Below are 71,870 nucleotides of genomic sequence, written 5' to 3' on the forward strand. Positions count from 1 at the left end.
CCAAATGACCAATCCATGCCCCTTCCTGCAGCACCTACAGTGGTTGCCATAAACAATATGACATGGCCACGGTGCAATATCTGAGACACCCCAGTGATTCCAGACCAGGCAGCAACTGCAACACTTTGATTCTGTGGTGGGGTAATATTTAGGGCTTGCCTAGACTTGAAAGTTAATTTGGATTAAGGCAGGATGTGAATTTAAAGTGTGAACTTAATTCCAACTGGGGATGAGCCCTTAGAAAATGTTGGTGCTACGGTGGCAACCACTGCTGCTGCCCCAAGTGAATATTGACCCGGCCCCCGCCTCTTTAGCTCTGTGGGATCTGTTGGTATAGTAGGTAAAGGTGTGGGGAAAATTCCTGTGGCTTTGTGTGTGTGTGAGTGAATGATTCCCAGTAATCAATTACACCTATTAAATATCAAGTACTTCCCATGAAGCTGACATTTCTAATCCGCTCATTGCCTTCTCTTTTCACACACTAGTGACTGAGGCTTTTCCCCACTGGGAGAGGCTTTTTCCAATTTCTCCAGCCTTATTGCTCCCTCCCACTTCAAGTTAGAATTAGAGACACAATAAAGGACCCTTTAACAGGAGGGGGAGCGTTGGGTAGGAGAGAAAAGCAGGTCCCTTGTTTGAGCCCAGGATTCATCTGCCTCTCCCCATGGAGATAAAGAGGCCCTTTCACCCCAGCAACCAGAAGGTTCAAGCTGGATATGTGCTTACTAGATAGGCTATAGCTGGGAGCTGCCAGCCTGGGGCCTGCTTGTGGTGACATTTTTACCTCAGATTAGACAGTACGTCTCCAAATGCATTAGAGCCGAGGCCTAACTGGTTGCTGGGGAGACAGGCCCTTCATCAGGTTGCAAGTTTGAAGGAGAGCTGCTGTATCTATGAAACCAGGCCTCAGTTGGCTTCAATGGCTGCTTTTCTTCAGATTAAAGTTAATAACAGCCTCCCCGTACCTTCTATGCTGGCAGTAGACTCACAGCGGAGCCCAGACCTGATGGAGGTGGGAGCCTAATGCTTCTAATATCCCTACCGGAGAGCTCGTTCCTCACCCGCTTTTGTTCTCCACTTTTGCTGAGTGATTTTCATTACAAATATCCTCTTATAGTGTGTGCGTGGGGAGAGGTGAGGAGGGATGAATGGGCCACACAAAGAGAAGGAAAAGGCCACTCGTTATAGAACCAATAATTACAGGGGCTCTGACTTGCCTTGCAAAGAGCTGAAGGGAGTCCTATGAATTGGACATGGCAGTGTTTCACATGCACAGCCCCTCCGAGAGTGAGCGCTTGTTTTTATCTCATTACCGGCGGCTGGGATGCAAGAGAATTTTGGCCCCCAAAACACTGAGCTCCCAAGTGGTTTGGGGGATTTTTTTTTTTAAATTTTAACAAAAGCTTGACTAGCTTTGATCCCTCCCTCTCCCAACAGCCTCTGTGCTCTCTGGTTCCATGATGGAAGGGCTAAAGTACAACAAGACAGGGCATTATTCCTGTAGCCAAGATGGAAGCAGTAAGCGCCTGAAAACTCAACAGAGTTCTTGTTCTCTTGCTGGAGGCATTTCCAGCCCATTCTAGAAAGCCCAAGAGGTTCCAGTAATTGCCAAATGGGTGCTGAATCAGACCTCCGAAGCTTGTAAGATTGCCCACTCCAGTGTATCATCTGCTAAAGCAAACACACTGCTTCATTATAAGAAGTTTCCATCCAGCCTGCTACCATAACAATTATAATGAATACATAGCTGTATCTGAATTTAATGCTTTGGGCCAAACTCTGAGTGGAAATAGAATGTCACCTCTTAGCTACACCTAGTTGTGTATGAATTGCATGAGTTTCTTCAATCCATCAATTTTAGTACTTACATTGCCCCATTACCATTATAACTGAACACCTCACAATCTTTAATATACTTTACACCACAACTCCCATTTTAGAGATGGAGACACCAAGGCACCGAGGCTGACTGATTTGTCCAACAGCACACAGGAAGTGTGGGAGAGCAGCAGAATATGGACAATTATCTTTGAGAACTCATGGAGGATGGGTGAGGTCCCAGAGGACTGAGAAGGGCAAACACAGTGCCTGTGATGTTGGCAGACCAGGTGCCAGTTGATGTCAGCATCCTCATGTCTCAACTGAACACTGACAAATACACAGCTGGAATCAGTCTGGCTCCCCTGTGCATTAGTATAGTTAAATAGGTATTTGAATTATAATGTGTTTAATATTTAGATTGTATTGAATACTTGTGAGTTGCTGCCTGCATTAATCTCACTTATAGCCTCTGTATCATGCATTGTAAGGTAATATTTAAGCATTTATACTGTAAGCTTCTGTGACATTTTAAATCACTAGACAGGAGAGAGCGATTAACTTGTGTAAAGTGCTGATCTCCAACAGAAGGTGTTACATCCTGGCCAATAGGGAAGACCCACTGACACCAGACAGACTAATGTGGAACATTAAAAAGGACAACATACTGGACTTAACGGACTTAATCTGCAGCAAGGGAGATTTAATTTAGATATTACAAAAATCTTTGTAACTCTAAGGATAGTTAGGCACTGGAATAGGTTTCCCAGGGAGGTTGTGGAATCTGCATCACTGGAGGTTTTTAAGAGCAGGTTAAACAAACACCTGTCAGCAATAGTCTTAGGTTTACTTGATCCTGCCTCGCTCCAGGGGGCTGGATTGATGATATCTCAAGGTCTCTTCCAGCTCTACATTTCTGATTTATTGACAGAGCAGGCTAATACTTTAACCACTCGATCAGTCTTCATGACTTCTGTCCCATTCTCCACTTCGTTCTTGGGTGTACTAGGTAGGAAGCAAGTCCCCTACTTTTAGTAATTTCATCCCATTGCCCTTGGCTATACACTCTAGATCAACAAGCATGCTGGGAAAACACAGGGTCATCTGCAGAAAAGTTAACATGTGAGCCAGTATATCTTGTGGTTAGAGCCAGGAGACCTTGGTCTTAATCCTGGTTCTGCCACTGGTGAATTGTGTGACCTTGGACCACTTTGCTTATTTGTATTTCCATATCACCAGCGGTAGAAGTGGGATAAAAATATTTACCCACCTCTGTAGAGTGCGTCGAGATCCAGATTAAAAGTGTCAGGAAAGCGTATGCTAATCGTAACTACAGACCCCAAACAGGATCAGAACCCGTTGTGCTCGATCCAGTCCCTCCCTGTAAGAGCTCAGAATCTAAACAGAACCCTGCATATTTCCAGGGTCTTTGTATTCACTGTTCTGTGACCCACAATATAGCTATAAAGGTTGGATCCAGATCCTGGTCTGAGAGTCTATTGTTCCCCCAACTACCACCTATACATTCAGGGCCAGGCTTTTGGGTTGGTTCTCTATAAAGGGAGAGCCATTTAACAAGTTTGCTCCAGCTCTGGGTTCAGTTTTCGAACACACAGGAGGCCGGCTCCCAGGGTTTTGCTTTGGCTCAATCTAATTCCCATCATCTTTTCTCCTTCCCCTTTTTACTCGTTAATTTCCATCTGGGTCTTAATTTCCCTCACCCTGAGACCTGCACTGACTGGCCTCTGCCTACGTGTGATCGCACATTATAGTCTTTTCCTCTTCAGGGAAAGGTCAGCCATGGCGTTTTAGTGTTCTGAGAAGAAAGACAGAGAGTGCTCACAAGGTTCTGGCTGTGAGCCTCTCTGAGAAAATGTCAGGTTGGGGAGGCTATAATAGCCTTAATCTGCTGTACAAGGGGATTAAAAAGCCCATTCTCACAGGAGCAGAAAGAAAAGAAAAGAAAGGAGCAGAAGCGGAAGAGGAGGGGGAGGTAAGGGGCAGGTTAAAAACCCAGAAATAAAGAGCATCAGGATTTAAGGAGCTCTGTCCCCTGGCATAATAAATGTGAAGTGGCCTGCACAGAAAAGGGGCCTTAGCAAATGGCTTTGCTTTTGGTTTTCACACTAAGCACACACACTTCAGCTGTCTTCAATCAAGACAGCCTGTTTTGTTTGGCTCTGTTGATTTCCAACGGCAAAGGAGTGGGAGGGGGAAATAGATCGTTAATGAGTTTCTGCCAGACTCAGCACTCGAGAGAATTGGTGGGTATTATTTTTAAAGATTGATTTATGGTCTTTGATCCTCACCACTTTTGTCCCTCCTCGGAAATGGCAGTCAAGTGCACCCCACACTTGAGGACATTAGGGGAAGAAAGGGGTCTGGGAACAGGAAGGGAACGTGCTGGATTCTGGGAGGATTTGGTCAAGGGATGCTTGAGCAGCCTTTTGAGTGGCTCAGTGAGGTGAAGCAAGTGGAATGAAAAGGTTAAAGGAAGGAAGAAGACTTTAAATACTTTTGAAAAAAACAGTCCCTTGACGAAGATGTAAAAAGGCCTGAGATGCAGGGCAGCATGGGCCACAAAGACTGTAAGCAAGCAGCGTCTAAAAGGGAGCATGGGTGCTCAGAGCTGGCCACAAAACTCACCTTCTTATTTGCACTCCAGTTTACTGACTTTATTCCTACAAGGAGACCCCTTTGTTCTAGGTGCTGGATACACATAGTAAGGGACAGTCCTTGCCGCCAAAGGCACACAGTCTACTCCTGATCTTGCAGAGGCTTATTGTAGGCACTGTCAGCCGTCCCATTAAAGGCAAGGGAATATTCACACTGCATCACGTGAAGCATGCATTCAAGTCTTCAAAGAGGAAATGGAGGCACAGCAAGGTGAAGTGACAGCACAGGGCAGGTCACAGGTGGAAAGAGACTCCCTGTGTATTGCCCCATCCACTAGACAACACTATCTCTCAGCAAGCAGCTTTCCTATGCCCTTCCGCTGATTGTAGAAGCAGAAGTGGGTTAATACAAGATAGTACAGATCAGAATCTGTTTAAAGAGCTAATCACAGTGCACAGTTATGGCTGACGTGTTTTCTGCCCGGCTTTGAATGAGACAACTTCCTTATCTATAGCCTGCTGCCACACTCATCCCTAAAGCTATGATCTCATCAACTTTCCTTAGTTAAGCAGGGTTGATAATTGTGGGAGACTCCTAAGGAAACTCCAGGGGGCTGCAGAAAGTGATGTAGGCAGAAGTTCCTGTCTGATCCAATATAGCAGAATGGTGTAAGTAGGTGCTGGTAGAGAGGCTAGAGAAGTTGTACTAAAATGTAACAGTTATGGGAAAAGTTCAGACATGAACCAACATATCCAGCTGAGATTGGAAGATGGGGTGGCATTAAGGTAAGAAGAATGTAACAACCTGAGTTGGATTTTGTCCAGGATAACTGTATTATTAAATAAGATAAATAACTAAATAAACTATGAACTCTTCCCTGGCCAGAAGTGGTAAAGGCCTGGGTTTCACATCTCACCCCACAGATGGCAAATCAGTCCCCGCACCCACGAGCACCATCATTCCCGTACTCAGGTGGAGGGAAAGGCCTCCTAAGAAGTCATCATCATCCCCACGTCCTGCAGCCCTAGGTGACGACTGCAGCGCTCTGACGCTATCCCAGCACAAAGTGGTGCAGCTGCGAGTTATTCACCCTAGAAGGCAAGTACATCACTTGTCTATTCCAGCAAGCCATGCCTGCACATCTGGTGCAGTGAGAAACCATGCCCCATTGTGCATAGTCCTTCGGGCACGTTAGATTAACATTCAGCCAGGGATATAGCTCCAAGCGAGTTCTGTGGAGTGTAGCCCCCAGTTGGATCTGGTATTAATTATCCAGTGTTCTGCAAAGAGATAAGTACTTAATCCTCGAGCTGTTGACACTGGAAATAGACCAATCTACCCTAGGGTGGATATTATGGAAGGGAACTTGGCTCCAGCAGCTCTCCCTGCCACATGTGCTGTGCAAATGTTCTCTTACTCATAGGTAATGGGATTTCATAGAGCATATGGGATCTTTCTGTGGCAAAGCTAATCTGCAATAATATATGACCCAAGCGCTTAGTTGTATACAATTTCTCCCCTTTTTTTTCAACCTAATATTTTAATTCTTAGTTGGAATTTTTCTTTGCTAGCTCTCTCCTCCTTTTTGCTTTTAATTATCAGTCACCATCACATAAAGGCATGTGAGCTGGTGAAAACAGCAGCACTATTCTCTCTACTCAAACTGGCCAATATTTGCACAGCAAAAGCTGGTGGCTCTTTACAATTCCAAACTACTGCAGTCTCCTCTATGCAAGGATTTGCAGCCTACATTCTGGGACACACTGTTAACCCACTCCCTCATCTCTCCTCAGCCTTTGCTTGTCATCCTCCCTGCTTTATTCTCTTCTTTCTTCAAAGAGTGTGGTTTATAGGGATATTTCCCAGGAAATACACATTTTAAATCCACAAGCAGGTATGCATTTTTAGGTAAGGTATTATTATATACAGATTACAATAAGAGCACAAGTCACATGGTACAATCTTTGTCTACATTGATATATACAGGTATTTGGGACAATAGTTATACACAAGTATGTGTTTCAATATTATCATACACTAGTAAATCCACATATAGTTGGTGGTTAGTTTTTGTATCCAGGTGAAGACATGGGGATTTGGTGCAGAATTACAATTCTTGGTTAAGTATGCAGCAGTTATTTTTGCTGGTACTTAAATGAGAAGTTGTTACCTTTCTAGGTATAATAGTTATTATTTATATTATGGTATAGTCTAGAAGCCCCAACAAAGATTAGGGTCCTGTTGCGCTAGGTACTGTACATACACATAGTGAGAGACAGTCCCTGCCCCAAAGGCAAATGGTAGGTGTGGAAAGAGGCTTGGAGATCCATGGACAAAGGGATAGCACAGCGCAAGCACAAAGCAATAGCACATTACAACTGCAACGCACTGACACTAGACTCCCATTGAAGTGCCGGGTCTCTGGCTATATCCTTCACAGTCTGCAAGAGGAACTCACTCCATATGCCTCATATGATGAATGGCAACAGATTTTAAGGGGGGGAGATAGCTCAATGGTTTACACATGGGCCTCCTAAAACCAGGGTTGTGAGCTCAATCCCTGAGGGGGGCCATTTAGGGATCTGGGGCAAAAATCTGTCTGGGGATTGGTTCTGCTTTGAGCAGGAGTTGGACTAGATACAGTCCCTTCCCACCCTGATATTCTATGATTCTATATATTCATGAAAAGCTGCCTTCAGGTAACCTCAGAGTTCAAGATAGAATATTCAAACCCTCTCAACAGGTGAGAACCCTAGGCTCACCCTCTTTCCTGTCCAATCCTATATTCCATGGCTTTAAGGACTGCAAATATCACCCCCTTACTCCCCTCTGACACTGCAGGATCTGATTTATAGGTGAGTGATTAACCCATCAACCAGTCTTTTTATTTTGTCCTCTCTGGTTTACATTGGGTACGACCTGAGACATCCAATACATGAGGTTATGTCCATGCAGCAGACCAAAAAACAAACAAACAGGGAAGCCCCTAGCCAGACCTGCAACAGGGCTCAATAATGTTACATCAGATTGTGGCTGATGGCCTCTTCTCTTAGGGCCTCTCCTAGACTCCCTTAGGGAAAAGCAGGTCAGGATATGCTGTAAACCAAAATTATGGGACAGAAGAACAAAATAGCAAGCCAGGGACTGAGGAGGAAGAAGTGAAATGGGATGCTGAAGGGCAACCTATGGCCTAAGAATAACAAAGAGAAATTGGAGACAGAAAAACCTATTGGATCCCACTTTCTACTCCATACTTTCTGCCACTGTGGGATGGACTGTCCCCTATGGTATGTTCTCCAATTCTTTACCCAGATTGAGTCTTAAATGACTCAAACAATGGACTTTCGCCCTTTCCACTTGGGAGGCTATTCCTTCTCCTAAGAGATCATGGCATTGGTTAGGAAGTTTTTGCTCATAGACAGACTAAAACTTCCTTTTGCTAAATTTCATCTGAGTCCTCCTTAGCTTTTGGGCTCCCCCAGACCATCCTAAATGATCCCACTCCCTTAGTGTTTATACCATTCACATACTTGTAGGCAGTACACACACCAAAGGGTGGATACCCACACAGGAGACTGCAGCTGTCTCCCTCTGGAAAGAGCAGGGTCTGTGTCTTCAAGGCTACCTGCACTAGTGTTACTCACTCCTACGGCTAAATGTCCACTACAATGAAAATGATGCACACCCAAATCCAGCACAATGATTGGGGCCTAGTGGGCTCGTGTGACAGGCTAATGCTCTTCCCTTTCAGTTCGTGGGTAATTGAGTGTAACACTTGTAAGAGAGGACAAGCACATTGGGATGTAGTGTAGAATGGAAATGATCGTCATGACCGTGCAGGCCTCTCTCATGCCAGCTCTCCCCCATTACCTATTTAAAACTGTCAAGAATCACAGGAAGCAGGGTCCTCTTGGATGAAAAAGTCCAATGCTGTCGCTTGGGACCTGGTGAAATGTGGCCCATAAGCTGAATGAAATGCAAATACTTTTGTTGATGCTCATATGCCCTGTTCATCTGCTTTAACATTAATTCAACAGCGGGGCACCATAAGCCCATGATGCCTTTGGTATGCTGTAGAGAGTGTTACCCTGGGGCATCGTACAGTGATTGGCGATAGATACATAATACCACTATGTGCTGCTTCTACAACATACCTGGTCTCTAAAGCACTATGCAAACAATAGATCAACCCTAACAATATCCCTCCCAATTTTACAGCTAGGGAAACTGAGGCACAACAAGGTTAAAGTGACTTGCTCATGGTCACACAGCAAGTCAGGGCAGAGCTGGGGATGGAACCCTGGAGTCTGGACACCCACTGCCTGCTTTAGCCATCCTCCCACTTAGCTACCAATGAGAGCTGTATGATAAACTCCTTTGAGCACCAGTGAGGTGATGGATCTCCAAGAATTTGCTGTAAGAGGCAGTCTATGGTTATAGAAACTATTTTATTGCCCGTGTGCCTCATATGAATCAGTTCCTTTCTTCCACAGAGTAGCCCACGAATCAATGATAGAGATCCTCTGGTGAAGCTGAGATCAGGGACGGTCTCAGTTTCCAAACAGTACCTGGCCTTCATGCTAAAGAAGCTGCTGCTTATCTGTGGTGTGGTGCCTGCATTGTAACCCCAGGACCCTTAACAATCCCCACTTACAAGACAACATGGGGTGGGGGAGCCATTGCCCCATAATCTTCAATTTTCCCTGCACAGGCAGATGACTTAGGGATGGATGTGGTGCCCTCCTGTTCTGTTTCACCCCAGATCCCTCTCCTCAGCCTGGGCAATGAGGGATCTTGAAACAAGATGATCTTGGAGTTGCAATGGTGTGAGGCACTTTCCCCTGCCCCTAAGGCAAGGCAGGAGCTTTCTGCTTGTTACCCATCACTCTGGAGTTCCCATAGATTTGGATGGAAAGCACCAAAGGCATGAACTCCCTCTGGGGATGTCTTCTTGTCTCTGTCTCATCTTTCCAGGAAGGAACAGGTATGGCAGGAGGATTTCTCCACGCAGACATCCACCCTGAACAGGAGGTCAGGCAGGAATCTCAGCACCGTGCAGCCTTTGCTCAATGAGGAGCTAAGTGGTGAATTTATTCACTAGGGATAAGAGCTGCAATCCTTCTTCTCTTTGCCTTATATGGCATGCGAGTCAATGGGAGTTCAGATGATGAGACATCCTGGGGTCATGTCTCTGCACATCAGTGCCAGGGCCCAAAGGCCTTGAACCAACCCTGTTGTGCCACCGACCATTCTGGGTCAGGACTACTCAGATTCAAGAGACAAAGGTAAGGGCATGAAATTACATCCAAGTAGGATTTGTGGCTGGCCTGGCCTCACTTAGCAGCCTGCTTGCCCCAAGAGAGATCAGGTGCTTTTCCGCCGTGAGCTCCTTGCTCTCCATCACGTGAGTTATGGAATGGAAACGAATGTTACACACAAACATCTCCATCTGCTCACACTGGGCATAGTCAGTTACCCCACCAACAAGGAGAAGCCTGAAAGAAGCCTCATGTTGGACCAGCTGGGGTAGTTAATTAAGAAACTTCCAGCTCTGTCCAGCAAACACTGAATGCCAGTCGCCTGATGCCTATGAATTATTTTCTCTGCTGCCCATTCTTCTTTGTCACTGGCAACAGCAGCCCTGGTTAATGTGGGGAAATGCTTGCTGTCTCGGGGCTGTTTGAAACAGATGAAGTTACAGCTGTTGTTTTGGGACCATCACTGGAGTTATTAAGTATCAAAAATTCCAGCAGGATGTCCGAGAGGCGGTATACCAAGTGCCTGAAAGAGACAGAGGAGAAAACATAGGCTCATCAATGAAAAGAGACAGAAGTCTGCCATGTCTGCTAACAGAGGGAAGTCCGCATTCACTCAAGCATGCTGTGCACCTGTGTACAAGGCAGCCATTAGAGGCCAAATTCACCGTAGAGCCCCAGGCTGGGGTAAGGGAGGGGGAAAAATCCCACACACAAGAAGAGGAGGAAATGCTTCAATGGGTGGGTGATTTTTTCCCCCCGGAACAGTAGTTACCTGATGCTGCTGAGAAGTTTGGAAGGTTAGAATCAGTCCCAGAAAGAAGGACTAGTACGCAGAATGCACCAGAGGAGCTCAGAGATGCATAATATATTTTTACATAATGCTCAGTGGCGTGCCATCTGTGTATGCAACACATCCACTGCATGCCCATGAAAGCTCTGAATATGACTTCCTGCCCGGCTCTGCCCATGGGGACGATTTTGATTCTGATCAAGCTATAAAGTATAAAGAGCAGTGTAGCTGTGGCAACATAGCCAGCGGCAGCAGAGGTATTCTGAGCTATCCAGAGTGTAAACCTGCCAGAAACTGGTGGGTATGTACCCGGCACAGCTCAGCCATGCCTCCGCTACTATGACCCATGCTACTGCGGCCACACATTTATTTATACTCATGCTAGCTTGATGGGAGCTAGTGTGAGCACGTGTACGCAAGCAGGGGAAATCACACCTGTAGTGTAGTCACAACCAAACTTAAAGCCTTTTCAACAATGGGACAATCCCAGATTGGGTCTGGCTTCGTCTCCTGCTGCACTATTTGTATCAATGAAATCAGCAGATCGGCTGAGCTAATTCATAGCATGTTTAGGTTGACATTTTCTAATCGTCACCTCATGTCAAAGCCTCAGGAGTTGAACTTTTACAGTGATCCCCCTTGGTCTGAAAGAGTCTACTCATTCCAGTGTGATTCTTCATCATCGGAAACTTCCTAACCAGTCGTTTTTTTCAAGGGAGTCCACCGCGCGATGCAGTACTTGGTTTATGCATAGCAATGACCATGGCCTATGGAGGCTAAGGCGGCCCCGTTGTCAAGGCTACCTGTTCATGATGGGTTGATGTAGTGACTCAAGGACCAGGTTCCAGCTCAGTCGACATCTGCTTGTCCCAAGGATTTCCAGAATTAAGTCTGTTAACATCAGAGAGACACTTTGTCTTTAAAAACCCCTACCTCAATTACAATACAGGGCACTTTGCACTTGTTTAGGAACTCAGGGGATTTTAAAGGGCTTTTATATCTGATTAGATGTCCCAAAAAGTGATGCTCCCCCTCCCCCGACTTGGAAAAATACCAGGAAAACACACATCTTAAAGCCCAATCTTAATACCAGACATATTGGACAGCTCTAGAACCAAATGTAGAAGAGAGCTTCCGGACCAAAGAGACAACCTCTGGTTAATTATAATAAACAGCAGATGGAGAAGAATCTTAACATGCTTTACAGATTATCCACAAATGGATTACTTCACCCACTTCTGAAATGCAGCCACCTCTGGTGTGGACCACACAGCAGCTGTTCTAAAACAGAGGGAAATGTAAATGAACACCATCTGGCCAGCATATCAGGGCTAATGATTGTAGTCATGTGGAAAAGCACCCCATTTTTTTTTAATTATAGCAGAAAGAATTCTGTTCTATACCTCCTCTGAAAGATAGTACCTTCAGTGCAACAGCACCTTCTTGCTCTGCTGGGGCGCTGGCTCCCTAGTGAGTGGCTCTGATGGAAAAGCATCTCCTACTAAGTGGCCAGTAGTAAAGGAGGGAGAGGAAGAGGCCTGTATTTAGAAATCACCAAATGGCAGGCCCTCTCTCCCTCAGAGTCCTGGACTTTGTAGAGACAACTGTGTGAATTATCTCAAGTAACTCTGGGGCAGCACAGTGGCTGTTCACTTGGAAGTAGTGGGAGCCTTATTGATGGGTCATTTAACTCCTCAGGTGATGTGAATTTGCCAGGTCTTGGATCTTGCTGCGGCTGACAATGGTGTTAAAACTGCAGGGAGTTTAGAGAGCAAGAATTGCTATTTTCCAAAGTGTTTCACACTAAACACACCAAAGGGGGGCAAAGAAGAGACGTCTTCAAGTCCATGCCTCCGATAGCACATGTGGGTAAATGCAAGCAGGCTCTCTCATGCTCTGAAACCAGATCTCTAGAGGTAACAATGCAATGCATTCCCTTGTAGGGCTCCCCAGCCCTCTGCTCTGCCCTGTTCTCAGGGGTGGCCAATGAGCCTATGACAAACTCCCATTCATTTGCAGTGCTCACAGCCCATGGTGCTCAGCACCTGCGACACATTAAGCATTGGCTCCAGGAGTCACTATCACACCTTCTCTCTGACATAGCGAAGTGGTGGAATGGTTTTCAGAGCCTGATCCCTAAAGAGCCAAGGCCCGTTATCCAGATACCATAGCTAGAGGCCCTTGGGTGTTTATTGCATGGCAAACTCACCAGGAAGGAGTCCCATCAGGCTCTGCAAGGCCTGCTGTGCCGTTGCCTCCTTCTGCTCCTGTGTCCTGAAAGGTTTAGGCATCGCTGGTAAGACTCCCCCGGGCCATATGGATTCCTGCAGCAATTGGAGGTACTGGACCCAGCGCTGAGTGCAGGTCAGGTTAGTCACCTGCACTTCCAGCCATCTGCAGGCAGGCAAGGGGAGAGAGAGAGAGAGAGAGAGAGAGAGAGAGAGAAAGGTGAAAGACGGCTACAGTGGGAATTAGCTCTTGAGCCACCCGCTGATCTGGGTCTCCTGAAGAAGGGATGATGGGCTTTATAAAATGCTACCCCTTTCATATCAACAGCCCACAGGGTATCACAGCCACTTCACAGCCAATAATTAGCTGCTCCTCCTCACCCACCTGTGAGGCAGGCAGAGATGGATACCCCCATTCTACAGATGGGAAAACGCAGGCACAGAGCACAAGGGCCAGATTAGGGACGCCCTTGCTTGCACTGGGGAGGAGTTACTCACATGACATCAATACAACTACTCATGAAGCTGGCCCCCGATGGGACCCAGACCTGTGCTGTACAGGTCAGACTAGCCCTTGAAGCCTGTGGATTGCTCTAGCCCTTAACGAATGGTTTGAGGGCAGATTATGGCACATATGGGAGTAGAGCCCAGGGCTCCTTGCTCTACGTCTGGTGCCTTATCGCCAAGAGCATCTTTAACGCTTTTGATTTCAGAATCAACCCAGCTCAGAGACCAGCCTGATCCCCCTCAGCCGAAGCCAAAAACAGGCATTCTTGATGCTTCACCCAAGCAGCAACATCCCCTAAGATGTGATGGCAGAGGGGAGTATGTTGTATTACCAGTTTTCTTCCCCATCCTGATCCCATTGCCAGCACAGCCTGGTGAGGGAATCTGGTTTGGTGTTGTGTGCCTTCCCCGTCCTGCCCCACTGCTAGTAGAGAAAGTCAACGCAGGACCTCGTGGTGCTTTGCCATTGCTTGTGCCAAAAGCCAGCCCTCATTTGGGTTGGGGAGAGTGAGTAAAGGCTAAGGGGAAATGCTTGGGAATAGAAGGGGCCAGAGGACATTAAGGAGACAACTGAAGGTCTTTAGTAATGCTAGTTCTTAAGACCAAAGCTATAACTTCCTAGGGCCAGGAGGTGAAGCTGTCCTTGTGTTTTGTATTCATCTCCTTTGCTGGCTTTCCCTCCCCTCCTCCTCAGTTCTGCTCCTCTCCACCAATGGAAGGCAGTGAAATCATTGCAACTTGCATCCAAAAATCTATGCCGTATATCTATTAAAAGGAAAGTTATGTACCCTCCAAAAAAACTTCACACTGGACCTCCTGCTGGCACAGGACTGTGCCCTTTATATGGTAACAACCTGCAAATCCTAAGGCTACAGCCACGGGAATGTCATTCCGGCTAGGAGCCGGGAGGCATGTACAGCCAGTGCAGGAAAGGTTCATTGACACCACCCACACATCCCCAGACTCCAAGACATTACAGCACTCTCCCAAGTACCAGAAACATGCTTCTGCAGTCAGCCAGCCATCAGCTTCGGAGCTCTCCCTGCCCGCAAAAATCAGCCATGCAGGGTGGAACCCTTTCAGCCTCCTGGAGTAGCATGATCTTAATCCTGATGCGGCTCATGTCAATGCCAAGACTCCCACTGACTTGAGCAGAACCAGGATTCAGCTCCAAGGCACTGAAAAGACCAGTACCATACCGCCAGTGGTGGGAAACTTGCAGCCCCTCTCTCCTCAGTCTGTGCCAGCAGAGGGCTCCACAGGAATCAGTGGAGTGTTGACTATGGGGAAAGCTTGCAATTTCTCCAGGCCTTTCATTTCCCACCTCCTGTGGTCCTAGAGTCTGGGATTCAGCCCGAGCCTGAAAGTCTACACAGCAATGAAACAGCCGAGCAGCCCAAGCCTTGCAAGCCCAAGCTGACTGGCATCGGAAGCCGTGGCTGTCTAGTTGCTGTGTAGACATACCCACAGAGTCCCAGCAGATAGCAGTCCACGAGCAGTGTCGGGAGACCTGTCCCATTTGGCAGCCTGTGCTGGTGTTTGTAATTCCATCATCACTATGCTCCAGTGGCTTGTAGCACATCCAAGAGCTGGGTCCTGCCAAGACAAACTTTATTTAACCTGCGCTCTGCCAGACTGTCTGCATTCTTCTCAGCTTGGGCATGCTGGCCAAGGGCTTCTTTCCTGGCTTCCAAATACAAGTGGACAGAACAAGAGCGGCACTAAGAATAGAAACACTCAAAGGTAACTGAGGGAGAAAACTCTGGATAGTACCAATGGTTGTCAAGGGGCAGGGCTACAGTGATATCATTCCTTATGTGCCCCTGCCTTATGCCCTAAGGAATACATCTCCCTATCAACAGGCTTTCAGGCACCCACGTGCACACGTATACATATGCGCACGTGCACGCCGGTTAATAACTACGAATTAACATAAAGAAGAGAAGAAAATAAAACCAATCTTGGTTCCAGAGCTGTAAGGTCTTTGTAATCCCGCTCAAAACAGGCCTGTTCCTGGCACTCCTCCGGGGCAGCTGGATGGTTATCCCAGAGACTTGGTACGTTTTCCCCAGCTGCCCCATCAGCAGTGCTTCTCTGTGTATTGCCACAGTGCCCTGTGATTCCAACCAGAATCAGAGCCTTCTTATGCTATCTGAGCACGCCCTTGGGATCAATAGGCTAGTTTGCACCAGACTTAGAGCGCAAGGTAACAAGAGCACCAACTAGGGCAACAGTGACGTTTGAAAGTGTGTTGGCTTGTACCCAACTTTGCCCCCAGCATCAGCACACTTTAAAATCTTTAAAATCTTGCTAGTCATGCTTAGTTGGTAATGGTAGGGTCAACCACAACCAACAGACATGGTTCTCCAGGTGTGGAACTGCACCTACTTTAGGGGCAATGCCATACTTAAAATCAGACTAATTAATAGATTTCCATTGTCTGAGAGGGTCGCAGAACGTCGGGGATGTCGGGTTAAAGCTCAGGATTCAGGCCAAGGATCTTTCCAGGGATGTTAGATCAAATTCTTCATTGGATTAATCTCCATTAAGTTCAATAACTTTTATGTGCTTGCTTCCTATGAAGAGCAAACATGTTTCCTGGCTGGAACATCACCGACAGGGAAATTTTAAAGCAAATGTTGCAGAAAGTTAATTTTGAATGTGAGATCGTCAGTATCAGCAGCGTAAGCCTGACTCTGAAGACTTACTCTCATCCAGTTGGGGGACAGGATGTGCAAATGGTTACAGGCCATAGATATTGTGATTATAAAGCCTAGGATGGGGAGGGGGTTATTTATTACACTCTTTGATTTTCTATTTTCAGTCTAGCTCTGTGCTTCCCAAATTGGGGACAGGGTGCAGGAAGAGAGGAGAGGGCTGATCCAGATTCACACCTCCCTGTGCTCCTGCTGCGGTGGGCAAAGCAGCAGATAGCTCTTCAAAAGGTGCCCAAGTTTCCACCCTGCTCCTAAGGCAGCCCTTAATGCAGCCAGTTTCAGGAGCAGCTCATATGGCTAAGGATGCAGCCTGCTGTCCCAGTTGTGCTGAGCTGCAAGAGCACACGTCCTGGATCCTTTTGATCTCCAATGGGCTCCACTGTTCCAAACAATCTGTCGGCTCCCATGGGCTGGGGACTAGAAAGATGGGCAAGCCTCACAAAGAGAGGACTAAAAAGAATCAACATGAGAAAGCAAGATGAGAAAAAGAAAGAAAGAAAGGGGAGACACAAGTTGAGGAGAAAAAGAAAATGAAGGGACAACTGTGGCACAGCCAATGGGGGCTCCCTTCTACCATCCCATTAAAGGGTGGATCTACCAAAAAAAAAAAAAAGGCTGGGAAGGTAGGAAATGCTAGACAAAAATTGGACATGGGTTCCATCTAACTCAGCACATTCCTTCCCTGAGAGTGGCTGTCATGGGATAAGAGGCAAGGTGCTCTCACGGATCAGTAACTGATTAAAGATAGGAAACAAAGGGTAGGTATAAAAGGTCAGTTTTCAGAATAGAGAGAGGTAAAGAGTGGTGTCCCCCAGGGGTCTGTACTGGGCCCAGTCCTATTCAACATATTCATAAATGATCTGGAAAAAGGGGTAAACAGTGAGGTGGCAAAATTTGCAGATGATACAAAACTACTCAAGATATAGTTAAGTCCCAGGCAGACTGCGAAGAGCTACAAAGGGATCTCACAAAACTAGGCAACTGAGCAACAAAATGGCACATGAAATTCAGTGTTGATAAATGCAAAGTAATGCACATTGGAAAGCATAATCTCAACTATACATATAAAATGATGGAATCTAAATTCACTGTTACCACTCAAGAAAGATCTTGGAGTCATTGTGCAGAGTTTTCTGAAAACAACCACTCAATGTGCAGCAGCAGTCAAAAAAGAGAACAGAATGTTGGGAATCATTAAAAAAGGGATAGATAATAAGTCAGAAAATATCATATTGCCTCTATATCAATCCATGGTATGCCCACACTTGAACACTGCGTGCAGATCTAGTTGCCTCATCTCAAAAATATATATTGGAATAGGAAAAGGTACAGAAAGGGGCAATAAAAATGATTAGGGGCATGGAACAGATTCCGTATGAAGAGATTACTAATACAGACTTTTCACCTTGGAAAAGAGATGACTAAGAGGGTATATGACAGAGGTCTATAAAATCATGACTAGTGTGGAGAAAGTAAATAAGGAAGTGTTATTTACTCCTTCTCATAATACAAGAACTAGGAGTCACAAAATTATATTAAACAAAAGGAAGTATTTCTTCACACAATGCACAGTCAACCTGTGGAACTCCTTGCCAGAGGATGTTGTAAAGGCCAAGAGTATAACAGGGTTTTAAAAAGAACTAGATAAGTTCATGGATGATAGGTCTATTAATGGCTATTAGACAAGATGGGCAGGGATGGTATCCCTAGCCAGGGCTGGCTTTAGCAAGTGCGGGGCCCAATTCGTGCGGCATGTACTCACTGGGCAGTGCTCTGAGTCTTCGGTGGCACTTCGGATTGCCACGCTCCAGCGGGGGGAGTGTGGCCGCGTGCTTAGAGCTGTCTGCCTGCTCTCCAGCTGGGGGAAGGGGGCGACGGGGCTTGCTGAGCTCTGCATGGGGAAGCGGGGCTGTGGGACTTGCAGCGCTTCGCTGGGGAAGTGGTTCATGGGGTTGCTGGGCTCCGGCCAGAGTAGCGGGGTTGCTGGGCTCTGGCCGGGGGAGTGGGGCCGCGGGACTTGCCGTGCTCAGGCCGGCACTCTGGCTGGGGTAGCGGGACTGCAGGACTTGCTGCAGTCCGACGGGGGTTGTGGGGCCGCAGGCTTGCCATGTTCTGGCTGGGCGCGGGGGCCTCTTAGGCGTGGGGCCAGATTCAAGGGGAATCGGCCTAAAGGTGTCTCTATCCCTAGCCTCAGTTTGCCAGAAGCTGGGAATGGGCAACAGGAGATGGATCACTTGATGATTACTTGTTCTGTTCATTCCCTCTGAGGCACCTGGCATGGGCCACTGTCGGAAGACAGGATACTGGGCTAGATAGACCTTTGGTCTGACCCAGTATGGCTGTTCTTATTGGCAAACAGGAGCAATATCTTAGATCATTAAACGTAGATGAGCAAAAATGGCTCTGCTTTAGCAATTTTATTTGCTGCGTAAGGCAGGTTAGATCAATTAATAGAAAACCCCAGATGACTCAATCCCAAACTGCTGTGGCAAGCTGACATTGCCATCAAGCAGATCTATTGCGCTAAAATCCAGCCCTCAGAGAGACACCAAGGCCACACACTAATTAAGGGTTAATATTTCTCATGCATGAACTTAAATGTGTAAAGCTGCGAATCTGGCACCTTTCACCAGTGCTAAATTCACGAGTGATTTTTTTGCACTATTAAAGCACTAATATTTTGAGGTAGATACCCAGACGAGACACACACAGAGAAAATCAGGTAGAAATAAACCTGCTGACAAACACAAATAGAGCTGGCTTTATTTTGGATGGCTGATAAGTTACTATTTCCACTCTGGTATTTTATACAGAAATAGGGCCCCAAAAGAAATTAAAACAAACCGATCACTGAACCATCTCCTTGTGTTGCAGAGGGGACCTGAAATAGACAGCAAGTGACCCCTGAGCATCAGATACCAAAAAGCTCTGAAAATGTCCAGTGTCAAGAGACAGAATGCAGAGGCAATGGGTCATGGCCTCTTGTCTGGAGGCACATAACTTGCCCATGCTGTAAGGATCCTCTGTTTGAAATAGCTTCTGATGGAGGAATGAAGTGGCTGCTAAAAAAGAGCTGGTTTAATACCAGGGCTTAGGATGGAACTCCAAGGTCAACTGAAGGGGCCCCATCATGACAGAATAAAACATGAAAGCCCCATAGGTGGGGAACATGGGCTTGAGGATGAGCATATAGAGTGATCCTATTCCCCAGCAAAAGGCAATGGGTGCTGCTGAGATGGGAAGGCCATGTGGTGAAGGCACTGCCCTGGGAGTCAGCAGAGAGGGGTAAGTAGCTGTGTGTGGACTAAAACCTCGTTTGACTCTTGAATGCAAGATGGGCTGCTGTGCCTCAGAGGGAGCATGGCTGACCACCTGCTGGATTCCTTGCAGATGGAAAAGGCTGAGTACGGTGAATCAGTCAAGCTTCCCTGCAGGCTCAAAGGGGAGTCACACAGGCTTTGTCTACACACAGGAGTTGTACCAGTTTAACTTAAACCTGTTTTTAAAACAATTTAGCTAACACACTGCAAACCCTTGTGTGGACACTTATTTTAATTGACAAGTGACTTATTACAGTTTGGCTTAAATCTGTTCCTAATGGAGGTAAATTAAACTGAAGTAAGCCTGCTTTAAACTGAAATACAAGTGCCCGCACCGTTTTTTTTGCACTAAGTTAGCTAAATCAATTCAATATCCCTTAAGTTAAACCAGTGAAGCCCCACACCTCGACAAGCTCTGAGATCACAATCTCCAGCAGGTTTCAAACCCACGTTTGCAAGAGGTGAAAGGAGAGCGTATTAATCCCAGAGCAGCACCTTGCCACCTCCTCCCGCGATCAGTGACTGAACAGCTGCTCAGGAACAGAAACTTGAATTCCTTGAGACCAATTAATGCACCTCCCAGACAACAGGAAAGTAAAAAGCAAGACCAAGGTAGTACAATATGCCAAAGAGAATGGTGACACATGGAGACACACGAGGAGAGATGCAAATATATCCATACCGCCTGGCAAAAGTTTCTGAGAATTCTGTAGGAACAGAAACAGCTCATCTGCAGGGCCAGGAGGGAATCCCTCTGTCCCATGTACAGCATCACCGCAAGAGCCCTTAGGTGTTCAACATTAACACTCTACAACAGCTCGAGACAAGAAGTGAGGGAATAGTACCTCCATCTGAAACTCCAGAGGGAAACGAGAGTGCATTGTTATTCCAAACTCAGCATGACAAATGTATTCCCAGGGTTATTTTGACTAGGCAAAAAATGAATTCTTTGCATCAGTCTTCACAGTTGAGGATGTGAGGGAGATTCCCAAATCTGAGCCCTTTTTTTAGGTGACAAATCTGAGGAACTGTCCCAGATTGAAGTGTCATTAGAGGAGGTTTTGGAACAAACTGATAAACTAAACAGTAATAGGTCACCAGGACCAGATGGTATTCACCTGAGTTCTGAAGGAACTCAAATGTGAAATTGCAGGACTACTCTGTAACCTATCATTTAAATCAGCTTCTATACCAAATGACTGGAAGATAGGTAATGTGATGCCAATTTTTACAAAGGGCTCCAGAGGTGACCCCGGGAATTACAGACCAGTAAGCCTGACTTCAATACCATGCAAACTGGTTGAAACTATAGTAAAGAATGAAATTGTCAGGACACATAGATGAACATCATTTGTTGGGGAATAGTCAACATGGTTTTTGTAAAGGACAATCATGTCTCACCAATCTAGGAGAATTCTTTGGGGACGTCAACAAGCATGTGGACAAGGGGGATCCAGTGGATATAGTGTATTTAGATTTCAGAAAGCTTTTAGCAAAGTCCCTCACCAAAGGCTCTTAAGCAAAGTAAGCAGTTATGGGATAAGAGAGAAGGTTCTCTCATGGGTTGGTAACTGGTTAAAAGATAGGAAGCCAAGGGTAGGAATAAATGGTCAGTTTTCAGAATGGAGAGAGGTAAATAGTGGTGTCCCCCAGGGGTCTATACTGGGCCCAGTCCTTTTCAACATATTCATAAATGATCTGGAAAAAGGGGTAAACAGTGAAGTGGCAAAATTTGCAATGATATGAAACTACTCAAGATAGTTAAGTCCCAAGCAGACTGCAAAGAGATACAAAAAGATCTCTCAAAACTGGGTGACTGGGCAACAAAATGGCAGATGAAATTCAGTGTTGATAAATGCAAAGTAATGCACACTGGAAAACATAATCTTAACTATACATATAAAATTATGGGATCTAAATTAGCTGTTACCACTCAAGAAAGAGATCTTGGAGTCACTGTGCAGAGTTTTCTGAAAATAATCACTCAATGTGCAGCGGAAGTCAAAAAAGAGAACAGAATGTTGGGAATAATTAAGAAAGGGATAAATAATAAAACAGAAAATATCATATTGCCTCTATATAAATCCATGGTACGCTCACAACTTGGATACTGCGTGCAGATGTGGTCACCCCATCTCAAAAAGATATATTGGAATTGGAAAAGATTCAGAAAAGGGCAACAAAAATGATTAGGGGTATGGAACGGCTGCCATATGAGGAGAGATTAATAAGACAGACTTTTCAGCTTGGAAAAGAGACGATTAAGGGGGGATATGACAGATCTATAAAATCATGACTGGTGTGGAGAAAGTAAATAAGGAAGTTCTATTTACTCCTTCTCATAACACAAGAACTAGGGGCTACCAAATGAAATTAATAGGCAGCAGGTTGTGATGTTGTGAAGGCCAAGACTATAGCAGGGATAAAAAAAGAACTAGATAAGTTAATGGAAGAGAGGTCCATCAATGGCTATTAGCCAGGATGGGCAGGGATGGTGTCCCTAGTGTCCGTTTGCCAAAAGCTGGGAACGGGCGACAGGGTATGGATCACTTGATGATTACCTGTTCTGTTCAATCCCTCTGGAGCATCTGGCATTGGCCACCATCAGAAGACAAGTTACTAGGCTAGATGGACCTTTGGTCTGACCCAGTATGGGCATTCTTATGGTATTAGACCTCTCTGTCTCATGTTTTATCTAGCATTCTCTTTTCCTTTGTAACACTAAGTACATAGATTCCCTTTTTAAAAACATACACACTCCTCCTCAGTAAGAGAGAGGCACCTGAACAATTTTATTTCTTAAACCAGATGCACTACCGCTGGGTCTCAGTACCTACAACAGTATTCTTCATCTATATGCTGCAGATTATTTAAATCCCTGAGCCAGCCATGACAGCGAGGGACACATGAGCATGATTCATCACACCTGTGCCTTACGAATACCTTAACAACCCTCACTAACGCCCCCAAAATCCTGCCTGACCTTGCCCCAGCTCAAAGGAAAGCCTCAGAAAGCCTCTTTGGAGAAGAGACTTCCTTTATTGACACAATTTCCTAGTCAGGAGGGAACACCTGTGTCTATATACTTCACCATGGTATATGTGAGCGTCTCCCAACCATTAAGACTTTTACCCTGACACTTCACCCAAGGCCACAGAATATGGCTCGATTGAACTTGTCCATTTAGATAAGCATCTTATGATAGCATTATTGTTATTTGTATTACCATAGCCCCTAGGATCTGAGCATCTCACAGTCTTTAACACGTTAATCCTAACATCAGCCTTGTGAGGCTGGGCAGGGCTGTTACTCCCATTTCACAGGTGGGGAACTGAGACAGAGAGAGAGATTAAGTGACTTGCCCAAGGTCATGCAGGAAGCCTGTGGAGGACAGGAAACTGATGCCAGGTCTCCCAAGTACTAGTCTAGTGCCATAAGCACAGGACAATCCTTCCTCTCTCAATGCCTATCTCCTAAATGCCAGTCCAGTGCCTTAAACCACAAGCCCATCCTTAACTCAAGGTATCCAAATGGAACAATGGCCCAAAACATAGGCACAAAGCTGCAGAACGCTGTAGCATTCATGACTTTGTAGAATTTTTTTTATGTGATTTTTTGGTTTGGGCGGGGTGGGGAGGGGAGGGGTAATCCTGCTTTGCTGCTCTCTGAGGTGCACCTGATATGCAGCCAAGAGGATTCATTCCTTCAGCGCTCTCAATCCTTCCCCAGGAATAAGTTCACTCACAATAAAAATGATTTTTTTAAAAATGACTGAAGTCACCAAAGTTGCAACTGAATCACTCCCAAAGCCACTGGAGGCGGGAGCTGGGGAAAGAAATGAGGATACATGGCCAAGGAAACAATTGCTTCAGGAACAGTTAGAGGAATGGAAAATCAAGAAGGAAGATATCCCACCTCCCCCTCCCGCCAGCCTCTACTTTCAGCACCTGCTGATGCTGCAATCACCAGAATTTATGTGTTTGCTTCTCCCTCATGCTGTCAAAAGAAACACACGGAGCTCAGAGCTGGAAAACTTGGATCCGATGCCTGCAGAGCAAACCAGCCTTCGTCCAGTTTGCTGAATTGTTTGCAGAGGACAGACAGAAAAAAAGAGCCCTCCATAAATCAAAGAACATGAAGCACCCTAAGCCCTTTTAAAGAGCTGGCCAAGAATAGAGTAAAAGAAGTAAACCATCTCCTGGAATTACTGGAAACGTTTGTCTCTTGCTACCCCGTAAAAAGTTTACAGTGGTTTAAATTGCGAACAATGTGTTCTGTACCCCCAGCCCGAGAACAATATGATGAAGTGTTTGTTCAGCAGTGCAGCAGCCTCCTTCCTTCAGGGCTCAGTGCTTTCCTGTTGAACAGACTGTCTTGCCAATTTCACACCTGCTAAACCCACAGCGCACACGTGCCATGGTGCAAACCTGAAGCAGCTCCGCTGAAGACGGCAGAGTAGAGCTATGCCCAGTGTGAATCGAGCCTTGTGAGTTTATCCGAGTACAACAGTCTCCTTTACACCAAGTGAGTCAGAATGGTGAGGCTTTACACATACTGTTGTAAATGACTCTACACGTTGCAGGGCAATGGGGCATCAGGCCTTTTCCTTCTCCCCTCTGACTCCACCAGGAGCAGCCTTCGATCGCAGGTTTGAGATACTGGGTGCAGTGTGTGTATGAGGGGGCAATACTGCCCCGCTGCTCTCTGGGGTGCACTTGATATGCAGCCAGAAGGATTCATTCCTCTAGGGCTCTCAATCTTTCCCCAGGAATAAAAGCACCAAAGCTGCAACTGAATCACTCCCCTAGCCATGGAAGGCGGGAGAACGGGAAAGAAACAGAGGATTAAAAAAAAAAAAAAAAGCCCAGGCCCTTCATTTTTCATGAAGTCAGAAAGTTCCCCTGCTTTTGATAAGGTCTTCATCAAGTGTTTATTGAGCCAATGAAGCTCTTAACAGCGCCCCAGGGAGAGGCCGGTCTCTGTGAGCCATAAATTGCTTCATTAGCCTAGTTCAGAAATAAACTACGGAAAAGCACTGTTAACCCTTTGCAAGCCGGTAAAGAAAAAGAAGAAATTAAATGCTCTTTTCCACAAGAGAGAAGCATTGTTTCCCCCAAACCCTTTTCTCTTCTCTCTTCCCAAATGATAGCTGATCTCCCACCCCATGCAGAAGAGATAAATCAGCCCTTATTAAGGTGATGACTCTTGAAGAGTCAAACCAAGGACAAAGGATATGGTTAAAACAATGCAGTAACTACTATCAAAGCACAGAGTTTGCTTGTTTCCAGCGGCTGAATTTGGAAGAACAGTTTCTGAAGAAAAAGTTGTTTGAGACGGAGACAAAAAGAGTGGATCCAAAATTCCAGGTTTTGGGGAGGACTGGATTATGTCAATAACCAATGTGATTTTTGTGTGTCTCTCTCTCACACTCACACACACACACATTCTCTCTCTCTCTCTCTCTCTCTCCTCTTGTCATACAGAGCTCATCCTGGGAAACAGAAATAGGTACCTGGGCCAAATTGAGATGGAAGATGGTGTAAGGTAGACTCCCTTACACACAGATTCCACCACAATCCCCCAGTCTGCACAAGAGTCTAAGATCGTTTAATTTACAAGCCATACCATGTAGCTGTGCCTGTGTTTCCGCCCCTGTGCAGATGCACTGTACCAGTGTGGCTGATCCCAGTTTCAAACCAATGTAAGCCCATATTACATTGGCACAGCACATCTGCACTGGTATAAGCAATCTAGACTCCTTCCAGACTTTCTCAGACTCCCCTTTGAATTCAGAATCCTGGACTCATTGGGTTAATGTGCAGGAACAAGAGACTTCAGGCCCAGAACCTGGCCTCCATCCAAACACAGGCCTTTCTGCACCATTCATGGACAGCAAGTGATTTTACATGAGAGAGGGTTTAGTGATGGAGTTACGCATCCAAATTCCTTGGAATTTGGGCAAGAGGGAAAGGTTGGAGGGTTCTCAGTTTAGGTCTTTGTGGAGAGGTGGCCACATCACAATAAAAACTCCAGCATCCTGATGGGCAGATGGCCTCTGGGCTGTTACCGCAGAGCCTTTCCCAGAAGTTAAAGTCAAATGGAAATGAAGCTTGGCACCAGCTAGGGTTTAAGATTCACATGTTGGGACCATTGCATGGCTTAGTTGCTTTTTCTCCATGTTTTGTGGGACAGAAAGGAAGTGAACCAGTCACATTTCCCATTCAGAGCTAGTCAAGACCAGCACAAAACCTCTCCCTGCCTCCTCGAATTCAATTTGATGGGATTTCAACACACTGTATGGAGCGAGACACAAAACTAAGAGACAGGCCTCTGCGGAGCGGTTGTCTGGAGTCCTCCTCAGCACTCTCCTCTCCACGCGACACCATCCTTCCCCAAACAGGTTGCAGTAGCATCAATTGCTTATGTGGGCATGGATAAATGCCTCTAGCTCCTACCTGCTGCTGAACAGCCAGTGGGAGTAACCAAGTCAGACTGTAACACCAGTCAACTGGGCTCTATTTGCATTCCTCCTGGCTGGGGAAGGATAGCAAGGGAGCTATTTTCATGCTAAGTAGAATCATAGAATATCAGGGTTGGAAGGGACCTCAGGAGGTCATCTAGTCCAACACCCTGCTCAAAGCAGGGCCAATCCCCAACTAAATCAAAAGTGTTACCTCTAGTTTAGCAGTGATGAGAGCCTGGCTGTGATAACCAGCCATGGTCCAAGGAGCTGCAGCTGACTGGGAGCTAGTGTCCTGTTAAGTCCTCCCAAAGCAATTACAGAGCCAGTGCTGTCTTAGGCAGATGGTTCCTCTCAGAACAGGGACGAGCCAATTGAATCTATTCAGGGCACCCAGCACTGTGCATCCTGGGGCCAAGCACATGAGTTAGGAAAAGCAACATGAGCGCAAGTAGTTGTGCAGCTTTCGAAGCAGGAAAGTTCTTGCTTCTTTCATGGGGAAAGAGTGGCTGCAAGTGTCCTTACTGTGAAAAGAATTGTGCAGTCACTTGGATCGCTTGTGTTACATCCTAAAGGCAGCAAGACTCAGGTTCATTCCAGTCTCTGGTGTTGGGAAGAGATGCCATAGCCAGCAGCCTGCTAGTCGCACTGCTCAGTGCCTTAGTCCAACAGGGGGAGGAATGTTACTTACCCATCTAGCAATCTGGACAGGACAGAAGCCAGGACAAAGCCCTCTAAAAATGCCACAGGGTCTTAAATGGTCATAAAAGGGAAGCACCTTGGTTTTGTGTCTCATCTGAGGAGGGCAGGCAGAGATCCTTGCGGAGGCCTACGCTGCAGTCTCCGCAACTGGATATTCGCTTCTGCTCTTTCCCTGTGTTCCAGATGGCTCTGGCAGACAAGCTGCTGAATCACCTGCCTCAGGCCATCTGTTCCCAGCCTTCAAGGAGCTACAAAATGCAGGTGCTCCAAGAATTTAGGCCCATCCAAAAAGCCTGGCAGTGTGAGCAAGCAGGTTTGCGAGAGGTGTTTGAGAGGGTCAGGCAATGCTGTGCATCTGTGGTCCTGTATAAAGTCAAGAGGAGCAAGGAGGCTGACAAGTGATTTGTTTTCATCAGCTGTGCTGGCAGAAAGAGCTAGTGAGAGAGACTGAAAAACAAAACAAACCCCCGAAGTTATGAGCTCCTTGAATCACACTCGTATTTTCAGAGGTGCCCAGGATGGCTGGACTGACATCAACCCACTCCAGCCCCAGTTCCCAAAGCCAAGGGGGCAGGGAGAAGATACAGCAGCCCCTGTCAGCACACCAAGTTGAGAGAGTCCAAGGGACAGCCAGTCCCTAATCACCTCAGGAGATCACCACAGCTGCATGCCGTGTTCCCCACTGAACGAGGGGAGGACCATCAGCAAAGAGGCTTTGATATCAGAATAAGCCATGAGGTCCTTTTGATTGCAGCGACTTGAAGTTTAATGGCCCTAATTCTGCAGGCCACCTCACAGCTCTGGCCATAACCTCAATTCTTACCAGTGGCACTCTTTGCTGGTCAAGCCCCGAACCCACTCACAGCTCTGCTGATGTAACTCACTCCTCACCTGCAGCATTCTCCCCTGAGACAAGTTGGGGCTGGGATTTTCATTTCCAGCAGCATGCAGCAATCCTTTCTGGCCCTAATGGTTTAGGAGATCTCATACTTTATACCCACCTATGTCCCTAAGCCAGAAGAGCTATTATAATATCGTGCTCAAGACGGTATGTAGCCATAGTGATTTCCGAGCTCTCAGTGGGTCATGCAAAAGGAGGCAGTGTTTCTAGTGGTTACAGCAGGAAACTGGGAAAGTCCCAAGATTTTGGCACAAGACCACAGGCTGATCCCAAGTTGGCTCAAAACCAGGCTGGAGTCTGACTGAGAAGCTCAGACATGGCACAGGGAAGCTGGATAGCGCTTTGACTTAGACGGACTGAGGCTGGGTCCTATCCCAGATGCAGAGGGATGGGAGTGGACAGTCACTGAGCCAGCCCAGAACAGCCTGAGTTGCTCACAAAAAGCCCTCACATGGCTCCCGGTGTCAGAAGGCTCATCACCACTCCACATAGGAGAAAAGAAAGCTTTCCACTGAGCCCAGATACTGCAGCACTTCCTCTCCCATCCAGAGACCAGTAGAGACCATCCAGCACTGCTCTCCTCTATCTAGATGGATTACTTACATAATCCCCCCCACCCCTCCATCACCACAGTATCTGAGTGCCTCTCCATCTTTAATGTACCTATCCTCACAACCCCCCAGGGAGACAGCCCAGTGCTATTATCCCCATCGTACAGCTGCGGAGCTGTGGCACAGAGAGGCTAAGTACCTTGCCCAAGGTCATGCAGGAAGTCTTGTCGGGGGTGGTGGTGGAGGGAGCAGGGAATTGAAGTCCCCGGTCAGTGCACTAACCACTGCCCCCTGGTTGGTTACCAAGATGAGAAGAACACCATGAGGAAATGGGATGAGGAAGAGGCTCATGTTGGCTGGCCTGGGGAAGGAGACAGGGCACAGTTCGAGTTAGCACAACTCAGCAGCTGCTGTGGCTGGTGTTCTGCACAGCTCTATTTCGCAGCGTGGACGCTCACCCTCATCAGTGGCCCACCCTGGCACAAGGTTGTCGCCCAGTAACACACATGGGCTGGTTTGCAGTGTTAATGGGCTCCCCTAACTGTGAACCAGCTTGTCTTCCTCCCAGCTCCGTGAGTAGTGGGACATCCCAGGACGCACTGCCTCCCTGGGGCACTCCCTGTGGCCCTCCAGGCTCCATCCCCTGCTGAGGCACTGTGGGACAGCCGTCCAGATTTCCCCAGAATGCACCAGTACAGAGGGAGGTGTGGATATGCAAGCTTGACAGGCACCTAGTTATGATAGGAACAAAGCTGCTGTGTGGATACAACTCCCTGGTGCTTTGCCTAGCCTAATTTTAGTGGTGCATCCTCTCCTCCTCTCCCACCAGTTTTACCCACTCTCGTATGAACAGCTGCCTGGCCCCGTTCTCATTCGAGCAGTACCAGGGTGCCAGCTTTCCAAATGCAGAGCCCCTGGGGGGAGGGCTAATTAAACTGGCCACCCAGCTGAGCTAAAAACCCAATCTGAGATGAGGCACAGAGGTGAAACCTGATGGGGTAGACGGGCCAGGAAGATGATGGCAATTTAATGGTTGTCTTGGCAACCAGGGGCCTCATTCTTCGTGGTGACTTTACCTCAGTGGGGAGCAAACTCCATCGTGGTCAGTTCCAAGGCTGATCGGAGGGCCAGGAAGGGAATGGAACAGAGCCTGGGTGGGAATGGACAGCCCCAGGGCAAGGCCTCTATGCCGGTTGCAGGGGCGAGGCGGGGAATTCCTACTCCCTCCGGCCACATATTCATCCCAGGCTGCAGGTATAATGAGCCCTTGGGCCACCGTTTGAAAGAATAATAATAAAAGCTGGAATAACCTGGAACTGGGCAGGGTCCCAAGACGCTACAGCTACCACGGGCGGCCCAGAGAAACCCACCTCAGGGAGGAGGAAGAGCCATGTGAGGCAGGAAACTTGGGTGCGTGTGTGTTTGGGGGGAGGGGAAGGGTTAATATTTAAGTTGGAGAGGGCAGCAATGGAATGCTAGAACATAGGAAGCTTTGTGACAGGGAGGGAGATTTCCCCAAAGCAAATTATTTTAAGGGCACTGCTAGGAAGAAAAACAACTGAAGGAGAAAAGCTTCATCCTTGGTTACATCAACTGTTGTAGCTTCATGGCCATCTGCAGGGACAGAGCTCAGGACCACCCGCTCCAGAGCCACATGCCTTCACTGTCCAACCTAAGGCAGCATTTTCATGAGCAGCACAGAAGGCCAAGTTTTTAACCTCTCCAGACCTCACACCATTGGAAGGGAATGTGGCCATGTGCACATGCAGGCCTTCTAGCCAGCAGAGGGCAGTGGTGACACACAGGTGGGGCTTGGTTCCCTGCACTTACACCCCACTGAGATCAGCAGGAGGAAGGGCAGAATTTGGCCCAGGACGCATAACACAAGAAAGATCTTGGACTCAAAGCATGAGTCTCTACAGCTTGAGCTAAAGGGCCAGGCTTTGTGTCTGGGTACCCCTATCGCATCTCTGGATTGGGGAGGACACACCATGCACGCTTGTGGGGGTCACTAGCACTAAGGAGAGAAGGGACTGGTCTAGGGTGGCCCAATAGGGTAAAATTAGGAGTAATAAGGGGAGACTCAACCAGTGAACAGCAGGTGAGGTTTCTGGACATGGGGATGGAGGAAGACTCTGATTAGTTTCCCTGACAGGAAGCAGGATCCATCCCATTATTTGGGAGATTTAGCACTGGACAAAATACTAGAGAATAGAGTATAAGGTATAATATGGACCTGGCTAAAGAGAATGGCTAAGATGGCCAACAGCAATAGGCTGGATTCCCTCTCTAACTTCCATGGGTGAAATAAGGAGATTTAAGGGTAGAATGGTGTTAAGTTAAGCTTCCTCCAGCTTACAGGAGGGTAGAGATAGAGACACGACAGCATCATCAGAGCAGCGCTTCAGCTGTTACCAGCCACATGCCCTCAGACTATTCATCCACCCTCAAACCACCACAGGCCTCATCTTGGTGCTACATCCAACAGCCCACGTATCTCTAACAGATCTGTCATTCCAAAGATCAGCGATCCAGGTGTGTGTGTGTCTCTCACTCCAGCTCTTTATTTAATTCTGCTCCTACCTTCCACAAACCAACGTCTGACCCCACACACTGATTCAGCCCCCACCCCTCCACCTGGACAATTATAGGCGAGGATGGTGACTTTAAATCACTGGTCACTCATCATATCCCAGGCCACATCAGAGACAGAAAGCAGCAGGCCAGTGAGACAAGGGCAAGGCTCTGATACAACTGAGCTGCTTTACACAGAGAAGTGGGAGGGCACAGGCCTCAGTTGTAAGAAGTGGGCAACGCTTCCCCTCCACCCCTGGGCTACTAACTCTCTAGGTAGGTCTTGTTTAATACCCATTGGTGCCAGTTGGCATGGTACACCTGGATCAAGAGAATGTTTTTCTGGGCGAGTGTCGTGTGGCTCTTTTGACCCTGAAGCAGTGTACTTCCAGGAATCCATTATATCAACAGGGAACTGGCCCAAATTACAAAGTTTGGACCCAAACTCCTGCAGAAGGTCTAGGGTGTTGGGATCTGGGACACCATTAGTGTGAATCTAACCATCCCTTTGCTCAGTGTCCACGCAGCCTGGTTCTCTTCTTATTCCATCCATTCTCAGCTGTCACCTCTATGTACCCACCCAGCCTTGATCAGCATGGGGCATGCTCCTTCAGTACCATCCCAGCTACAGCCCCTTCTAGTGACAAGAGACCCTCAGCTGCACAGCTGCCAGGTCCTTCCAAATTTTAATCAGCTGGAGAGAATCACAGGTTGGCTGGCAGCTCCCCCTTATGCCCACCGTGAGAAATGCACAGCCAGTGACCCCTCTTCACCCTGCCAAAGCAAGAAAGGTGGCATCTAAAGAACAAACCTGAAGCCAAGAAACAAACCTATAACAGGGCAAACTCACTACTAGCTAGAAATTATGTCACCCCACCCAGGAAAAGAATAGGGATAAATATTGTGACAGGATTACAGCTCGCACATGTGTGTGCATGTCCTGGGGGTTTCTCTCTTGCACTTTTCAACCGCAAAAAAAAAAGTTTTGTGCCAATGCCCTCCATCTATCCATACAACAGGGACCACCCAGGCAGTAGCAAAACAGTCTTCCTCCATCCATCACCAACGCCCCTTGGCTCCGACCACTTCCCGGGATAAGAGGGGCCATTCAACTCTCTCACCCCTCTATAGAGATGGCTGTGATGTAAACTGATACCTGTCAAACTCGTTTCATAAAAGTTTATCCAAAAAGCCATCAGATGGCAACAACTTTTTGTCACCATCCGCCTGGCCTGGACTCAAACAGATGGTTTGCAGTCTCCCTTAAGGTCTGGTTCTAGGATGGATCCAACCCCACAAGGACCCTGTTTCCCAATCCTGGCTCAGAAGCCAGCTGGAATTTTGGAAGAACCAGCAATGGATAGAATCCACACCAGAATAACCGGGCCCATGAGGCTGTCAACATCCAAAATGGTGGAAAGTTGGCAAGGGCAGTGATCTCATGAGATTCCTGCCACTCAGAGCCTAAACATCACTGGGGCAGCTTGGAAGATTTCAGTGCTGGTGAACCCAGACCCTTTCCCTGAGTCAGCCTCTTGCTTGAACCTTGATTCCCAGTCTAAACCTCATGCAGACCTGAAGACCACCTGGCTGGTCTCACTCATCAACGATCTAGCTAGGCTAGCTCCTAGCACAGCTCCTTTTTCACTCGCTCTGCTCCTCTGCTATGGACAAACAGGGGATGTTGATCCCCAGGGATGGCAAGGGATGGATCCCTTTGCATCCAGCGCACACTATAAAGGTGCTGAAGGAGGGGAACAAAGGCCAGGGGAGAGATCTGGAAGAGCTATGCGAGCATATGACCGAGGGAGCATCAGGACAGGAGATGCTGATCCAAGCCAGGGATGCTTTTCATTTATTTTAACTCCTGCTCTGTGCCCCCTATAAAGCCACGTGGAACCTGACACCAACAAAGCTGACTGCATATGCCCACGCTTCCCTTATATACACATGCACTTCCGAGCCTCAGCATGGCAGCTCTGCTCCGGTTACTAAGTGCAGACAGCCAGGATGTGATGAGACACAAACTCTTTTATCTTTGGTTTAGTGGGTCGTATAAAATGCACACCTCTCTTGATGTTCAGGAAGGGGTGGGGAATGACTTACTAGAACAGCTTACTGCAAAAACAAAAAACATAAAAAACCTGCTAGAGATAGAGGGCAGTGGGGAATGTTCAGATCTGGATCCAGAGTTCTCCCAAAACTGGGGGTGTTTAGATCCAGAGTCTTGGAACATAAGAATGGCCAGACTGGGTCAGACCAATGGTCCATCTAACCCAGCATCCTGTCTCCAACAATGGCGAGTACCAGAGCTTCAGGTGGAGTGTGCAGAAGAGGGCAATTACAGAGAGATTGACCCGTCTTCCCCCTCCCAGCTTCTGGCAGTCAGAGGTTTAGGCTAACCTTGAGAATGGAGTTGAATCTGTCCAGATTTCACTTCGTCTCTAGATCCCCATCCTCACCCAGAGTCATCTACTTGGAAGTAGACATGCTCTGCAAGAGAAAGCGACCACTTCTCTCGCTTGGGCTGAAAGGAGCAAAGCCACCAAAGAGGGAAAAATCTGAGCTAAAAACCCCCAGATGGTTAAAATTATCATAGCAGCAGGAGCGCTTGTGGCCACCTGACACCCTGTGGTACTATCAAGAGAGATCGCAGGAATCTCACTGACCCATTACAAAGGGCTGCAGTGGTGGCTGGTGAGGAGCTGAGCAAGCTGACCAAGGAACTGGCCATGGGACACGACACAGAACAGCCAGTGAGTACTGACTTATTGACCTAGTCATCGGGGCTTCCTCATACCTGCGCTACTGGCAATGGGACATAGCTCATGGGCCGTCAGAATTCAGGCAGTCTTGGCTCCATTAGAGCCTACGGTAGGTGGCCACCAGCTTTCGGAATTCTCTAGCTTCATCAGCAGGGTTTCAAGGCACTGCTCTAGGGTTTCTGCTCCCTCCACCCATATCCCTTTTGCCATTGCAGTAACACACAGAGACAGTCTGCACACTACAGATACAGCGGTACAATCAGCACACATGAACTCTGCACACTGGGAGCACATGGCACAAGCCTGCTGCACCAATCACATCCACCCCAATAACCACACTGCAGCCCTATTTGTCCTGGACCATAGGCCTACAGCACCCTTTATTGGTCCTGTGGCACCCATGCTAGGAGCCTGCATCCCAAACCCACTGCTCTGACGCACATGCTTGTTGCACCCATGCCGGCAGCCCCTGCTGCACCCACACTGCATGATCTCTTGCACAGCCACGTCACACCTCTTTCACGCGAGCACCAGGCTCTTCTTGTGGCTAATCACCACACATTTTATACCTGGGCCACCTTCACCGCCACAGAGAATCTTTCAGCCTCCCCTGATCATCACAGCACTGCGGAACCTGGGAAACACAAGAGGCGATGCCAGCAAACTCCACAGGCAGAGAGCAGGGGCATTTTTAGAGGCGAAGCAGAGACTTTATCAGAGGGAGGTGAGCGGAGTCAGGTTGGAGATGACTGGAGCTCACTCCCAGTGGCTGTTCTGTAGGACGTGAGATGGTGGGTCTCCAACATTCATGGCCACTAGCCAGCGCCCTGGGGCACATGCCCACAGCCCAGAACCGATCACTACTAGCACAAAGTGCCCCTCATTGAGGTCTAAGCATAAATGAACCAGGAAATCTATTTAAGTGGCTCATTTGCAGGACCCACCATTGCCTCAGCAAGGGGCTCGTACCAGGTTAGGCCTTGATGGTGGCCAGATCAGGCCAGGCCAAGCCAAGCTCCCACCTCGCCCTGGTCTTCAAAAGGTTCCACAAACACCTCCTCTCCTCCCTCCCCCCCACTTTTCCTGTTTGATTCATTTGTTTTAATCTTCTGGCACCCAAAGGTGGCTCTGTTTCTGGACGCCCGTGGAGCTGGCTCTCGAGCCCAGGGCACATGTATGGGCACTTGGTTCTGAGAGACCTGAAGCCAGGCTCTCCCATCTCTTCTCCCACTGGCTAAGAACCTAAGATGGAGCCCTGAGAGTGCCCTGGATCTAGGCTGTCTCACTGTGCCCATCACCATGGCGCCTGTCTCTTTGACACAGTGGCAACCGCTGCCAAAGGGGACAGCTTGAGGGCAGGATGAGGAGAGGCAGCCATTGTGTGTTCGGCCTGTATTTATATTGCTGCACTGACTCACCCACTCAAAAAGGGACTTGGACTGTCTAAACACTTCTAATTCCTGTAGCGATACCTCAGAAGCCAAGAATAGCCCCATCTCTGTTTGCAGACAGGCCCCTATGCAGACTCTGAATTCACCCCGACAGGGAGGACCACAGCCCTGTTTCCTCCCCTAGGGCTAGGAACATTTTTTGCTGATCCAAGGGAGGAAAGAGACAGTTTAATAAATGAGGGGCACGGATTTGGAGCGGGGCTGAGGGTTTGTTTACAGACGCAAGCTGAGAGGGCTGTACAAACTGGAATCTTTTCTTGGCTAAGGGTTGTCTCAACTCCCAGCTGCCCCCGACCCCCACCCCGCTTCTCCCTGCGGCTCCAAAAAAGGACCACTCCATGTTACACAATTGGATGCACTCAGCACCGCTGCAGACATGCACGCCTGTGCTCCCTTTTACTTAACAATACCTTTTTCGGTCATCCAGCTTTTCTCCTCCAGCCTCCTGTTGCCATGAAACTGACAATCAAGGGAGATTTATAGCCCCTGGCTCCAGCTGCAAATATTCCAGCCAGGGAGAGGAGGGAAAGAAGGGTGGGGTGGGATATTTCGCTGGGGGGAAGGAGAGGAATCATCACTAGTTAGCAAGAGCATCTGGCAGAGGACACTTCTTGTAATTTCAGGTGTAAACAGGAGGATTGGTGCCAGGGAACAGACCGAGAGAGAGAGGGAACCGGGGAGAAATGAGAAACTGCTGCAAGTCACCAAAGGATAGAAGAATGTGGGTGTAAAGAGGGGGGTAAAGGCATCCCTAGTGCAATTCCACTGATTTCAATACTATTGCACCAGGCAGGGGGATCCAGCCTGTTGCATCTGGATCATTCAGCTGCATGGCTTCTGCAAAGGAGGAATTCTGGTACTTTCTGGAGAGAAGCTGGAATGCCCATGTGGGTATTTGCATCAAGACACCAGGAACAGCACGTTCCTCACCATACAAGAGCTGCAAAAGGAGTGTACAGCAGTGGGAGGCAATTCTGAAGCAGAAGCGCCCACCAACACCCTCTCAAGCACTAACACCCCAATGGGGAATCTTGTGAAGCAGGAAAGGAACCCTCTGGGGGCATCAGAAGCAGTAGAACAGGCTGTACATCTGACTCTATATAAATCTTCATGCTTCAGGGCATAAACCAACTAATAAGGGTCAGGAAGGAAGTTATCCCCCCTCACCCCCCATGGAGAGGTTATTCCATAACTGCCTAGAAAAAGTTACATGCACCTTCCTCTCCAGTAGCTCATACTGGTCACTGTTGGAAACAGGATGCCAGACTAGATGGAGCATTAATCTGCTAAGAGTATCCCTTTGCTTGGTCTACACTAGCAGAGAAAGGGGCTGCCAAGGATCGAATAGTTCATGCCACAGAAACAGCATCTAGCATCTTCTCCTCCCTCTTAGGGCTACCCAGCAGCAGTCTGCACCAGAGTCAGGATGTCAGGGCTGCAGTTGTATTTAGGTTTGACCTGTTCAATCAAGTTAGGGGTACAAGACTGGTGAAATGCCTCCAACCCGAGTCCATGTAACACAAAACTCCTGAATCATTGTCCTCAGGGACCCAACCTGGGTCTTAAACCCTGAGCTTCTACAGCCCGAGAGACAAGACCCACGTTGGTTAGCCGAAGCTCTGTGTGACCCAGCTACCAGAGGGGGACACAGTGCCATACTGAGTGGGTGTGGCTAGCACATCTACACTGCAATTGAGCGATGCAGCTCGTGTCTGCATACCCACACTAGCTTCGCTCTAGCCAACATGGATAAAATTAGCAGTGAAGATGCAACCACATGGACACCGATGCGGGTCAGCACCACCAATACATACCCAGGCTTCTGGGTGGGCTTGTCCAGCCCATGCCAGGGTCTGCGCCATCACGTCTTCACCGCTATTTTGAACTGTGCTAGCTAGCTGAGAGCTAATGCAGGTATACCTGGGCATATCACGCTACCATCCGCAGGAGAGACGTACCCCGAGGCGAACGCAGGCTGCTGTCAGCTCTGCGGCAGGTAGCAATGCCAAGAACACAGAGGAATGGAGATCCCCACCATAGCACTCCGTCACAGCCAGAGCCACCAAGCAACTAGCACTGCTCCCGCAGAAACACCAGAGCTGACCTCCCAGAGCAGAGCATCCACACTCCTCCTCTGACTCTACCTCAGCTCTCATCCCACACCAGAGCTGAACAGTGCCAAGAGGCCCCATCCAATTGCTCGTGGTGCCCATTATGTCAACCAGAACAGCAAAGGAGAGAAGCCCGAGCAATTAATCAATAGCATCAGTATCCTGGTAACAGATCAGCTGACCCTGCAAAACTCCAGCTCGCCCCAGCCTTCTGGGTCGCATCAGACGTGGATGGGAAGTATAGGCCCCTTCTAGTTTTGGATCTGATCCAGACACAAACTGCAGAGGGTAGGGGTTCGGATCTGTGGGTTCTAACTCAAACTCTCCTTCTTCATCCTACAATTAAAGGGTGCCGAGCTTTGGACTGGAAGCTCTGTTTCAGTTCTGTTTCCAGGGGAAACCATCGCAGAACACTCTAATCTGGGCACTAAAACAGGCCGTTGGCACTAGGCAAAGGCTCATGGAGACATTAGGTTTGTCTGACCCCGAATCTCTAACACAGACTGCCTGGAGGGGCTGCATATGCAGCCCTCCTAACACAGCTCTGCTCAGGGTATTTCCAGAGATCCCCAGTTTAGGCACGAGTCACAGAGCCAGTCAGGTGCTTAGCGCGTGAACACTTCTCTAGTAGAAAAAGGAGTAGGCACTGCAGGCTCCGTGGGTAACTGGGACGCAGTGTAGTAGGAGGTGATAATGTGCAGTGTCAGGACCTGGTGCCTCTGTGCTCACACACACAGGGATCAGTTTCCAGCTCATTGCTTAGCTAGAAAAGCCCACTGTGGAGAAGCTGTAGAATTTCTCCCCTTTCCCCGAAAAGGAGCCAACTTTCCAGTGGCTGTTAGAATCTCCAGCCTGAAAGGGCTTTGACAAACTCACCTGACATGGTCCTTGGGGAACATCTGTTGCATGAGAGGAAATGCTTCCAGGCTTTGAGCTTTGGCTCTTTAGAAAAGCTTTGCCGTTTACCTCCAAAGATCAGATCCTCAGCTGGTGTAAATCAGTGCAGCTGCATTAATTGATTGACATCAGCTGAGGATTTGGCCCTAGGCATCCCCTCTTAGGAGGGGATGGTACGAGAAGAGACACTTCACATAACCAAGCTAATAGCCAAGCAAATGACCCTCCTTTTCCCAGCTCACAGAGAAGAAGCCATGTTTTTAAGCTCACAAGAAAAGTGAGCACTCACTCAATGTGTACGCCAGCCGAGGACGGGGCTCTAAGCCAGCCAGACTAGGGAAGGTTTGGCACATCCTGAACCTGCCACGCACATGCGGCATTGCAGAAGGGAGGTTTACAAACACACTCTGCTCAGGGACAGTGTGTGCATTTCTTTTTGGAACATCAGACAAGGCAGAGCTGTGACCTGCCCCTTACTGAGAGGGAGCTGGGTGTCAGTGGAAGCTGGGAGTCCTACTTCCCTGGGGTGCTGGGAGACTAAATCCATTAATGCTTGGGGAGATTAGTAGCGATTATCCTTCACTAACGTAACTTCCCTCATATTCCTACTGTGGTGGCTGCTGCTCTTACCAACCCAAATAGATCCATGTCCTTTTGAGAGCACCCGCTGGAGAGCCAAGAAGCAGCATTCACTGGACATGCTGCTCTTCTCACCAGGGACAAAACCTCCCATGCCAAGAGCCGGGCACCTGGTGCTATGGATCAGTCCCTCCTGTCTCTAAAGGGAAACGACCCAGGGCTGCATGTGCCAAGGGAGGCCCACTCAGCTCTCTCCTCTCTGGGGATGTGGAGTGCTGCAGAGATCTTACCTTTGGATCAGGGACCCAAAGAGGAGGTGCAGCACCTTCTGCATGTTCTCAGTACAGAGCCAGCTCCAGCGATCCATCAGTAGCAGATGCAGCAGGTCCAGAGCCGTGTCTGCCAGGGGCGTCTCAGAATCTGCCAGGAGGTAGAGGGGCATGTGAGAAAGCTGGTTCGCATCCACGCTGCTTGCTGCATCAGAGTGAGACCACAGCTCTGCAGTCACAGCAGGAAAACTGCACTGCTGAGGCACAGACTCCCTTCCTTACAGGACTCCAATTACCAGCTCTCTAGCAGAATGCTGCTCCTTGCCTAGGGCCATGCCACAACACCCCAACCCACAGCTAGTTCCCCTGACAGCTGCATTTAGTCCTAGCTCCAGCCCGGACACAAGAGCTCTCTCCACTGCAACACCTGCCTTCCAAAACACTCCTTGGCCTTTCTCACCTCCAATCCAGCCAGCCCCCTTCTCTTCCCGCATTCCCCATAACACAGAGTAGACCAGATCCCCAGCTGCTGTCACTTGCTGCAGCCCCACCGACTTCACCCCCAGCTGCAGGTGTGGGGCTGGGGGTGTCGTTTACAATATAGCACCAGGCACAATCCGTGTGGTTTGTAGGAAAGGCCTAGTGACAAATAAAGCCACATTGTATTGTGCACATGGCCAATTCCTTAGTCACACATTCCCATTCCGAGTGTTAGGAGGCATGGGCAAAGTGGCTGGGCATCCCCAGTTCCTCTCCAGTGAGGAGTGGCAGACATGAACATATGCTAGGATTAAGGCTCCCAGTCCCTGCCCTCACTGCCTGTTTCTGTACAGCCCCTAAGCGGACATGGCGCTTTACAAATGCAGAGGAGACATGGACCCTGCAAACAGCTTGCAAGCAGAATAAGGCAAGATCAAAGGGGAGACAAGACATGGGGCAGAGGTTCACGGGGGAGGGAACCTGGGACGAGGAGAAGAGATTACTTGGAGGGGTGGGTGCTGAAGGAGGGATTGGAAGCATCTCAAACTCAGAGACAGCCAATCGGACAAAAAAAGCATGAAGACAAGAATGGGAAAAGGAGGCACAAGGAGAGGTATGGGGATCAGGAGAGGAATCAAGAAGACAGACATAGGTGGGGGATACCGGGTGGGTACAGGTGGGGGTTACAGGTAAGAGGTAGGAATCAATGCAGGGAGTTCAGGGATGGCAGTATGGTTGGAACAGGTGATGAGGAAGTCAATGTCAGCAGCCAGAGTTTGGACTCATTGAGTGTGGATAAAAGGTGGTTGAGGGAGCAGGGGGAGGGAGTAGCTGGGCTTTTCCGAGGCATGCTCCTCACTGCTCCCAACCTGAGGTTTCCCAGTGGTTTGGCTTGCTGGTTCGCATTGCTGGGCTGCCATCTTGTGGCAGGCTCTGGTCCCAGCACCGAAATGTGCGAACAGTATCCCAGCACAGAATGGAACGGTTAAAAAAAAAACGTCAGCAGGGATGTGTTGCTGTCAGACCTCGACAGGGGTCGGTTTTGTTCCTCAGAGTCCTTGGACTCTCTAACCAAACTGTGCAAGCTTCAGATCTTAATTGCAGTTAGCCCATCCAGAGAACTTTCGCACCCCTAGATCTCAGGGTACGTGCCACAGGTGGGAGGCTTTACTTTCCCCATATTATGGGTGGCCAAAATCAAACATAGGTTCCACGTGCTGACCTCCTGTTCCCCTCACTGTCCCAGTCACGCAGACTCTTCATCCTCTCCTGAAGGTGGAGCATCTTTCAGAATCCTCCTGCTCCTGCTCTAATTACGGCACAAAAGGAGAGTGGACAGGGTTTTTCCTTCCATTCCTTGCTGTTAGTGAGCAGACCTCTTTGTCCCATCAGACTGGATGCTAATTGTTTTCACATGACCGTCTAGGAAGATCAGCAGCTCACATTTGGCCACCTGGTCCTCCTGGGAATCATTTCCTCTTGTGCATTACATTCCTCTGGGGCTTGGATTTACACTAGAAGGGCCAAAGTAGGCTGTCACCACGTGCAAAAACTCAGGCAGCGCTACAAGACAGATGATCGTGAATTAACCTTGTTTACTTCCTTCATGTCCATTCCCCCAACCCCAAGTCACTGGCTGGCCAACCTCATTGCGCCCCCCTCTTCTGGCAGGTCACTTACTCAACAGATAAGGACTCTGGTTGTCCTTGGCAAGCCATTTCGCAGACATTCCCCCTCTCCTCCCAGACCATTCCATCCCTTTGCTGCTTCCAGGTCTGGTGATAGCTCAGATAAGTCAGCATCATTTACACGAGAGTTCAGCTAGATACGACCCCTTCGTGTCTCATTTGTTCTGTACAGACCTGTGACCTCAGACATGACAGCCCTGCGGCGCTACATATTTACATTCATTAGAGGCAGGGCAGGCACCTCTACCTATACATAAGGATTCCCCACAGTTCCTATTATGAGACCATGTTTGCAGTTGGTTATAACTTAAGCAGACTTGAACCATTTGGTCTGTAATCTTCCAGGCTGGGTGTCTGCCTCAAGATGAATTTTTTTGGAAAGTTTCAGCTTAAACAGTTCAGCCGCATCCAAGAACAGACTAGGGAAAAACACATTGTTTTGCCCATGTCAAAAATATCCTTGCAACTGTTTTGTTGAGAAGCTCTAGTGTCGCCACGCTTGGAGCAGGGACTTGAAATTTGGCAGAGGTCATCCTAGTGTCACAGATGTGCCCTTTGCTGTTCCCATTAAAGCCATCCAAATTTGGCCAAGTTATAAACCTCTGAAAGACTGTGTATTAGATCACACAAAACGCAAGGGGACTGAATGTCAGCTGCACGGCAATCTTAATTCTGGCATTTCCTAACTTTTGAGTTCTTGACTTTGCAACTTTAATGCTCTTTTAATGGAGGGGTTTTTTTAAATGCAATATTGAAACTAAAATGCATTAAACGTCTCCTCCTCCTGCTTCTAGGAAACGCATCTCTATAGTAACGTTCAGCAGAGGAACTCCAAGCTCTCCATAAACATTTTTCACAGCTCAGCCTGTAGGGTACAGAAGTGTTATTCCCTCCCTGCTTGCTTGGAAAACTGGGAACAAGGGCCACACAGGTGGAATAATTTGCCCGGGTCCATCAGGCAGAAACCAAGCAAATGGGAGTCCAGACTCACACTCCCAAAGTATTAGACAACTCTGCTCTCTGCAAACTGCCTTTGTTACTTTCTCTTGGATCCATTCTGTTATGCAGAGAAGCAACATCTATCTGCCCAAGTGAGAATTTTCAAGGGTGCGGCCTCATAAAGACCATTGTGGTGCTGATGTTGAGAGTCGTTCAGATTTTTTATTACAGACGGGGTGTAAAAGAGATGCAGATACACGAACAGGTTAGCCATTGGCTCCTGCACCATACCTCCAACAGGTTATTTTAGAGAAAGGCAAATGGGACAATGTTGGACATAGTGGGGGCACTAAGTGTGAGACTGGATCACTCCCTTTCAGCATGTGCAACTAAAAATATTACTGTGTGCAAGACTGTTCAGGCCCTTTTCACACCATGCAATGGCTTTCTCTCTCCAGCTCCTGGGTAGCAAATTCCTCAAGTCTCTTCTATGCTGGCTGGAGCAGTCTTTGCTTTCATTGGTTTGCAGACTGTTGGCCACTAGCTATTAATTATTACTGGTATCACAGTGGTGCCTTGAGACCTCAGCCTGGGAGTGGGGCCACATTGCGATGGGTGCTGGACATGCTCAGAAACCCAAAGAGGTTACATCTAAGTAGCTTGGAACGAGCAAGGAGTTTTGAGAAAGCCCTTGCTCTCATGCCACAGGACAGCATCAAAGGGATGCCTGAACCATGCTCTCCCTACCCACATGGCTCTGATTCTTCCCTTTGCTTCCAGCGACAATCCAGCACACAGCTGCTTCCCAGCATGGCACCAGAGAGGTCTGGTTGTTTCAACCATTAATCAGAGTGCCAAAAGCATGACAGGCAAGGAGACCCCAAAGGCCTTATGAGATAAGCAGACTGACTAAGATGGGAGAGGCATGTAACATAAAAGCCAAGTGATGGGGTGCAGCGGAGGGGCATTGGCAGGCAGGAGCTTACCAGGGTCATCCTTCTGGTACACTGGCTGCTGCGGAACCTGCGTGGAGCCCACCCCCTCGGTTTCCGAGGCCTCGCTGGACATCACCTCCAGCAACTTCTCCTGCTTCTGAATGAAAGACTCCATCCCAGCCAGGGACAAGGCGTCAGAGACCTGAGGAAACAGCCATGTGTCAGGGCCACAGCACTGGGAAGCAGATGGCTATAAAACTGGCAACCCACCCCATCCAACTACTTTGCATCATACGAACAGCTAGCCACTGCCCTGAAACATAGCCTCTCCTGAGTCCTGCCCTGTGTAGTCCTGCTGAATGTAGTGGCTCGCGCCAGGGCACACTATGGCTTGTCCATTAGCACCACAAGCATAAAAATTAGGCTGCAGGGAGTCACTGTTGCTGCTATTCATTTTCTGTTTCAACCCGCAACACCAGTTCCTGCTTCTGGGCTCCAGAACCATGCCCCAGCTGTGCCAATGCATCTCATTCTTGTCTTGTAACACCCTTTGTTACACCAGCCCTAGATGCCCAACACATCTGCCTTCATCTCTAACAGTCCTCCTACCCCAACCAGCTCTGCCCGTTTATTATTTGGACTGTGGTAGTGCCCAGAGGCCAAGGCCCTGTGTACAAGGTGCTGCACAAAGTTACAACAAAGAGATGGTTCCTGCCACCAAGGCCTTTCCTCACCTGCAGCTCCCCCTTACTACTGCAGCCCTGGTCTCCCCAGTAGCTCTGTGAATGCTCTTCCTGCTTGGTTGGCAAGAATCCTGCTAGGCACTGGGCCCCTCTTGAACCAACCATGCAAACAGCTTCATGTTTGGCTCAGATTACCGAACTCATTGCACTGGTGACCATCTCCAGCAACAGCAAGCAGTGAATACGCTACATGGGGTCCCCACTGCACCACATCCCTCGTGCACCTAGATTTTTTTCCAGTTCAGCCCTCAAACAGTCTCCCAAAGACCCATGGTCCTGGCCACCTGACCAGCATCCTCGGGCAGGATCCGCACTCACAGTGCTGCCCTCCCTCAGGCCGTACAGGATCCTCTCATGTGCTTCGGCCACGCTCAGCACTGGAGCAATTTTACTGGACGAGAACCTCAGCCTCGGCCTGGGGAAGAGAGAGAGAGTAGAGTTTAATGCCTTGTCCTTAATCTGATGTGAGGAGTTGCTAAAGCTTCAGCTAAGAACACAGAAAGCCACTCTGCTGTGAAAGGAAACCAGCTCTCATCTGTCCTGTAACCAGGGCCAGATTAAGGGGCAGACGACTGCCAAGGGTGCCAAGCTTGGAAGGCACCGGGATTGGGTTGCTGGTTCTGTTGTTAGCGACAAAAGGGAAAGTAGAACGTCTGAAGTGACATGTTTCAGGCATTCCGTATGCAGATGCATTTTTCACTAGCCTCCGCGAACATTCTGGCCTTTGTAGAATCTCGTGGAAACTTCCAGACTTTCTGAGAACTATATTTCCCTCGAACCTTCTAGAATGTTGTCAGCCAGGCCCTCGCTGGGTAGGATGTCGCAAGTCCGTCAGGGAGGTTTAAGAACGGAGTGAAGTGAGAGCCCAGCTGCGATATTGCGAACCTTGTTCACATGGCTGACAACATTCTGGAAAATGCCGTTCTCCAAAAGTCTGGAAGGTTCCATGAGATTCTACCAAGGTCCAGAACATTTTAGGAGGTTAGTGAAAAATGAATAAATTAAAAAGCAATAAAAAATAAGGTATTCAAAAGCTTAACAAATGGGAGAGAGAGGGGCGCCAAAGATGCTCCTCGCCTGGGGCGCCATTTGGTCTAGGGCGGGCCCTGCCTGTAACCCCCAGTGGCCCTAGGCAGACCACCCAGTAGGTATAATTTTCAAAAGTCCTATGCAATTTTTGAATGCATAGCAGCATGGGATACATACCATGAATGGCCCTGTAGATGCCGTGAAAAACCCTGCCAAAGAAGAGCTTGTATCATGCTATAAAGAGGGGAGGGGTCTCCTGCAAAGGAAGTCTCCATAAGGGCTTACAGACCACGTGGGTACCCAGAATACACACTCCAGGTGATTGCAATGCAGTCATGGGCTAGTGGTTAACAGCAGCAGCCAGGGCTCCTGGGTTCTATTCCCAGCAATTCCATTGACCTATGTGCAACAATGGACAACTCACTTCGCTTCTCTGTGCCTCTGTTTCCCCATGCCAAGTGTTTGGGATGGGTTGCCATAGAGATTGATATAGGAGCTCAGCTTCTGAGGCTGGAACTTCTGACCCAGAACAGGGAGATTTCAGGGTGAGCACAGCATGCAGGTGTCGGTGACAGCCACGGGACCTGCAAGCACCATGCTGCCTCGCCCACCTCCTAAGGAGACTGCAGTTCTGGCTGGTGCTTTGGGCCCAGGGAAGCACTAACAGGATGTTGAAACAGTGACAGTGCAGCTCTGGCTAACTAACACACACACGGTCTAGGGTTGACTTAATCTCGCCTTTGCATGGAGAGCATGGACTAGATGACCTGTTAAGGTCCATTCCAGCCGTATATTACTGTGCTTCTATACACATACATGTATATGCCCATTTCTTACCATTTTTCTAAATGCAGATTTAAAATAATAAAATAATAATAAAAAGAACCCAGCATGCCTATTCAGAGCCCTGGGTACCCTAACCAACCACCATGACTTGGATAATGGAGTGGAGATGATGCTTATAAAATGTGCGGATGACACCAAGATGGGAGGGATTACAAGCATTTTGGCGGGCAGGATTAGAATTCAAAGTGACCTTGACAAATTGGAGAATTTCTCTGAATCCAACAAGATAAAATTCAATAAAGACAAGTGCAAAGTCTTACGCTTAGGAAGGATGAAAAATCAAATGTACAACTACAAAATGAGGCTATCAGGCTAGGCAGTAGTATTGCTGAAAAGAAGTTAGGGATTATGGTGGGTCATGAACTGAATATAAGCCAACAAAGTGATGCAGTTGCAAAAACAAGACCAATATAATTTTGGGGTGTGTTGTATGTAAGACACTGGAGACAATTGTCCCTTTCTACTTAGCACTCTTGAGGCTTCAGCAGGAGTACTGTGTCAAATTGTGGGCACCACAATTTAGGAAAGATGTGGACAAATGGGAAAGAGTTCAGAGAAGAACAATACAAAGGATAAAAGATTTAGAAAATCTGACGTCTGAGGAAAGTTAAAAGAACTGAGCATGGTTAAGTCTTGAGAAAAGAAGACTGAGGGGGGACCTGATAACAGAATTCAAATGTGTTAAGGGCTGTTATAAAAAGGGTGGTGATCAATTGTTCTCTGAAGACAAGAAAAGAAGAATGGACTTAATCTGCAGCAAGGGAGATTTAGGTTAGATATTAGGAAAAACTGTCTAACGATAAGGGTAGTTAAGCTCTGGAACAGGCTTCCAAGGGAGGTTGTTGGTCTTGGGTTACTTGGTCCTGCCACAGCAGGGGGCTGGACTTGATGACTTCTCGAGATCCCTTCTAGCCCCAGATTTCTACGATTAACAATATAGTAAATAGAATGGAATTCCAGCCTTATAGATTCATGTGCATAGCTCTTTTCCTATCCACTGGCTGACGCACACACACAGGCCCTCCTATACCGGTCAATTTTTCTTTTCTAAATAGAGATTTCTATTCAGTGAGTGGTAGTCACTTATACACAAGCATATACAGTAACATAACATGTTCATAAAACCTTTTGCTATCAAACGCCCTAAGTAGGATTGTGTAACCAAGTTATTAAATGTGCAGACACAGAGAGGTCTGAAGGATCTGGAAGGGCCATTTGCTTTTTGGATCAATTAAAAAGTCTGTTTATTGCTAAGGAATGTTCTTTCCAGCCAAGATTGCTCCAAATCTGATTAAAAAAAAAAAACTATTCACAGCAATTTTTTGAAGCAAAACATCCCCTTTCAGGAAAATACATGTGTATACACACACATGCATTCCAGCCACCTTGACCAGCAGCTTCTGTTGACTTTAGCAACAGCAGATAGTAAACACTTATGTAGCAAAGTACATGCAGTATCCTCAGCTTATGCCACAGGATAAACACTCCAGCATTCACTGGCCACGCCATTGGCCAGCGCAAGGAGTCTGCGGAACTTTTGGTAAGGGGAGTGGGGATTAACCCCCAAGTCTGGACCAAATCAGAACTCAGGTATTGAAATTACATTCTTCCTTCCCCAAACTCCCTTCGTTTCAGTTGGATTTGGGATTGTGTCCTAAAGTATTGTGGATGGTTGCCATAATTGCTGTTTAAACATCAGCTCCACCCCAGAGGAAGCTGCATTTCACTGGTTCTGCTTGTGCATTGGTTTAAAGATCATAATGCAATCCTTCAATAATATAAGCATGTCTTCCAATGCACTGCACCTCCAACAGCACAAAATACAATGTTTCACTGAGGACCCCATGGGAAGAGAGCCACCTATCATCAGCCAGCACCAACTCCTGGAATATCTGAGTGTTCCCCTTGGGGTCTCCTCCTCACATACTGACCAAGTTGACGCTGCTTAATTTGTAAAATGTAATGGAGTCACAGCACAGGGTAGGATGGCTGCATGTTACTCACCATTTCAAAGCACCCATCATCAAGCCTGGCATTTGGTGCTACCTTGAAGCACTAATTATCCTATGTTCAGGCCACTGATACTGTCAACATGCTGTGCATAACCCGAAAAAGAGTCCTTACTTATTAGCCTTCTTCCCATCCGTCTGGGATTTCCCATCCACCTCTGTCTCGCTGAGCTCTTCCGTTGGGCTCTGAGGTTCTGACCTGGGAAAGGCTGTCTTCAGAGTGTCCACAATGGCATTGAGCACAATCTGCCAGGGGTGGGAAAAGCAAGGTGGTTAACTCCTTGTGAAGGAGGAAGATACCATGCTCCAGAAAGAGGCGTCCTCTGGCTCCCAACTCAGCCGGTAACTGCCTATCAACCGCTACTAAGGAGAAAGAAGAACGTGGCATGGCCAGAACAACCTTCACTTTGGGATTAAAAGATCTCATCCATGCTCCTTTAGGGTCAGGTCCTACTGTTAGCAGAAGTTAACTGGGACAAGGCATGGACTCATAATGTCCCTTAACAGCTTTTTTTTTTTTTTAAATATATATATACACACACACACACACACACACACATACCCCTCTCTCACAGAACTGGAAGGGACCGTGAAAGGTCATCTAAGTCCAATCCCCTGCCTTCACAGTAGGATCAAGTACCATCCCTAAGAGATTTTTTTTTTGTTACCTCAGCTCCCTAAATGGCCCCCTTAAAGACTGAACTCACAAGCTGAGGTTTAGTATGTCAATGCTCAAACCACTGAGCTATCCCCAGCAAAAGTGTAGCCAAGGTGCTCAGAGAAACAGACTAGAACTGATGGGCAGCTCAAACCGGCTTCGGTCTCTCTTTCCCGTCTCTGCTCCCATGGCTCACAGGTGCTCCCCTTTAGGCCAGGCCTACACTGCAATCGCAAGTGGGTGATCACAGCTTGTGTAGACAGACTCAATGCTATGGTTGATCTTGCTAGCTGGAGTAACAATAGCAGTGAAGCCGTGGCAAGTATGTACCCAGGGTGCTGAGTGGGCTTGTACAGTCCATGATGCTGCTAGCAATCATTATTAGAGCTAGCTAAATCAAAGCTAGCTCAGTGACGTCTACATGCACTGTAGTCACGCCTCTGCCTGCAGGGTAGACTTATCCTGAGAGTCACAGGGCCTCTCCAGGTAACGTTTTAGACAGAGGCCTGTTAAACCTTCTGAACTGCACATATGCTCATACAGGACACTTCTTAAAGTGCCCCTACTGGAACTGCCGGGGGTTCAATGGAGTGACAGGTGCTGAAAGTGATCCATCTGCGGATAGCGCCCTCGCCTGAGGTGTTCAGGGCATGGGAGCTGCCACTGCTCTGGAAAGATTCCATTTGGAGAGGCATGTGCTAGGATTTTAATGCAAGAGCAAAAGGAAGAGAGACTGATTTCACTTTGATTTTGTTTATGGGCACCAGGTGCATCATGAGAGGAAGTGTTGGCCAGCATGTCAAGTGTGTTTAAATTAGACCGTGATATCTTCAATGAAGGGACCCTGTCTGAACCATTTTCCCAAGGGCAGGACAGCCTGGATTGTGTGAACATCACAGGAGACAGAGGAAAATTGAGACTTTGGATAAATCAAGTGAACTTTCAGTGTGACCATTGCAGAGGGAGGAGGGGCAGGACCCTGTTTGAGGGGATGGCTGTTGCGCTGGGCTATGTATATTTCAGCACTCTGGAAACTGGAAGAAGGGGAAGCTATAAAAAGCATCACTCTCATTCATTCAGAGCCAAATACACTGCGCATCCAGGCATTCAGCTAAGCCTCAACCCAAGTGGTTTTAACAAGCAGTCATGCACCCAGGTGCCCAAGCAGACACCAATCTGTAAAAGACAGATTGGAAAGCTTTCTATTGCTCTCATTAAATACAGTAAAAAAAACCCTGCCCATTAACAATCAGGGATTGGCCAGCTGATGTAAATATGGAGAACCCATGAGTACCAATCCCCCATTCTTACTAGACTATGAATCTTTATCTAATTATTAAAATATCTATGCAGCAAAGTTTCCTGGGGGAGGGAAAAAAACCAACGTGTAGGTATCTTACACCCCTCCTATAACCTGAGATCAGGTAACACGTTACCACTCAAGAGATTTGTTGAGAGAGCTCACAATCCAGGAGGAGATCTGGGGAAGAGTACCCAAAGGTGCACCAGGCACATTTGGGTCCACACGGATCCCATAAGAGTTAGCACCTTTCCAAATCACCAACACTTGAGCTCATCAACTGGGCTGGGCACTTGCAAGATGGAGTGGGAAAGGTGGTCATTGAAATGAATGAACCATCCCTCTGTCTCCTCTTCTCCCTCCTTCTGTTATGTACAACGTCCTATGCTTATGATGGGAAGGGTAGCAATTTGGGTCACAGACGCCATTTGCACAAAGCAAGCAAGGGTGGTCTTATGGTTAAAGCCAAGGACTGTGATTCCAGTGACCCAGACTCCCAAGGCAAGTCGTTCGATATTTCTATGCCTTGGTTTTCCCAGCTGTGACAAGGGGATTATAATACTTCACTTCTCCACTTCTGTGGCCATGAAGATTGTAAGCTCTATGGGGCAGGGACTGTCTCTAACTAGAAGTATGTACAGCATCTAGCATAGTGGTGTCCCAGAGCTCAGCTGGGGCCTCTAGATGCTAATAAATAACAACAGGCAGACAAAAGCCTAGAAGGAGAAAGTATTTTAATGCATTAGGATGAGAGCGTTCACACAAATGGAGCTCAACACATGGTAGCTACGCAGGCGCATAAAGGTACCTTGTCTATTCTGGAGACCACAAAGGGTTTCTTGACAAACGCAATCCTGGCGTCCGTGTTCAGGGCGAGGAACTCCTGCACCTGCTCACTATTGGCAATCTCGGGAATGCTGCACAGTTGCTGCAAAGGAAAACACAGGGTTGGGTCCTCAGAGACAGATGAGTGCTGGTAAAGCCTGTTGTCCATCTCTCCTGGTGATCAGTACCACGTTGTCTTTTATGCTACAGTCTCCAGATGTTCCAAGAGACAGGACGACCACCACTCCCCAGGTAAAATTCTCCCACACTCCGACAGGGTATTTGTTGAGCTATCCACCCTGAATTTCTTCCCTCCTCCATAAAATGAAAGAGGGCAAAGTCATGCCTTGTATGGATTATTTGGAGTCAGTAGGCAGGCCAAGGCTTCTCTTGTTGCCTCTCCCTCCCACCCCATCCAAAAAAAAAAAAATTAGAGGCCATTCCTGAAAGTTTGACTTGCCCAAAGTCACATATACATGTGGCAAAGTCAGGATAAAAGCTCAGGAAGTCTGCTTCCTAGTCCTCTGCTTTAACCAGCCCATCACTACTCTGCTCTGTTCATCCACACACATGGATCCTGCACAAACAGATCATAGTCATAAGGAAGAGGCTGCTGAGTCTGTTTAATGATAGGGACCTGAGAGAACATCTCACCTTCAAGAACGATTCCAGGAGACTTTTTCTGGCTTCCACCTTGTCACTGTCCATGTTTCCAAACGGAAGATCAGGAAAAAGTTTCTTTGGACCTTTGACATCTTCAGAATAAAACACATGCATAAGTAAAAATAAGACGCATCAGCAATGTAAATAAAGGGCTAAATCTTGACTGAGGAGTAACTTACTACACCCATAGGCCAATGGCAGAGTAAGTTAATGCTCTGCATGAACTAGGGTGAAAGGATCTGGCCTCAAATATATACAGAGCTTTCATCCCAAGTGTTTTAAGACACAGGACTCTGCCATGCCAAAGGACTGGAGGTGTTGGTTAAGAGATAATAGACAACCTGAGAGAATTTATTATCTGTAGTAAGTTATTACATTACAATGTTTCAACATTATCCAAACAATGGACTTTCCAGTGTACAGGAGATTTCAAAACCCCGACTTTTCATTCTAAAATCAGAATGAAAATGATTCTCAACACCAAAGGCTCCTATGGTATAGAAATTCTGTTGTCTGACCAGCTCTCCACTGCTTAGCCAAGGGCCCCCCCATTACGTTAGGAAAGGGACACCCCAACCTGGGCTGCAGCAAGGGCTATGTTAAGATTTTAGGAGGAATCTAGCAGCCAACCCTACTCTGCACTTTGATGTGCACCTGTTACCAGAAATGGACACTCCTCCCTGGTGTCCTCTCTTCTAACTAGCTTGGCAGAGGAACAGGAATTGCTTGTGGTTTGAGTCGCCCAGCAGTTAATCCCTACAGTGATTTGGATTAGGGAAGCCAGGAGCTACAGTCAATTGAGGCATCTTTGGTGCTTGTGCTGCATGTTGGTCACCTCTACTACAGGGCTTGCTCCTGGAACCTACAGTGATGCTCCTTGAAACACCCGCCCATCAACAATCAGGATGGGGAGACCAGCTCCCACCCACTATTCTGAGAGCCCCATTTCCATCCTGAGGGAGCTAGTCCAGGGCGGCTGGCTGACCCACACCCCTCTCTGCTGCTGAGGAACACAGTGCACAGCAGGCAGGAATATCAGGAAGAGGATGGATTGGGCAATGCTGCAGCGGCTCCTACAGCAGAGAGAATGGTTGATATGCATTGGGGGAAGGTGAGGGGCAGGATATATCTCATTGCAGTTAGAAGGGGGCACTTAGGAACTCAGATGAAGTTCAGAGAGAGGCAGGGAGAACACTGAGGTCATCCTAGACTCCTGTTAACCCACCATGTGCTGGCCTATGGATGCTCACCAGGCCTTCTGAATGGGGCACCCACAAGATTTAGCCAAGCAGTGCCATGCAGGGATGGCAAGGAGAGGCAGGGAGGTGGGGAAGGCAGCTAGGGCTTTTACAGGGACTCTGTTTGAGTGCTGACTTTTAACGAATTTCCGCAGCTCGGGTTTCTCCTCCAGCCTGGTCTGCAGGTTCAGGAACTCGCGATAGCGCCGGTTCACCGTGTGGTAGGCCACTTGCTGGAGGTTGTTGGCATTCTCACTCTCCAGCGCTGTCTCATACTGGGGAAGAAGAGGGCAGACCATTAGTCAGTCGTTAACTTGTGGAGACCAGATACAACTCAGAGACAAAGATCCCTCCTTGGGTCAGGGGATGGGACCCAGGAATCCCCACTCTCAATCTCTCGCTCTAACCACCGGACCCACATTACCTCCTGGGGTGGATAACAGTGGAGGAATTTTTTTTTAAATAAATTTAAGTGGGATTTAATTTTGTTATTTAAAATTAGAATACATTTTTGTTTTTAAAAATAAACCTATTTAAAATGAAATCTGAATTTAATACAAAATATGTTAAGGCCTAAACTTATTATACTCTCTTAAAACATTTGAGCAAACAATAAATACGCTGAATCCATGAGCCTCTATCAAAACCTTTGCGTTAAAGGCTGCTTTTCTATAAAAAGAAAGAATCAGTGGGAAAACATCTATCTTGTGAGGTGAAGCTTAATAAATATGGCACAATAGTAGTACATAAGCAATAGATCATTCACCATTTTCTTCCATACTAAAAAAAAATAATGTACAATTAATAAACGTCTGAAAATATTAAGCTATACAGTTGCTAACTCTCATGTGAAGGCTCTATTTAGTTGTAAATCAACGTGTTTTTATGATTATCTCAGCCAAGGAGAATACATCTTTCTTTAGAAAAGAACTGAAGTACAAATGGAAAAGTTGATTGAAATTGAGAATTTCAAATCAAGGCTTTCCACTTGGTCATTGAAATCACAGATTTATATCAACCTGCCCTGCTATGGGCAAAGTCCCCAGAGGAGGGGGCAATTAGCTTGGCCTAAAACAGCTTGCTGATCCTCTCTTCCAAAGCATTGGCTTTCCTGCATGCCCACCCTCCAACAAGAAAAGAGTGACTGTATCACCTTGACTGTGTAGAGTGTGTAGGGATGGAACCCTGTCCCGCTGTGCTCCCGGGCAGTGATGGTTCCGGTTATCCGCAGGTTCTGGATGATGACTGGGCTGTCAGGGCTACTGATCGGCTCAAAGCTGAAGGTATGGGAGGAGTAAAGTGGGAGAGGTGGCTGGCTGGGGTCCAGGGGACTCTTCGCTGGGTTCTCCAGAAAGGACGGTCGCCTCGGGAAAGGTTTCTCTGGATCGGCCAGCAGGGCAGTGACAGAGGCCAAGCTATCTTCCTTCTCCACTGCGGGGTCAATTTGTATGTCAGGGCACTGGCTCAGTGCAGAGGGGAGGACACTTCTTTCAGAGTTAGAAGCGGTGCTCTCCTCCAGATACCCATCCTTGGTAACTACATGGTCCTCTTGGTCCAGGCCGTCCGACCCCTCCAGCACCGCAAAGGAATCCTGGAATGTGTCAGTGAGGAAATCCTCCGTGGACAAGAGCACCACGGAATCAGAGTCCTTGCCGAGGTCAGACATAGGGGACTCCAGCTCTGAGTCCTCACACAGCAAGAGGGAGCCCAGAGTATCTGGCTGGGGGTAGCGCACGGGCGTGCTCCCGGCTTTCTTACCATCAACGTCAGCACCAGCCTCTCCGCTCATCAGGTCCTTCCCCTCTTCCGCTTCCTGGGGATTGCACTCCAGGCTCTCCACCACATCGTAACTGGGGAGCTCCGAAGGCCTTGGAGATGGTGCCACAACTTTCAGTGGCAAAGAATTTGGCACTGTGGGCTGGCAGGGGGAGGCAGCCAATGGAGGCGCCTCCCCCTTTCCCCTTCTCACCCCTTTGCTGCCCATCTTGGAGAAAATCTCAATTAGCAACAGGTTGATCCAGTCAGGATCAGACATTTTCTTGAACATAGGCAGAAGAACATTGCAGGTGACCAGCTCCACCACCACGAAGCGCCCGGTCCTAGTTTCCAGGTGAGGCTTGGGCACCAGCACCCGGAGCAACAGGTCAACAATGCTCCGAGCATAGTTCACTTCCATGGCTGGGCTCTGGACAGCTGGGTGTGGGGCAGAGAGTTCGCCGTATGCTCGCCAGAGCTGGTCTGCCAGCTGAGCTGGTCCTGCCGGGCTCCTTGCAGCCTCCATACTCTCCCTTGCTTTCATGTAGCTTTGCAGGTGGCAACCACAAAGCAAGAGAATCTTATGGGTCAAGGCTTGCTTGTCCACCAGAGCCATCCTCCTTTTGAGCTCTAGGGCCAGGCCTAGCATGGCCTTCCTCACCTCTTCCTCAAAGCCCGGCTCGCTGCAGACTGTCCGGTACCACGAGGACACAAAGTCTCGGATGATTTTCTGGATCATGTGGTCAATCTCCTCGTCCAGCTGCTTCTCCGCCTCAGGGCTCTGTGGGCAGTTCTCCAGCAGGATGAACCGTTCCAAGTGGAGCCGGCTGCGGGTGCCGATGATGGCCTGGGACCCCAGCCATCCCCCCAACACCACCAGCAAGCCCGAGAGGAGGCAAAGCAGCCAGACATTAACCAGCAAGTGCACAACTAATAACCAGGCTAACAGGGCCCCCAAAACCATCAGCTTCCTGTTCCCTACCAGCTCGCCCAGCCCGCTGCTGAGACTACCACAGGACTCCTGCGTCTTTAGCATCCTCTGGTTTTCCATCGAAAGAGCCAGGGAGCTTGGTGCTGGGCTTGCAAGTCTGAAAGGGTATTTCCCCAGCCCAGGCAGATCAGCACCTTGTAAACATCACATCCAACCAGCTGGGACACAGGAAAGACAAATGCAAACTACTCTCTGCTGACTGCCAAACCCCAACACCCAGACAGCCCTGCAAGTGAGGAGGCGCTTTGCAAAGGCACCTTTGCCTCTCTCTTTGTCACAGCCCCGGGTAAGACTATACCAGCCAGGCCAACCAGCCCCCTTTAAAACCACTAGCTCCTGGAACAACATGAGTTGTTTTAAAAACTACAGCTGCATGAAAAGCTTCCTGCTTTTCAGATCACAGGGGGAGCGTGACCCTAGCCCCTCCTCCCCCACATCTGCACCCCAACTTTCCCTCTAACCCCCCTGCCAAGCCAGTGGGCTCTCAAATCCTGTGCCACCCACAGGGTCTTAACTGGGTGCTCGCTAGAATACGTCACGGGTTTGTCTGAGTGCTGCATTGCCAGGCATTGCTGGTGCTTGGCTCCTCTGCTCTCTCCCAGCTCCGCTTAGCATCTGTGGCTGGCTCAGCAGCTGCTCCCCTGCCAGCTGCGGGCCCCTCTCCTGCCAAGAAATGGACCTGGGGCTCGTGGCTCAGGGCTGTTGTCTGAGAGCTGCCGGATCTGCCTCTGCAAAGGAGATACGAGCAAAAGGGGAAAGGGAAAGGCCCAGAGCAGCACAGAGAGGCCTTTCTCAGTGCCACCTAGTGAAAGGGAAGCAGCAGCACAGAAAATACTGCTGCAATTCAAAACACGGTCTCTGCTCCTGCAGCACATCCTAGGGACCTGAGGAGGATTTTACTAGCAAATAATAATCAACAGTGTAACATCTGGGGCAGCCAAAGGAAAGACACAAGCCCACGTGGTGTAAAAATCCCACTAACACTAAAGTAGCTAGAGCAGGATCTGCCCTCCCAGCCAGAGCTGGCCACTCACCTCATAAGCACCCCTTGTTACAATTCCCATACCCCTACCCGATCTCTCTCAAACCAAGCCCACCTGCAACCCAGAAACCCATTCCAGTGTTTTCAATTTACAGCCTAAAGTGCATTAGTGAATTACACCTCACCTCACTGCTGGCAGATGGAGAAATTGAGGCACAGTAAAGTGACTTCCCATAGAGCATTGGTAATAGAACCCAGGTGTTCCCTAGTGCACAATCCCTTATTCTAAACATGAGATTGCTCTCTTTCTGATTTTATACCATCTTGGAGAAGGCTGGTGCTCATGAGAACTTGCATCCCAGATCAACAAGGCAGAAACAAGATATTAGAAATGCAGTGTTACAAAAGCATCCAGCTACAATTACCTAACCACTTAACTATCATGGCTGACCCAGGTAATTACAGTGAAACCTGACTGACATGGAGATGAGTGAATGGGATTTCCCAGTCCCGGCATTCCCCAGGTTTAGGAAAACTCATAAATGGAAGCAGATCTGGTCTGTGATCTGCTTGAACCAAATCATCAGATCCAAACACTGCTAAGCTTTGGGAAATTCAGATTTGGATCCAGGTGAGGGCCAAACTCTAGTATTAAACAACCAAGCTTCATTAGCCATTATCAATTTTAGGTATCACTTGTTAAGTGCTCAAAGACTAAGAAAATACACAAATAGACCATCTCTACCTTGTAGCCCTTGACTCTCACTTGATCTTGTGGTGAAAAATACTAGGCTATGACTCAGGAGATCTACCTTTCTTAGGGCCTGACTTCATATGAAGTTATTCCTGATTTACTCCATGTGTGGACACTCTTACTTCAGAATAAGAGTGCAGTGTTCCTATTTAGCTTAATCCTCTCCATTTATTCTGGCATAAAAGATCCACACATGGAGTTAATCAGAACAACTTGATGTGAAGTTAGGTTCTTACATAGCCTTAGGTACTTATATCACCTCTATTCCTGTGCCACAGAGAAACTCAGGGTCAGATCCTTGAAAGTATTTAGGTGCTTAATTCCCATTTCTATTGTACCTGGTATTTAGGAGCTTAAGTATGTTTGAGGCTCTGGGCTTAGGTGACTTTCCCAAGGTCACACTGAAAATCTGTAGCAGAGCAGGGAATGAAACCAAGATCTCCTGAGTCTAGATTAGCACTCCAACCACTACCCCCCTACTTCCTCTGGGGTCAGTGCCTCCCTCTCCCACAGGTTCCCTCTGTGTGTGTCTACACTGCAGCTGGGAGCAAGCCTCCCAGTGTGGGATGGGCACACTTCTGCTAGCAGGGCTCCAGATAGCTAATGGCAGTGTGGCTGTTCCTGCTCTCAAGTCTGAGGGGTTAGTCCTTTAATAAAGCAGGTCCTAGAGCAGGGTTGTAGCTTTCCCCAGCAAGAATAAGGAGTGCTAGACAGCAGGGGTTCTCAACTTTTTTCTTTCTGAGCCCCCACAACAGGCTATAAAAATTCCACAGCCCAAGTATGCCACAAAAGCTATTTTTCTGCATATAGAAGCCAGGGCCAGCATTAGGGGGTAGCAAGCAGGGCAGTTGCCAGGGGAGCTCTGTGAAGCTAAGTTGCTCACCTTCAGCTTCAACCCCAGGCAGTGGGGCTGGGGCTTGGGCTTTGGCTTTCTGTCCTGGGTCTCAGCAAGCCTAAAGCTGGCCCTGCTTGGTGGACCCCTTAAAACCTGCTCATGGCCCCCAGGCTCCTGGCTGAGAACCACTGCTGTACAGCATGTTCCCTGCAGTACACAGAGCCCCACAGTTTTGCATCCTCTCCCCAGGTTGGAGAGGAATAAGGGAGTCCTAGATACAAGTTGCCATAGCAGGGCAAAAAACTTGATTCCCCCTTGCCTTGCACTGCTGTAAGCAATGAGCCAGGCTGCACAGCAGGCCTGAGGAGTTCATTAGAGGCCAGTTAGCTCAGGAATGGCTCTAGCATGCTGCAGACAGGCACCAGCACTCACAGCTGGCCAGTGGGAAGCCTGATTGGATCCCTGGTCTGCTGGAGGTTTCTGTGCATGAGGAGAATGGTGAAGCTCCACAGCTGAGAGCAGAATGCAGGGTCTCAGGACAGCAATGCAGAGTGTGAGTGATTAGCAAAGGTGTTTTGAGTGAGCTTAGTTATTGTGAGGGTGAATGGGGGTGAGAGAGAGATCCTGACCATGTCATAGCCTCATTTATTCAGCACTCGGGATGGCTTGACTACACCAGAAGACTAAAACCCACCACTGTGATGGCAACTAGGCACAGATAGGTAGCCCAACTGGCACATGGAGCAGTGTGAAATGCTTATGCTGTGCCAAGCTTGCGGCAGCCTGCCCCAGTGGGTTTCCTGAGCAACCCCAAGCAGAATGTGCTATGTGATATAATGTGGAACCCCGTTTGTCTTAGCCCCCATTTGTGCTTTCTGAGGGGGGCATCAGACTGAAAGCAAAGGTCAGAAAACATGACAGATCAAAAAGGCAAATGCATCCTCCAGAGGATGGCCAAATCCCCCTTCAGGATCTATAGACTCTGATAAGACATCTCCAGAGACAGCCACCTCCCACAGAGTGGGGGAAACCATAAGGGACTTTTGCTGCTCAGGGAAATGAAAGGACTTTCCATGGGATTTTTTTTAATTGGTTTCTTCAGAATAAATGTCTCTTGAGGTTCCGAGATCCCCACCTCAGAAGAGCAAGCTCTTAAATGAGCTGCTGAGACTCTCACTCAAAGCAAGAACTTCCAGCAAGGGCAAATGTGTCCAACGGGATTCATGGGGAGCAGAAGGAAACAAGGAGAGGTCATTCCCTCAGTGGCAAGGTAATGTGGGCTTTTAAAGGGACACTGACAGAGGTGCACATTCCTGCGTGGTGCTCAGTGCCATGGGTCCCACACAGCCCTGTCTAGATTCTGTTAGGTCACACGGGAGGATCAGTCTGTGCAAGGTAGTGTAACCTACTGTGATCCACAGAACTGTTGCTCCTGACTAATGGAGTTAGCGGAGGTCAGTGCTGGGCTCACGCCCAGCTTTGGTCTGTGACTGGGGGTCGGATTTGTCCACACAACAAAGTCTTCACCTAGAGATTTCCAGTCATGCAGCCTGTTGCTCTGAGACTTAGAAACCAGAATAGTGAGGGAGGCTTGGGGGTCAGGCTGCAGGCCCAACAAAAAGATTAAATTCACTAACCCCATGTTATTTGCTCTGTGTCAAGTCTTCTTCTAAATGACAGCTGAGCTACACAAGGGCTGCTGATCACATGGCAGAGTGACAGGCAAGGCCATTGCAGTATTCTCTGTGGTCCTTTGTTTTACATGAATTGCAGTATGACGTGCAAGCATTAAATGCTCTCTCCCCTAAGAGCACTGCACAAAAGAGATCTTTGTATTACTAACCTTTCTTATGCTCAGCAGCCTCGGAGAAACTAGTGTGAGAGTAGACACTGCCTCAGCCTGGGGGTGACTCTAATTTATGCTAGCTGATTATCTCCCCCCCACCTCTTGGGAGCATTCACCTCTTGAGAATTGCTGGAGCACAGTGTATTTTGTCCATATTTCCTCCTCAGCTCATCCTGATGTGACCCCTAAACCATACCCTGCAGCTGGTGGCATGTGGAAGCCATGAGGGTTCCCTTCTCCTTGGGCCATAGAGTAGGCCAGGGGATCTGACCCACTAATGTTTATATGCTAGACAGAGCCCTAGAGCCAGAGTCTGATCTGAGTTGCAGAGGCGTAAAGCTGGTGTAACTCCATTCACACAAATGGAATTACTCCAGAGTTAAATGGTTGTGTGAGAGACAGATCTGGCTGGTTGCTCTATAACATGATCATTTTGCATGGCTGCAAAACGATCTCTTAATATGGTTGCCAGGCCTGAAGAGCCTATGAGAACTGAATAGAAACTGCCAGAGGAGTGACTGTGAAGCAGGGGATGACATGGGGAGGAAAAGTAAACCCACTGAGCAGCAGAACTTCAGGTTACAAGGTGTGGTTGGGGACCCCCTGCCCTTTACCATTAACTTTAAATATGAAAAAACCTGTATTGGTGCAAAATTTGAGCTGTGGATTTAAACTCCCTGAAGTCAGAGAGCCAGATCCCTAGCTGGTGTAAATCCACCTGTCTCCGTGAATAGAGCCAGGGTGATTTGTATTAGCTGAGGATCTGAACTGCAGCGGACCTGTAGCAATCCAAATATCACACTTAGATAAGAAGGTGAGGCTTTTTTCATTCTCAACATCTGCTGTACTTAAGGTCACTGCTTCTCTTGTGAAATGAGTTGGAAAAAGCCACTGAGGGGATGTGGTACAGGACAGGGTGGGAGAAGGGGATCTACTGTCTCAAGCTTCAATCTCTCTTACAGCTTTAGGAATAAAAAACCTTCACAGACCTGCTGCCTCTGTTAGCTCTATCTGGGCCGAAGATTCTCTCCTCTTGTCAGAAAGTGTTAATGCTACTCATGTTAGGGGTGTGAAATGAAGTAGCTCCTTGCCTGGTAGCATTGGCCCTTACTGAGAAACAAGCCCCCTTGCTCTCATTCTGACCAGTCACTGCAACCTGCAGGAGACCTGTGCAGCTGAGGGGAAAATAAAAGGTAAGAAACACATGTGGGTGTAAGTTTGTGTGTAGGTGTGATGGCTACCACCCAGGCTGGCAAACCCAGGTTTGGACTGGGGATCTTTAGATCTAAAAGCATGAGTAGCTGCAGCTGGAACTCAAGTGCCAATTTTCCATAGCTGGGACTGTAAAAGATTCATGTTGTGTGCACATGGGGCATAGGGGAATCTGCCCCCTGGACAGTGGATCACAGATGCACGTATATTTCTGTTTGCGTAGGTGTAGATTGTGATTGTGTAGGCCTATTTGTATTTGTTGTTTCTAGATATGTATATCTGTGTCTTGGCTGAGGAATTAGCAACTGGGAGAAGCCTTATTAAAATTTGCATTTGTTCTTTTTGAACGTAGATGCAAAGTCCCCCGGGTAATCACTAAATCTGGTTGGAAAATGTTTGGGGGTTTTCTTCCCTCTTCTGTGCAAAATTCTGATTCTTCATAAAAAAAAAACAAATTTCCACTTTTACTCAAAGTTTTTGGTATTAGACTGAAAACAGTTTGGGGGATTTTGTGGGGGAAGGGGGAAGTTTGACAAAAAAGTAAACAAAATCCATAGAAAATAGACCCTTCATTAAATTTTTTGTCTAGAAAAAAATCCACCATTCTATCAAACGCATTCAAGAGAGAACTTTTGACCAGTCCTAATAGCACCAGACAGAGATGCAACCCCACAAACTAGCAAAATATCCTGGCAAGATTTGCCATTTATAATTCTACAACCACCACCACATAGAGAGCACCTTTTATTTGGATAGATCCCAAGGGATTTTCAGGACATGGACCTGATACTTTTTGCATTTATGCTTGTGTAAATCCAGAGTAACCCCACAAAAGTAAGCTCGGGAGTGCAGTGTCAAGCCCATTGGTCCTGATGCTAATTTCACACCAGTTCTACATCCATATAACCCCAGTGACTTCAGTAGGTCACTTCTGATTTACACTAGTGTAAGTGAGAACAGAGTTGGGACCATAGCTTGTTAAGTATGGAAACACCTGTCTGCAGCTGTATCTAGGGTACATCCTGTGGTTGATACTGCTTGATGTGCAGTATGTCTGTTAGGACCTGAGGTGAAAGTCCTGATTAGAACAGGGTTAATAACTGTTGGTTTTTTTCCATTCGGGCAACAGACTGAACAATTGGGAGGGGAACCCAAAATTGGTTTGGATTGACCCAAAACAAAACTTTTTTTTTACATTTTTCCAAATGAAGATGCCAAAAATACTTAGTTTTGTGTGGTTTTGTTTTGAAGGTTTTAAAATATATATAATATTTTTTTAAAGAAAATCTAGTGGAAATTCTGAAATAAAACACCTTTCTGAAATGAAAAATCAAAGCTTTGGTTTGGGAATGCCAAAATGAACCACTTCAACATTTTGGAAATATTTATTATTCAATGAAAAAAACTGGCCAAAATTGATGCGAATTCTCAAATTGTTTTGGGTGACCCCAAATCTGTCTCTTTTTTTCAATGAAACATTTTTTTTCATGAAATATTTTACCTAGCTGCAGTCCTGGTTCTGCTCCCAATTTACATGGTATAAATGAGGTGTAACTGTACTGCAGCAGACAGTGCTACATCATTGTAAGGGTGAGGACAATCAGGCCTGAAATCTGTTTTTATTGGCACAAAATGGTGATTGAGTTCTACTCCAGAATTGGCTGCTTTTCAGAGGAAGATGCCTGAATCCTGTCTATAGGGACAAACAGATTGTATTCACTTACAATAAAGCAAACCATAGTTAACTTCATTAATTCTAGCAGTGCTTAGTTCCTGATTCTGGGCTTGATTACATCACTATAAACCTGAAATAATGTTAGTGGGGATTACTGTGCTGGTCAAACATCATAAAAAGTTGTTGAATAACATATAAAAACTGACTATGAAATTCGTCAGCTGAATTATTCACTGAATGGTTTTATGGCCAGCTCTTCTGCCGATTTACCATGATCCAGGCAAGAGGTCTCATGTGACAGCTTCCTCTTTGTAACCATTCTAACAGTGATAATTCAGGATCTCATGGGTTATGAGCCTCCAGAACAGGTAATCATACATAAGCTAAATCTCAGATTTTTATAAGAGACAGAGGTGTGATCCCTGCAGTGGTCAGACTGGCTGGCCAGCAGTCAGAGGAAGGATGCCTTTGTGACAGGGACTCGAGAGGTGCATATTTAGTTCCTGGCTTTGCCAGAGACTTTATGTGTGACCTTGGCCAAGTTGGGGCTGGGTTCTTTCAAGTGCTCAGCAGCCAGCATGGGAGCCAGTTCAGCTTCCATTTTGGTGTCTAAAAGAAGTGGCTGGGCCCCAACAATTCCCACTGCTCTTCTGAAAGCCTGGGAGTCATTGCATTTGAAGCAATTTTGCAAATCTGTCCCTCAATCTCTCCAAGTCTCAGTTTCCCCATATATAAAATGGGGAAGATAATCCTTAAGTACCTCACACAGGGTTGTTGTCAGAACAAATTCTTCATGGCGTGAGACTGGGGCTATAACAGTCCCTGAATAGGCAGGTACTTTGTGAACATACTTAAGAACATCTCTTCTCCCTCTGACCCCCCCCCCATCCAGCAAAATAACTCCAGAGCACTGAACCATTAATGGGAGTGAGTCTTGACACCTGTCCTCTAAGAACAAGAATTGCAGGCTGCAGCTGTCTCTAATCTGAATTTTTTCCTTTTGGGGTAGAAATCCTGTCATTAGTCTTAATTTCTCCTGATGTGTCATCCTGTAAAGGGATTGAAATGCAAGGCTACTGCTGCCTCTAAAGCCTCAGACTTAAGGAGGAAAGATGATGAAGCTTTGGAGCCCAATGATGATCTAGCTTTTACCCATGTCGACTGGGAGTAACTCCTCAAAATCCAATGGAGTTGTCTGGGGTAGAAGGATCATGTGAGTGAGAGAAGAATCTGAGGTTGTTTACAGAGAAACTACAGTGATTAGAGTAACGATAATGGATAGACCTGAGGGGGAATAAGGGGGCTATGGTGCTGGAGTTATCCATCTTGCAGAGAGATTCTGACAGTGTCAGAAACTGCTCAAGTGGATTAGCATCCCACCAGAGACTTGAGATGGATTGACTGTCTGAGCCATAAACCCCTCCAGATCCATTATTATTATTTTGTTTAAAAAAATAAATCTTGCAGAGGCTGGAGTTCCTGCACGTTTTACATTGAGTGAGCAGCCATTTCTTATGTTAAGTTATTTCAGCTGAAGAATGAAGAGCTGTTGAAGTAAATGGCTGGAGAGCTGGAAATGCATTTTGATCATGACACCAGACCTGACAGATGACTTCATGCCCATGCGGAGAATGGAATTTTTATCGCTACATGGGCAGAGGGTGTGCAGGGGGAAAGGGGCGGCGTGATTTATCAGACTGTAACTCTTCAATATTCTATAGCAGGGTGGTGTAAGACCTACTGGGAGCCATTGTTCCTACATTGCAATTGTTGTCCTGGAAAGCAGGCCAATTAAAAGGGATTAATTTATAACCAGTACAAAACATGAATCTGACATCTGTATAAATGCAGGCAGTTTGGAAGAGTGTAAGCGTGTTAGGAGCAAAGCATCATGTTGATCTGAGCAGGAGGGACTGTGTGTATGAACTAGCTACTTACTGCTATTTAGATCCTGGGCACTTCCAAATTAGGGTTGATTTGATTTCTGAAGCTGTCTTATAAATTGAGATGACAGGCCCCTTCCTGAAACCTTTGGATCACCGACATAAAGAATTTTTCCTCAGCAGGAACTATGCTTTTTATTTTCTTTTTGAAATGAGGCAGTAAGTTTGAGTATGAATGAAAACAGAAGCTCCTTGATGTAACATTGTGGGGACTGCTGAAAGCAGCTAGTGGGAATCCAAAGCTAAGATGCATCAATTCAGCATGAGATAAAAAGCAACCCGATGAGTCCCCCGGCTTGCTCGATGGTGACTTGGATCAGATAATCTGCCTCTGTTGGTGGAATTGCCAGGGTTCTTAAGTGCTTGCACCTGTCTTAGCTAAACACTGCTTGGTTTGGAGGGCTGCGGGGTTTTCTTTGCGAAGGGTGGTCATCTCTGCAAAGGTTTTGGGAAATATTTTGGGATGTACAGTGGACTGGAAGCTTTATGGTGGTAGAATATAGGTGACTGAACTGACTCTCGTGTGCTATCTGCAGGAGCTCCCACTCCTGAGCAGGAAAACTTTGCCTTATCACACCTCATTTTGGCAATGGCTTATATGCCACAGTCTTTCCTGGCAGAGAGGAAAGATAGTCTAGTGGTTAGGGCACTAATCTGGGATAGCAGAGCCCTGGCTTCAATTCTCTGCTCTGCCATAGACTCTCTGGGTGACCTTTGGCAAGTCACTTAGTCTTGCTGTGCCTCACTTCCCCATCTGTAAAAAGGGACCAATGCCTACCTCATGAGCGCCTGGCGGAAATAAATGTATGGATGGTTTTGAGGAGCTCAGATACTATGGTAATGGGGCCACGTTAGTATCATAGGTCAGCTCCTTTCCAAGAGGGAACGATGGGAGATGTTCGGCTGCCAGACTTCCAGGATTCCCCAGGGCTTTCCCTTGGGCTCGGTGGCTCCAGAGCAGGGATGTTGGCCCTGCTGAGGCAGGATGATAGTGTGGCTAAGGCACTGAGCTAGGTTCAACTCCCTGCATTGTCACAGGTTCCCTTGGGCGACTCACTGCGGGACAGATTTGTAAAGGCATTTAAGCAGCTAAAGATGCTGATATGAGAATACCACTGGGCACCCAAGCGCCTAACTCCCACAGATCTCAAGAGATGTTAAGTGCCCAGGTAAATCCTTTTAGGCTCTGCTGTACAGACTAAGGAACCTAAATATCTTAAAGATCTGGCCCTTAGTCTCTCTGGGCCTCATTTCCCCCTCTATTAAAGGGGCAAAGTGTTACAGTACCAGTTTTCTCCTGGGCTTTTTTAGATGGTAAACTGATCAGCGCAGGGGCTGTCTCTGGCTGTACAGCATCAAGTGCAGTGTGGCTCTCTTCCAGCTGGAGCCTCTAGGGGCCACAATAACACTATTAATAAGAAGGGAGCTAGTCGCCAGGGTGGTGGTGATCAGCCCAGGCCCTACCTGAACCGTGTGGTGAGTAATAGTGTTGTAGCATGGCCGATGAGGGGTCCCTGTGCATGGGTTTGAGGATTTCTTGTTCCACTCTGCTCAGCATCATGTTTTATAATAAATAGACACTTGGGCACTTTAATATCCGCTCACCCAGAGCTGTGGCTTCTTCCTGCCTGGAGCGGGGCACCAGGCTCTGTAGATCAGGGTTGTGCTCGTCTGGACTAACGTTAGCACAATGCGTGGCCATCCAGGGGAGTTCAAGTCTAAGGCTCGTAGCCTATGAGGGCTTGGACCTGTATGGTGCTGAGGACCTTCAATTCCCAAGGGTTCCAATGGCCATTGTTGCTCAGCCCCTCCCAGAACTGGGTCTTTACTACACAGTGGAAGGGGTCAGGAGCTTCAAGTGTTATGCTTGTATCCACTGGGGATGCTTTGCCTTGCTACACTGGCGCCTCCTGTTGATTCCATCAGGACATGGGCTGAAGCTGACTGAAGAGCTCTGCCATGTCCCTGGCAAGCAGTCCAGGAGTCCTAGGGGGTCTTTGGTGATGCAAACTGGGCGGTTGCTGTGGACATTCCAGTAGGAAGAACAGCATGGCTCCCTGACAGGCCAGACTGGGATTTAAAGAGTGAAACTGGAGACCAGCTCTCTTCATTAAAATCCATGTGGGCAGCTCCTCACTGAGTCACCTCAAGGTGTCAGCCAGGTGAAAACCAAGGTGAAGCCAGTGCTCTCTGTCTCCCCTATTGCTGTGCAGGCAGACAGATACAGTAGTTCTGAATTACCACGCCACTACATTTGGGTGCATCATCCTGGTATAACCCACGGTAGCACGGGAGCTCCCCTTGGTGCTGAAATAGTTCTTCACCAGGTTTACAAGGAGGCACCAATGCAGCCAAGCATTTGCACCTGCTTAACTTTGAGCACGTGTCCAGTCCCACTGGAGACAGTGGCTCTTAAACATGTGCTGATGGCTAAATATATGGCTGAAGAGGAATGGAATTACATATGACCACAGTGAAGTATATACTTAACTTATTTCTTTAGGCCCCTGTTCAGCTAAATTCTTATCAGTCATAACCCTCTGTATTGATGCAGTAAGTTTCCTTTGGGCATTCCTAGTGCTTTACAGGTATTTCTCGATGAAGACTCACAGAACTGCAGCAAGCGTTATGCCCATGTTACAAATGTGTAAACTGACCCACTCTAAAGTCAAGGGGCTTATCCAAAATCACAAAGCAGAACCCAGGAATCCCAGTTTATATTCTCTTACTCCAAGCTCTGATCCACACTTGTCTATTAAGGCATGCTGTTAATTGTTCCCTTAAGGAGTACCATGTCTAGCCAGAAGAAAATATCCCAGATAAATTTTTGCACAATGGTTTATTAACGCATTCCTAGCACTTAAATCTAGCACAGTGGAATTGAGAGAGAACTTTCCTTTCTTTGGCAAAATTTACCTCTAAATGATTCAACTTTTTTTTAAGAAACCCAGCCATTTTGCATGGAGTTTGTTAGGACTACATCAGCTAAATCCTGTGCAATATGACAATCATTCTTTAATTATGACTATTGTATTAATCTTGGAATGAAGCAATTTGTTTTCCTTCGCTGCTTTTATGGTGCTTAAATGCAGGTATCTTTTCCCTCCTCCAAATCAATAACTAAAATGATGAATAATAAAAAGCACTGCAGTGAATGGTTCATAGAGAACTGAAGGATGTAAGTTCGCCAGCAATGACTGCTTGTTATCCATTAACTCTGTGAACTAAGAAGAATTACGCAGATTTTAATTGCTGTATCAACATTAGACCGTCTTGCTGATAGACTTTTCTGATTGGATCCACAGGCTATCATACTACTAATCCCATTTACAGAGGAGCTGACTATATTAGAGTGCATTGCAGATCTGGAGTTACAAAGTTAAGGACTGATATTTTTATTATTTTAAAATGGGATTTTCAAAAGCACTCTTGCAGTTACCTTAACTCTTCTCCTATTGAAGTCAGTGAGATTTTTACTATTGACTTCAGGGGAATTCATTAGACCAACTCTGAGCACTTTAGAAAGCCCTGTCCACAATTCTTTATGCACGAGTGGAACTCATTCCTTTGCAGGGGGCCAGCACAGTGCTTTTGCATTACGAAATCCTCAAGATATAATCAGGACTTAAGTATCTTTGTGTTGGTTCTGTGGTTCGGGATGAATTTCATGCCATGGTCACATAACTGAGTGTGAGCCTAATTTGTGTGAGCAATTATTGCAGTTGTGGGCATAGCTTGGTAACTGTTCAGGCAAACTCCTAATGATGTTCATTTGGGCATGTTATATAGTTTGCCGGCATAATTGTGGTAATTACACTCAATGTGCAGCGGCAGTCAAAAAGCTAACAATGTTGCGAATCATTAGGAAAGGGATATATAATAAGAGAGAAAATATCATATTACCACTATATAAATACACCCACACCTTGAATACTGTGTGCAGATATGGTTGCCCCATATCAAAAAAGATCTATTGGAATTGGAAAAAGTACAGAAAAGGGCAACAAAAATGATTGGAGTGTGCAAGAGCTTCCATATGAGGTGAGATTGATGAGACTGGGCTGTTGCAGCTTGGAAAACAGATGACTAAGGGGGGATATGACATAAAATCATGACTGATGTGAAGAAAGGAAATAAGGAAGTGTTGTTTACGTCTCATAACACATGAACTAGGGGTCACCAAATGAAATTAATAGGCAACAGGTTTAAAACAAACAAAAGGAAGTGTTTCTTCTCACAACACACAGTCAACCTGTGGAATTCCTTGCCAGCAGATGTTGTGAAGGCCAATACTACAAAAGGGTTCAAAAAATAACTAGATAAATTCATGGAGGACAGGTCCATCAATGGCTATTAGCCAGGATGGGCAGGGATGGTGTCCCTAGCCTCTGTTTGCCAGAAGCAGGGAATGGGCAACGGGGGATGAGTCACTTGATTATTACATGTTCTGTTCATTCCCTGTGGGGCACCTGGCATTGGTCACTGTTGGGTGACAGGATACTGGGCTAGATGGACCTTTGGTCTGATCCAATATGGCCATTGTTCTTATGTTAATTTCATATGAAAATTAGGTGCGTACCCACTTAAAAAAATCATATCTTTTAAAGTACCTTGTCTGAAATCAATGGTGGGAAAGGCAACTCTAATAATACCCAGCTCTTATACAGAGCTTTTCAGCAGTAGATGTGAAATGACTTTGCAAAGGAGGTCAGTGTCATTATCACCATTTTACACATGGGCAAACTGAATCACAGAGGAGTGATGTGCCTTGCCCAAGGTCACCACCGGGCCAGTGACTGAGCCAGAAATAGAGCCCAGTCCTATTCATAGGCTGTCTGGAGCATTCTCAGGAAGGCTCACCAGATGGGGGATAAGCTTTTCCTAAGGCCTATTGTTTTCCCTAATGACCCAATACCATGAATAGGCCTTTCACAACCAGCTGCCTAGGCTGGAACCCTTTTGCCTACTAGGTATCACTCAGGTGTAACCACATTTGAAATACAGATACATAGTCAATATTCATAACTTCATATACAAAAATGATCCATGCATACAATTAGGATAATCATATTCAGCGAATCATAACTTTTTCAATTACACCTTACATGACACATCTAATACAAAATGCATCATAATTATGCCATAATCATATTCTAATAATACAACTATGAAAAATATGGGGTGCAGTGTCACAGTCCTTTATGGGGAAGATGTTATCAGTCCAAATTCAGGGGCCAGATGTCCCTGTCGCAAAACTTACCACACAGGCTGACACTTACTCATCTCCTAACAGGGAGGTTGAGGGCTGAATGAGCCACGGATACTGAACTCTTATGCCAGGGGTCATACTGCCATGAGGGAAGCCTGCATATGCTTTGTGATTTGAAGGAGGGATTCACTCTCCAGAGAGACTGATCTGTCAGGAAGAAATATGCAGAGAATTGCTTAACATCTCCCCATCCTCAGAGTGAAGACAGAAATGAGGGAAGGGGCCAGAATTGCTCCCTTTGCAATCTCTGGACTTCAATACTATAGTCTGTTACTGCAGCTGTTGGTTCCTCTAACCCAGCTAGCAACTCATTAGCAAATAAATTTGTTCTTTTCAGGGTAATGCTGAGAGCTAATATGATGTGCAGATAGCGAAGGCCTGAACGTACTAGATTCGGAATAGCTGCAGTGATGAACATGTCATGAAAAAATCCAAAGCACTAATTGAAGGTGGTTTCAATTAATGTTCTCTTTGTTTGCAGAGAGTCTGAAAAGGTGCTGTTGTCCCCTGAGGATCTGTGTTACTGTGAAACAAATAGATGAAAATGAACTGTTTAAAAGCCCTCTAATTTAAAGTTGATTCATCATCTTTGTTAAAATCTTCATCATGGGGAAGACAACAAAGTAATGGAGTTAAGAATTTCCCTCTTCAATCACCAGCTGGCATCCAGTCCAAGATGGTAGAAGCTGGAAGGTGACATCTAAGGACTCTTTGGTGGCCTATATGGAATTAGTTCATGATGTCAGCCTGGTTTTTGGTGCACAGGTGTCTATTTCATCAACCGGATGAAACTTTGTCAGCATTCTCGACAGAGAGGCAAAGAGCTCCATGGAAAAGGAAGAGACGTTCCCTCCAGGGCAGAGCAGAAGGGAAAGCTTGCAACGCCGCTGACCTTGCTCTGCCTGTTTTGTGACCAGAGTTTTTCACTCCATGGCTATCAAACTGGAAACTCAGCAGCAAAAATATCCACACAAATATCTTCAAAACCAGGTCTGAGGTATGTGGGGTACTGTTGGGTTTTACCATCTTCCTTTGTGCCAACATGCCATGTACTGTGCTGGAGAACCCAAGTCATTGGTTTGCTTTGTGAGGGCAGGGGTGGGACATGTGTACACCTTTGATCTTCTCAAGCTCTGTCAGAGCCTCAAAGCGGTATCCATGTAACACTTGGGTGTGAATGCTCTCAAGGTGTCTCAGCAAGTTTTATAGGCATGAATCTGAAAAACCAAGGGAGGCTGCATTCTTATTGTTCTTCCAAAGCAGACTAGACCACAATCTCGCTTTCCCTGGTACTCTCCATTCCTCACGTGCTCAAGAAGTGCATGTTGATAGACAGCCAGCCCTCTAAGCCAGTTTATCTTCGGCACTGGCAGCGTGGGCAAGAAGATGGGCTACCACCTTGAGGATGAGAAGACCTGAGTTTTATTCTCTACATGGCCACTAACCTATTTTGGGCAAGTCACCTCTCCCACTGTTTGTCTGGCCTGACTATTTAATTTGTCAGTGCTCTGGGGCGCAGGCTGTCATTTATACTGTGTCTGTACAGTGTATAATGGGGCCATAATTTTAGAGAGAGGCCTCTAGATATGAATGTAATATAAGTGTCTGAGATAAGCAGTGGAAGAGGTTCTGAATGCAGCTTTCAAAAATCACAATCTATAGCTGGCTGATGGGCTGAAACTATTATTTAAGAGTGAAGGCATACATGGCACTACAACCAAGCATTAATCTATGCTCCCGTGTCCGAAGATGATTTCACTGTTTTAAAACATTATGATGAGTGCTTAGACCTGTTTTGCAACGGTGATAGTGTTGTGATAATGGGAATTTATGGATTGCTCTGACAAGAGACCATAAACAAACCAGCTAGATATTTTTGCTGTTGCTACAGCTTAATTTGTAACATAAAGCACTGAATAATTGTTATTAATGTACCCTCTGTGGTTGGCATAAATACACAGCTGGAACTCACATCTGTTCTCAGACTTGCAGCAAACTCTTGCAAGTCGAACGAAGCACAAGCACCGTGGGGAACTGATAGCTACAAAAGGAAATGACATCGGTTGGCTAGAGGAAGTACTTGCAGACCAACTGCGTTTGTCTTTTAAGCCCTATAGTTTTGACATAGGTGCTTGCAAATGAGCCTTGCAAAGTTGACAAATAAATTCCCCAACCCAGGCAGCAAATCTACTCCAGCCCCTCTCGTTAGTATGATAAAGATAAAACAATATGAGGATATTTCACTTGCATGTTCAGAAGTAATAAATAGACTTGCCCCAACTCAGAAAATGCATTTTTGCAAAGCAAAGTCATGCAGGGATTGGAGTCCAAGGGGGAACCTTTTGGATTTTATTGTCTTTCTCAAAGTAAATGTTAGGTGAGATTGGAACATATTACCCGAGAGACAAAGGACATGAGACTCTATTGAATTCTTATGGTCTGAATCCTAGGAATGATAGAAATCTTAGTCACCGGAGGATCAGGCTGAGCTTTTCAAAGAAGCCCAGGGGATTTGCGCATCCATCTCCCATTTAAAATTAATAGAAGGTATGGCCAAGATGTTCACAAGTGATTTTGAGTGATTTTATTTTTTAAATTCCTAATCTGCATGGACAGGTGCTCATCCCTTTATGAAAATCAGGCACTTTTAATGTGTCTTAGTTTAGGCCTAAAAAATTGAGATATCCAAAATCACTAGTCATTTTTTAAAATTCTTTGCCACAATGTGTCTAAATCCCTGA

At 47.2% G+C, this 71,870-nt stretch overlaps 1 protein-coding gene across 2 annotated transcripts; it reads right to left on the minus strand.

Moving 5' to 3' along the window:
• Positions 1-7,039: 7,039 nt before the first annotated feature.
• On the minus strand, positions 7,040-55,343 carry SNX19 (sorting nexin 19). Of its 2 annotated transcripts, XM_030538397.1 has the most exons (11): positions 53,021-55,343; positions 52,004-52,142; positions 50,621-50,721; positions 49,950-50,069; positions 47,299-47,429; positions 43,618-43,714; positions 42,608-42,758; positions 38,536-38,665; positions 12,692-12,876; positions 11,286-11,373; positions 7,040-10,215 (listed from the first exon to the last, which is right to left on the minus strand). In XM_030538397.1, the coding sequence occupies exons 1-11, from the start codon at positions 54,671-54,673 to the stop codon at positions 10,080-10,082; spliced, it is 2,931 nt and encodes a 976-aa protein (XP_030394257.1). In that variant the 5' UTR covers positions 54,674-55,343; the 3' UTR covers positions 7,040-10,079. The 2 variants fall into 2 exon arrangements, with proteins under 2 accessions (XP_030394257.1, XP_030394258.1); XM_030538398.1 differs by lacking the exons at positions 7,040-10,215; positions 11,286-11,373; positions 12,692-12,876 and adding an exon at positions 28,069-28,229.
• Positions 55,344-71,870: the final 16,527 nt, after the last annotated feature.

The sequence above is a fragment of the Gopherus evgoodei genome, chromosome 19, assembly GCF_007399415.2.
Source record: "Gopherus evgoodei ecotype Sinaloan lineage chromosome 19, rGopEvg1_v1.p, whole genome shotgun sequence".
In the NCBI taxonomy this organism is placed as follows: Eukaryota; Metazoa; Chordata; order Testudines; family Testudinidae; genus Gopherus; species Gopherus evgoodei.

Coding starts and splice junctions, on each gene's coding strand:
- SNX19 (XM_030538397.1), bottom strand. CDS start 54,673: ATGGAAAACCAGAGGATGCTAAAGACGCAGGAGTCCTGTGGTAGTCTC. Junction 52,143..53,020: donor ACACACTCTACACAGTCAAG/GTGATACAGTCA, acceptor CTTCTTCCCCAG/TATGAGACAGCGCTGGAGAG. Junction 47,430..49,949: donor TGGTCTCCAGAATAGACAAG/GTACCTTTATGC, acceptor CACCCCTGGCAG/ATTGTGCTCAATGCCATTGT.